This window comes from Hyla sarda, chromosome 5, assembly GCF_029499605.1.
Source record: "Hyla sarda isolate aHylSar1 chromosome 5, aHylSar1.hap1, whole genome shotgun sequence".
In the NCBI taxonomy this organism is placed as follows: Eukaryota; Metazoa; Chordata; class Amphibia; order Anura; family Hylidae; genus Hyla; species Hyla sarda.
In genome coordinates this window covers 23341527-23413615 of record NC_079193.1, presented here as the reverse complement: position 1 = coordinate 23413615, position 72089 = coordinate 23341527, and the positions used below count along the sequence as shown (strand labels likewise).

The 72089-nt window shown below is 43.6% G+C and overlaps 1 long non-coding RNA gene across 1 annotated transcript; it reads left to right on the top strand.

Moving 5' to 3' along the window:
• The first annotated feature begins 57230 nt into the window (after positions 1–57230).
• Positions 57231–62400, top strand: LOC130272952 (uncharacterized). The gene is made up of 3 exons (XR_008843800.1): positions 57231–57362; positions 59237–59410; positions 62293–62400. It is a non-coding gene; the product is annotated as an uncharacterized LOC130272952 (long non-coding RNA).
• Positions 62401–72089: the final 9689 nt, after the last annotated feature.

Sequence of the window (72089 nt, the reverse complement as noted above, 5' to 3'; positions counted from 1 at the left end):
CAAATTTACTGTAAGTTCGCTCATTTCTAGTTATTTTTACATTTTTATTATATTGTTTAATGTAGATATTTATAGTAAAATATGTGATTTAAATATATACTTATTGGGAGAGATTTGTCAAAACCTGTGCAGAGGAAAAGTTGCCCAGTTGCCCATAGCAACCAATCAGATCGCTTCTTTCATTTTTAACAAGGACTCTGCAAAATGAAAGAAGCGATCTGATTGGTTGCTATGGGCAACTGGGCTCCTTTTCCTCTTGACAGGTTTTGATAAATCTCCCCCATTGTTAATACATAAATATTGATGTAATGTGACATTTTGTTTTATTTTTTTGAACATGTAAAATATGTGAGATACGTGTTTTACACTTGCGCTAACCCAGTGATTCCCAACCAGGGTACATCCAGCTGTTGTGAAACTACAACTCCCAGCATGCCCGGACAGCCAAAGGCTGTCCGGGCATGCTGGGAGTTGTAGTTTTGCAACAGCTTTAGGCACCCTGATTGGTTGGGAAATGCATAGTTAATTGCAGTGGGATTTTTTTTTTATTGACAAAGCCATAGACATAATTAGATAATTATTCCCTTAGAACATTTGTGACTTTATCAACAAAAAATGTTCCCACGCAATTAACTATGCATTTCATTAACCTACTAACCAGTTCAGTGTAGGAAGAGGAAACACTAAAAAAGAAAAATCAGACTTAGATTAGCTCAGTGTTTCCCAACCAACCAGGGTGTCTCCAACTGTTGCAAAACGACAACTCCCAGCTTTCCCGGACAGCATGCCCGGACAGGGCATGCTGGAAGTTGTAGTTTTGCAACAGCTGGAGGCACCCCTGGTTGGGAATCACTGGGTTAGCGCAAGTGTAAAAGACGTATCTTACATCTTTTAAATGTTCAAAAAAATACACATTACATAAAAATTAATGTATGAACAATAAGAATATATTAAAATCACATATTTTACTATAAATAACTACATTAAAAAAATTCAATAAAAATCACCAACGTGACTCATTATAAATAAATCACCCGTCAATCAAACACATCAATCATTCATGCAGCATTCATTCATTTATTCATTCAACATTATATTATGTATTAATAAATCACATAAAATTAAACATTATCTTACCTGTCCTCCAATGTTCCAATCTTTGTGGCTCCCTTCTTTCCCTGCACCCGCTCCCCTGCTTCTTAATAAAAAAAAAATTTGTTCTAAAAAGAAAAAAAATCCTCCCAGTTCACATCCCCCCATCATGATAAACAACCCCCTGCCTTTATTTTTATTATTTTTTAATTTTCTACCTTGATATTGCTCTGTATTTTCTGCTTAGTCTCAGTCAGCTTCACAGACTGGGAAGGGGGCGTTCCTCAGCAGGCGTGACATCATCTGAAGCCATACAGGGGAGAACTTTCTCCCTTACTCTGCTACACACAGCCCAGAGCAGTTCAGTGAGAAATGAGCTATGATTGGATAAGGCTGCACACACACACACACACACACACACACACACCCCTCCTCAGCATTTCCTGATTTTGGAATTCTGTCAGGCCAGCAGGAGTCCAAAGTCTGTGCAAAAGATTGGGGGTAATGTGCTCTGGACAAGTAGGGAGACACCTAGTGGCAGCTTTTTTAACCCCTTAAGGACTCAGGGTTTTTCCGTTTTTGCACTTTCGTTTTTCCTCCTTACCTTTTAAAAATCATAACCCTTTCAATTTTCCACCAAAAAATACATATTATGGCTTATTTTTTGCATCGCCAATTCTACTTTGCAGTGACATTAGTCATTTTACCCAAAAATGCACGGCGAAACGGAAAAAAAAATAATTGTGCGACAAAATCGAAGAAAAAATGCAATTTTGTAACTTTTGGGGGCTTCCGTTTCTACGCAGTGCATATTTCGGTAAAAATTACACCTTATAATTATTCTGTAGGTCCATACAGTTAAAATGATACCCTACTTATATAGGTTTGATTTTGTCGCACTTCTGGAAAAAATCATAACTACATGCAGGAAAATTTATACTTTTAAAAATGTCATCTTCTGACCCCTATAACTTTTAAATTTTTCCACGTACAGGGCGGTATGAGGGCTCATTTTTTGCGTCATGATCTGAAGTTTTTATCGGTATGATGTTTTGATCGGACTTTTTGATCACTTTTTATTCATTTTTTAATGGTATAAAAAGTGACCAAAAATGCGCTTTTTTTGACTTTGGAATTTTTTTGCGCGTACGCCATTGACCGTACGGTTTAATTAATGATATATTTTTATAGTTCGGACATTTATGCATGCAGCGATACCACATATGTTTATTTTTATTTTTTGTTACACTGTTTTATTTTTTTAATGGGAAAAGGGGGGTGATTCAAACTTTTATTAGGGAAGGGGTTAAATGACCTTTATTACCACTTTTTGTTTACATTTTTTTTGCAGTGTTATAGGTCCCATAGGGACCTATAACACTGCACACACTGATCTTTTACACAGATCACAGGCGTGTATTAACACGCCTGTGATCAGTGTTATCGGCGCTTGACTGCTCCTGTCTGGATCTCAGGCATGGAGCAGTCATTCGCCGATCGGACACCAAGGAGGCAGGTAAGGGCCCTCCCGGTGTCCTGCCAGCTGTTCGGGACGCCGCGATTTCACCGCGGCGGTCCCGAACAGCCCGACTGAGCAGCCGGGTCACTTTCGCTTTAGAAGCGGCGGTCAGCTTTGACCGCCGCTTCTAAAGGGTTAATACCGCACATAGCCGCGATCGGCGATGTGTGGTATTAGCCGCGGGTCCCGGCCATTGATGAGCGCCGGGACCGACGCGATATGATGCGGGATCGCGGAGCGATCCCGCTTCATATCCCGGGAGCCGGCGCAGGACGTAAATATACGTCCTGCGTCGTTAAGGGGTTAAACACAAATAAAACATAGAAAACTTCATTTTTTTTTAAACAAAGTATATTAGAAATATTTTTTATTTACCATAAAGAGTGCAATAGTAAAAATGTGTTTTAATGACAGTGCCCTTTAAGTGTCAATTCTCCACTTTTGCTGTTTTCCCCCTCTATATTTGTGAGATGTAACCTGTGTGTTCTCCACTGATGTGTTCATAAATACTTTTGCCTTGATAAAGCGAAAACTCCTAAAAGCTTCTCCTTCCAAAATTAAGTTGGTCCAATAAATAAGTTATTGCAAAACTCTGGAACATTTTGTAAGTAGATATTAGGTAATAAACATCAGTGTAAAAGTTGGCCTGGAGCAGAACTGTCAGCGGTCCGGTTTCTCAGGTTCTGTCATGTGTCATCGGCTTCTCATATACCGGGAGACGTTCACTTCACCGATATAAAAGTCGTCACATTTCCCAGGGTTACAGAAGAATCCTCATCCTCCATCTTGTAGACATCTCCTTCATCTGCCCTAAACATCTCCAACAGCTATGAAGACTTCTGCTGTCCTGCTCTTCCTCGCAGCCGTCCTTCTCCTATCACAAGCTGTTCCAGGTTTGTATCTTACTCCTCTTCTAACACAGTGTCAGGTTGGTGCTGCTAAAGCCATTCATTCTTCTGCAGTTTTGCACCTTTTTTAAACTAGAAATTATTTCTGTACTGTCTTAAGGCTTCCTTCAGAAATAATTATATGCCTTAAAAAAAAAAAAAAAAAAATTATGTTTATATAAAAAAAATAATTAAAAATAAGAAAAAGTAAAAGCACACTTTTTTGTTCTTCGTGATGCATTTTTTGTAGGGTTTTTCTTAAAGCGTAATTGTCATCAAGTAAAACTTTTGCTATGTTATTCCTTATGTAATGTTATGCCTATTTGCCATATATCTTCATTAAAAAAAAAAATCAATCTTTCCATCAGTTTTTTTACCTTTGAAAAAGTGGCCACTAGGGGTCTCTGTTCTGTAGCGTTCAGCAGGCCCTGCATAGCCCTCGGACTTGTGCCGGACTGGCACAAGTCCGAACTCCGGAAGTGCTGGTGGGGGGAGACATGAGCGCGGCTCTGCATATCTCTTGCCCCCTATATGTCAATCATGCAGGCGGGAGCGAGCCCCTGCAGCAGAAAAAGCTCACAGGCAGCGTGTAGACTTTACAAAGGCATAACTGAAGAAATAATGGGCGAAATTCAAAAAGAAAAAGTGTGGGGGGACTCAGGGTGAAGAGGGGAACAGACAAGTAAGAACATAATCCCTCTATACTTGGTGGCATGTACTCTTTAAAATAATGTAGTAGTATATACATTTAGTTTTTTTGGTTTTGTGTTTTTTTTTTTTTTTAGCTCATTATAAGTCATGTGATTCAAGGATTCTATTAACCCAAAGAGGAAATGGGATGTACATGTGTGTCACTTTGGACAGTGACTTTTCAAAGAAAAAATAAATAAATAAAAATAAATATTTGTAATGTCAGTGGGCAGAAGTGTCAGAACTTTTAAATTATAACTTTATTGATTCTGTATGGATAATGGCATAAATGCAGAACAATAGGAAAATGCTAAATTGCTGATCACATCCCAGAAAAATAGAAGAGAAAATGATCAAAAAGTCCCATCAAAATAGCAATAGCACAAATAAAAACTAGAGATCGAGGCACAAAAAAGGCCTCATACAGCATCATAAACCGAAAAAAAGAAAGTGATAAGGGGTCAAAATAGAGCCCTGCTTGTCCTCAGAGCACATAACCCTGCTTGTACTCAGTGTACAGAGCCCTGCTTGTCCTCAGTGTACAGAGCCCTGCTTGTCCTCAGTGTACAGATCCCTGCTTGTTGTCAGTGTACAGAACCCTGCTTGTCCTCAGTGTACAGAGCCCTGCTTGTCCTCAGTGTACAGAGCCCCGCTTGTCCTCAGTGTACAGAGCCCTGCTTGTCCTCAGTGTACAGAGTCCTGCTTGTCCTCAGTGTACAGAGCCCTGCTTGTCCTCAGTGCACAGAACCCTGCTTGTCCTCAGTGTACAGAACCCTGCTTGTCCTCAGTGTTTAGAGCCCCGCTTGTCCTCAGTGTACAGAGCCCCGCTTGTCCTCAGTGTACAGAGCCCCGTTTGTCCTCAGTGTACAGAGCCCCGCTTGTCCTCAGTGTACAGAGTCCTGCTTGTCCTCAGTGTACAGAGCCCTGCTTGTCCTCAGTGCATAGAACCCTGCTTGTCCTCAGTGTACAGAACCCTGCTTGTCCTCAGTGTTTAGAGCCCCGCTTGTCCTCAGTGTACAGAGCCCTCCCTGCTTGTCATCAGTGTACAGAGCCCTGCCTGTCCTCAGTGTACAGAGCCCTGCTTCTCCTGTGTGTACAGATCCCTGCTTGTCCTCAGTGTACAGAGCCCTGCTTGTCCTCAGTGTACAGAGCCCTGCTTGTCCTCAGTGCACAGAGCCTTGCTTGTCCTCAGTGTACAGAGCCCTGCTTGTCCTCAGTGTACAGAGCCCTGCTTGTCCTCAGTGTTTAGAGCCCCGCTTGTCCTCAGTGTACAGAGCCCTGCTTGTCCTCAGTGTACAGAGCCCCGTTTGTCCTCAGTGTACAGAGCCCCGCTTGTCCTCAGTGTACAGAGCCCTGCTTGTCCTCAGTGTACAGAGTCCTGCTTCTCCTCTGTGTACAAAGCCCTGCTTCTCCTCAGTGTAAAGAGCCCTGATTGTCCTCAGTGTAAAGAGCCCTGCTTGTCCTCAGTGTACAGAGCCCTGATTGTCCTCAGTGTACAGAGCCCTCCCTGCTTGTCATCAGTGTACAGAGCCCTGCCTGTCCTCAGTGTACAGAGCCCTGCTTCTCCTGTGTGTACAGATCCCTGCTTGTCCTCAGTGTACAGAGCCCTGCTTGTCCTCAGTGTACAGAGCCATGCTTGTCCTCAGTGTACAGAGCCATGCTTGTCCTCAGTGTACAGAGCCCTGCTTGTCCTCAGTGTACAGAGCCCTGCTTGTCCTCAGTGCACAGAGCCTTGCTTGTCCTCAGTGTACAGAGCCCTGCTTGTCCTCAGTGTACAGAGCCCTGCTTGTCCTCAGTGTACAGAGCCCTGCTTGTCCTCAGTGTACAGAGCCCTGCGTGTCCTCAGTGTACAGAGCCCTGCTTGTCCATCCACACTTCCTGTATTTTGTCCCCACACAAAGAGATAGACAATAGCTGTAGGGTGTATCAATGTACAAGGTTATGTCTATTAGAAGGGGAGGAGGAAAATACGAAAATGCAAAAATGAAAATGGACTGCGTCCTTAAGGGGTTGAAGAATGATGGAAAAACTACTACAAAAAATATACATGTCTATAGATTTTTTATAAATCTATGGGAGAAAAAACACCACTAACTAGTCAGGAATTTTTTTTTCAAAAACATAAAAACATTGTAGGTCTGGTATTTTATATATATTACCTAACACCTGGGCAGAGGGTATTTTAGAAGAAAAAACAATGTGTTGCTTATTGCTGTTTTTCCATATTTTTGTATTTCTTCAGAAAAAAATGCCTTGTGAGAATGAAGCCTTAAAGGGCACTCCATCCCCAGATATTTTATACCCTATCCAAATGATAGGGAAAAGATGTCTGATCGCGGGGGGTCTGTCCACTTGCACCCCCACGATTTCTGGGCTAGCACCCGGGTATTCAGGGCTGGTGCAATGATTTTTGCAGCTCTAGGCAAAACCTCAATTTGACGCCCCCACCCGTGGGGGTCTGGTCCTTGGTCTGAAAAATTAATTTTGTCCAATCTGAAAACATGGCTTTAGAATGTGTTCCCCCATTTGTTTGTGAACAATACTGCATACAATGACTTAATAACACCGCCAAACCAGAAAAGAACAATATTTCCATACCATGACTAAATAACAATGCCATACCAGAACAGAAATATACCGCCATATTGTGACTGAATAAAGCCACCATACTAGAACAGAACAATACCACCACAGCACCCCGTTTAAAGATGCCGCTCTAGGTTGCTGCATACCTTGCATTTAGGTGGCAAGGGCCCTGGATATATAGATAGATATATGGATAGATAGATACAGTCATGGCCGTAAAGGTTGGCACCCCTGTAATTTTTCTAGAAAATGAAGTATTTCTCCCAGAAAAGGATTGCAGTAACACATGTTTTGCTATACACATGTTTATTCCCTTTGTGTGTATTGGAACTAAACCAAAAAAAGGGAGGAAAAAAAGCAAATTGGACATAATGTCACCAAACTCCAAAAATGGGCTAGACAAATTATTGTCACCCTTACTTTAATATTTGGTTGCACACCCTTTGGAAAAAATAACTGAAATCATTTGCTTCCTATAACCATCAATAAGCTTCTTACACCTCTCAGCCGGAATGTTGGACCACTCTTCCTTTACAAACTGCTCCAGGTCTCTTATTGGAAGGCGCCTTTTCCCAACAGCAATTTTAAGATCTCTCCACAGGGGATTAATGGGATTTAGATCTGGACTCATTGCTGCCACTTCAGAACTCTCCAGCTCTTTGTTGCCATCCATTTCTGGGGGCTTTTTGACGTATGTTTGGGGTCATTGTCCTGCATGAAGACCCAAGATCTTGGACACAAACCCAGCTTTCTGACACTGAGCTGTACAGTGTGACCCAAAATCCATTGGTAATCCTCAGATTTCATGATGCCTTGTACACATTCAAGGCCCCCAGTGCCAGAGGCAGCAAAACAACCCAAAACATCATATTTCACTGTAGGTTCTGTGTTCTTTTCTTTTTAGTCCTCATTCTGTTTTCGGTAAACAGTAGAATGATAAGCTTTACCAAAAAGCTCTATCTTGGTCTCATCTGTCCACAAGACGTTTTCCCGGAAGGATTTTGGCTTACTCAAGTTCATTTTGGCAAAATGTAGTCTTGCTTTTTTATGTCTCTGTGTCAGCAGTGGGGTCCTCCTGGGTCTCCTGCCGTAGCGTTTCATTTTATTTAAATGTCCATTGATTTTCCACAATTTTGGTTCTCAAGTCCTCAGACAGTTCTCTTCTCCTCTTTCTGTTGTCCATGCTTAGTGTGGTGCACACAGACACACAATGCAAAGACTAACATAGTAACATAGTTCATGAGGTTGAAAAAAAACCAGAGTCCATCAAGTTCAACCAATATCCCTAATGAGTCCCTACTGAGTTGATCCAGAGGAAGGCAAAAAACCCTCACACTAGAGGTAAAAATTCCTTCCCGACTCCAAATATGGCATCAGAATAAATCCCAGGATCAACGTTCTGTCCCTATAAATTTAGTATATATAACCAGTAATGTTATTACTCTTCAAGAATGCATCCAGCCCTGTTTTGAATTCTTTTACAGAGTTCACCATGACCACCTCCTCAGGCAGAGAATTCCACAGTCTCATTGCTCTTACAGTAAAGAACCCCCGTCTGTGCTGGTGTAGAAACCTTCTTTCCTCTAAACGTAGAGGATGCCCCCTTGTTATAGATACAGTCCTGGGTATAAATAGATCATGGGAGAGATCTCTGTAAGGTCCCCTGATATATTTATACATAGTTATTATGTCTCCCCTAAACCTTCTTTTTTCTAAACTAAATAACCCTAATTCTGATAATCTCTCTGGTTGATCGTCTTTGAACCCTTTCCAGCTCCACTATATCTTTCTTGTACACTGGTGCCCAGTACTGTACACAGTATTCTATGTTTGGTCTGACCAGTACTGTACACAGTATTCTATGTGTGGTCTGACCAGTACTGTACACAGTATTCTATGTGTTGTCTGACTAGTGATTTGTACAGCGGTAGAATTATTTCCTTGACATGGGCATCTATGCCCCTATTGATGCACCCCATGATTTTATTTGCCTTGGCAGCAGCTGCCTGACACTGGTCACTACAGCTAAGTTTACTGTTAACTAAAACTCCTAAATCCTTTTCCACGTCAGTCGTCCCAAGTGTTCTCCCATTTAATACATAACCCCAGCCAGATTTTTCCCCCCCATGTGCATTACCTTACATTTATCAGTGTTGAACCTCATTTGCCACTTTCCAGCCCAAACCTCCAACCTATCCAGATCCATTTGTAACAGTGCACTGTCCTCTATAGTGTTTACCACTTTACAAAGTTTAGTATCATCTGCAAAGATTGTTACTTTACTATTCAACCCCTCTAAAAGGTCATTAATAAATATATTAAACAGAACAGGACCCAAGACGGACCCCTGTGGTACCCCACTAGTAACAGTCACCCAATCAGAATAAGTACCGTTAATAACCACCCTCTGTTTCCTATCACTGAGCCAGTTACTCACCCACTTACACACATTCTCCACCAGCCCCATCATTTTATGCACCAACCTTTTATTAGGCACCGTATCAAATGCTTTGGAAAAATCCAGATATATGACATCTAGTGATTGCCCCTGGTCCAGTCTGTTGCTCACCTCCTCATAGAAGCTGATCAGGTTAGTTTGACAGGACTCATAAAGCCATTCTGATATGGGGTCATACGTTTATTTTTATTAAGATACTCCAAAATAGCATCTCTTAGAAAACCCTCAAACAATTTACATACAACGGAGGTTAAACTAACAGGCCTATAATTCCCTGGGTCACATTTTGTTCCCTTTTTAAATATTGGCACCACATTTGCTATGCGCCAGTCCTGGGTAACAGTCCCTGTTACTTCAGAGTCCCGGAATATAAAAAATAGGGGTCTATCTATTACATTACTTAATTACTTTAGAACACGGGGGTCAATGCCATCTGGACCTGGTGATTTGTCTATTTTGATTTTTTGTAGGCGGCACTGTACTTCTTCCTGGGTTAGACAGGTCACCTGTAATTCTTCCTGGGTTAGACAGGTGACCTGTACTGGGGAGTTCACCTTATCACACTGTATTTCACCTGGCATTTCATTTTCCTCGGTGAACACAGTGGAGAAGAATTTGTTTAATATATTTGCTTTTTCCTGATCCCCATTTATAATTTCTTCATCATTTTTTAAGGGGCCCACACTTTCATTTTTGACCTTTTTACTATTTATATAATTAAAGAACATTTTGGGGTTAGTTTTACTCTCTTTGGCAATGAGTCTTTCTGTCTTTATTTTTACGGCTTTTATCTGTTTTTTACATATTTTACATTTTTCTCTATAGCTTTTTAATGCTTCTTCACTGCTGTCCTGTTTTAGTAATTGAAATGCTTTATTTTTGTCCTTTATTGCCTCTTTAATGTTTTTATTCATCCATATTGGTTTTCTTTTATTTCTGACCCTTTTATTCCCATAAGGTATATATTTATTACAGTGATAATTTAACATATTTTTAATAGTCTCCCATTTAGTGTCAATATTCTTGTTTTTGAGGATATTATCCCAATTTATATTGTCAAGGGCTTCTCTGAGCTGATCAAACTTTGCCTTCCTAAAGTTTTTGTGGCCCCTCGAGAGATTCCCTTATTGAAGAACAAGTTATAATGTATTATATTATGGTCACTATTTCCTAGGTGTCCTTCTACCTGCACATTAGTTACTCTGTCAGGTCTGTTGGTTAATATAAAGTCTAGTAGGGCGCCCCCTCTGGTAGGACCCTGCACCATTTGGGACAGATAATTGTCTTTAGCTATGGTCAGAAACTTGTTTCCTTTCTGAGATTCACAGGTCTCAGTCTCCCAGTTTATATCAGGATAGTTAAAGTCCCCATTATCATCACCTCATTTTGATTTGCTGCCTTGTTTATTTGCCTCAGTAATTGATCTTCTGCTTCTTCCAATATGTTTAGTGGCTTATAACAAACCCCTATCAGAATTTTTTTTTTTATCTCCATATATTTCTACCTATAATGATTCCACATTATCGTCTCCCTCCCATATATCCTCCCGCAGTGCGGTCTTCAGACTTGATTTCACATACAGACAAACTCCTCCCCCTTTCCGTTTTGTCCGGAACTTCTCTCCTTTTTATCTGCTTTCAGGTGTGATTTTTATTTTGCTGACACCTGCTACTTGCCCCAGGTGAGTTTAAAGGAGCATCACATGCTTGAAGCCATTTTATATTTTACAATTTTGAAAGGGTGCCAATAATTTTGTCCAGCCCATTTTTGGAGTTTGGTGACATTACGTCCAATTTGCTTTTTTTCCTCCCTTTTTTGGTTTAGTTCCAATACACACAAAGGGAATTAACATGTGTATAGCAAAATATGTGTTACTGCAATCCTTTTCTGTGAGAAATACTTAATTTTCTAGAAAAATTTCAGGGGTGTCAACATTTATGGCCATGACTGTGGGTGGATAGATAGATAGATAGATAGATATGAGATAGATAGATAGATAGATAGATATGATATAGATAGATAGGTAGATAGATATGAGATAGATAGATATGAGATAGATAGATAGATAGATATGAGATAGATAGATAAATAGATAGATAGATATGAGATAGGTAGATAGATATGAGATAGATAGATATGAGATAGATAGATATGAGATAGATAGATAATGAGATAAATAGATGCTTCCCAACCAGGGCTGCTTCTAGCTGTTGCAAAACTACAACTCCCAGCATGCCCTGACAGCCAAAGACATGCTGTTAGTTGTAGTTTTGCAACAGCTGGATGCCCCCTGGTTGGGAAACATTAAGTTAACATGTACCTTCCATTGCTGGACCAGGCGGGGGTGGAGTCGATGTCCGCGGATGCCAGAGAGAGCGCGCTTCCCATCCTTGGTTATCACAGGTGCTGCTCTCGCTTAGTGTACTGACTGTGTGCGAATCGCTCAGTGACAGAAACTTAAGTGTACTGACACCGGGAAGTGCGCGGCCCCCCGAAAGTGCGCTATAGGCGGCCACCTCATTCTCCTCATTCTGAAAATGTATATGTTCAGAACGCCAGCATGGGCTTCTGTAATCCTGACATCACGGCACGCCCCCTCTATTCATGTCTTTGGGAGACAGGATAGTCGTTCAGAGTTTGCTACGTGCAGCAGACAACAGCGGTGCCAAGCGGACCCCCCCCCCCCCCACGATCAGACATCTTATCCCTTTGGATAGGGCATAAGATGTCAAGGGGTGGAGTTCCCCTTGAAGCACAATAGGGCCCAGTGCATCTTGCTTGATAATCCATCTAGGGGAGAAGGGTATGTCTATTGCCTCCAGAGCCAGGAGAATTAACCCTCTCAAGCCCTGCAAATTTTAGAACATTGTTGTTACATTCATGCATTTCCTTCCTGTGTGCTATTAAGCTGGGGGCTCTGTGGACGATTTTCAAGGAATAATTGTGCTCCAGTAAAAAGAATACGAAACATAACCCCATGTGTGACCAATGATGAGGATTTCTCATGTCAATCGCTGGGATGTGGATTTCAGGTGGAATTCATGTAGAAATAATGTCAGAATCCACATGGAATCCAGGTGACAATGCTGAGTGCGCAGGAGATCATGCGATGTGACCACCAGGGCGGCGCCTTATTCCCCAGAAGACTTTGGTTCCCTCCATAATATAATGTTAGGAGGATCTTCTGTGTATTATAACCTATTATTACACTATTTATCTCCATAACAATCTCATCTCTGTTTCAGATGACAAATGTCTGTTACCTCGGGAACCTGGACCATGTGAGGCATTAATGAGAAGATATTACTATGATCAAGAAACACAGAAATGTACAGAGTTTGATTATGGCGGCTGCAAAGGGAACGAGAACAATTTTAGGACAAGGGAAGAATGTGAGAAAGCCTGTCTGAAATATTAAGGTTGGTGTCTAATGTTTTACTAGACAGATAGATAAATAAATAGACAGACAGACAGACAGACAGATATGAGATAGATAGACAGATATGAGAGAGATGCATAGATTCAATTAGATTACATAGATAGATTAAATAGATTAGATAGATAGATATGAGATAGATAGACAGATATGAGATAGATAGATAGATATGAGATAGATAGATATGAGATAGATATAGATATGAGATAGATAGATATGAGATAGATAGATATGAGATAGATAGATATGAGATAGATAGATATGAGATAGATAGATTCAATAAGATTACATAGATAGATTAAATAGATTAGATAGATAGATATGAGATAGATATGAGATAGATAGATAGATAGATAGATAGATAGATATGAGATAGATAGATAGATAGATATGAGATACATATGAGATAGATAGATAGATATGAGATGTAGATAGATAGATATGAAATAGATAGATATGAGATAAATATGAAATAAATATGAGATAGATAGATAGATATGAGATAGATGTATAGATAGATATGAGATAGATATGAGAGATAGATAGATAGATAGATAGATAGGAGATAGATATGAGATTGATATGAAATATAGATAGATATGAAATAGATAGATAGATAGATAGAGAGATAGATATGAGATAGATATGAGATAGATAGAGAGATAGATATGAGATAGATAGAGAGATAGATATGAGATAGATAAATAGATATGAGATAGATAGGAGATAGATAGGAGATAGATATGAGATAGATAGGAGATAGATATGAGATATATATGAGATATAGATAGATATGAAATAGATAGACAGATAGATAGATAGATAGATAGATATGAGATACATAGGTATGAGATAGATAGATAGATAGATAGATAGATAGATATCTAGACAAAACAAAAAGGCAACAGTACACCCATAAGGTGCAAAAAAGAGTTATTCTTTATTCACATAAAAGTGAAGGCGACGTTTCTGCCAGCTCACCCAGCCATTATCAAGCAGTGAATGATACAAACATGTGAGTATATATGTCCACGCAGGGCCCATCAATTAGTGACATCATCATAGAGTAATTAAGTATAAAACATAAAGAATATATAATAAATATAATACATAAAGTGACATGTGCCAGAAATACATATCAGTATGGCATCCATAATCCGGAGGCATGTTGCGATCAGGGCACTCACTGGGTCGGCAGGTATATGGTTTCTATAGACATGGTGGCAAGGATGCCGATCTGCACGGTGCTAGGTGTGAGAACCGGAAGTGACATCAGATGTGGACAAAGGTCAGCTGGTTTCTAGGTTACGGACTCTGCATCGCTCCGTGGCCATATTAATAAAGGGTAACAGGTACACAGCAATCCCCCGGCCATCGCTAAAGCACAGAGAGATACGAGAGTGCTGCAGAAACCGCAGAACATCCCGTTATCCCATCCTCAGCCGCTTCAGACCTCTGCTGAACAGCGGGTGTCTGCAGCACCAAGGGTGCCGGTATTAGCTTCTGGGGAAGTGATCTGCAAATTATATGTAAATAAAGCATACACTGTGCAAGCTAGACCCACAATGTAATAGATGGACAACATACGTGAGTTGACAGTGGAAATATATAAGTGCCGGCTTGGTCCTCAGTGAGTGCTCCATAAGTCCTTTACCCTATAAAAATACACAAGCAAAAATATTAGTATCAAAAATTCCTTCCACAATAGACTCTGGTCAGACAGGTATCATCCATTACAGATTTCATGAGTAATTTTAAAATCCACATTCAAACCATGTGGCCTTAAAGAGTTAAGTCCATAAATCCACCATAGCTCTCTCTTTTTTTAGGGTTGCAATATGATTGCCCCCCCCCCCCCTCCCTCTTTGATTTAGGTACATGGTCCAGTAACATGAATTTGAAATCTCTCTCACTATGTCCCGCCTCAACAAAGTGTTTTGGTGCTGGTTAATCAGTGCCTCTTTTGCGTATAGTATACCTGTGTTGGTTTATTCTTGTTCTCGCATCCCAAGTTGTCTCAGCCACATATAATAAGTGACAGGGGCCGGATAAAACATACACAACATGGTCAGATATACAGGTCAGATAAGATTTAATCGGGTACAGTTTTTTCGTAATGGGGTGCACAAACTCATTACCTTTGCTCAGCAAGGAAAAGAACCCTTGTTCACGACTGAAAAATACATTTGTTGGGATTTACATTTACATTAAGTTAATGACACATGAGTTTTCACAAGTTTGTCACGCACATTACAACCTCTTCTATAGGACTTCAAGGGGGGCACCCAAAGTGGTGGGATAGGTAGAAAATAGTTTCCTCAATGTACATGATGTAAATATTGGCATATGTGGGCGCCACATTGGTCCCCATAGCTGTCCCCACTAGCTGAATATAGTGAGTGTCATTAAACACAAAATGGTTATTTCTTAACACCAAATGCAGAAGTTCTGTAAGAAAGGACGTCTTGTCAGGAGAAAAGTCCGTAGTGATCATGGAAGATACAGCCTGTACACCCCCATCATGTGGTATGGAGGTGTACAGGCTGACAACGTCAAAAAGATGCCAAAATAGCACCCTGCGGTACAACAACATCACCAAGTTTGGCCAGAATGTCTCTGGTATCTCATATATGACTTAGCTTCAGAGACATAGGTCTCAGTATTTTATCTAAGAATATGGAGATATGACTTGTTGAAGATTCGTGTCCTGAGACTACAGGTCTTCCAGGAGGGTCAATCAATGTATTATGTATTTTTGGCAGTACATATAGCATATGTGTAATTGGATGACTGAAAACAAATATTTATGAAATGGTTCATCAATAAGACCTCTACCCAATACCTTAAGGAGTACCTTTTTGATCTGTAAGTGTATATCCCATTTGGGGTCACTGGACAATTTATAGTAAGTAACGGTGTCGTTTAACTGACGAATGACCTCCTGGATGTATTCGGATCGATCCATGACCACAACTGCCCCAACTTTATTGGCGGGTTTTACCTGCCCACCAGCCAGATGATTAGGGCAAAATGCATCTTCAGTAAGGACCAAAATGTTGACCTGGCATTTGATACCATGATGAATAACTTTATACACAGAGGTTATGCTAGGAAATTGATGGAAGAGTGAAAACGCAAAGTATCTGGTATGAAGATACAGACACTGCTTAAGCAGGAATGTGTAACAAACTCTACCCCATGGGTAGCGATTGTCTCGACATATTCTGAGGCCTCCCACATGATAACTAGTATATTGAGAAAACATTGATGTCCTAAGGAAGAGGTTGTCATTTGCGTGACAAACTTGCTAAAATGTATGTGTCATTAACTAAATCTCAGCAAATATATTTTTCAGGCGTGAACAAGGGTTCTTTTTAGAGATGTGCACATTTTAAAAAAAATTCGATTTAGCTATGAGCCGAATTTTCCAAAAAAAATGTGGTTAAGTCTGAATTTATTTGCAGCAAATCGCTATTAAAAACGGCTATTTCTGGCCTACAGAGAGCCTCAATAGGGGTGTAGAACACTTTCCCTTGCTGTAATGTGCATAGACCATATAGTAGCTTAACGACACAGTGTGGAAGTGGCGGCATCATGAGGAGAACATATAGTAGCTGAATGACACAGCATGGACGTGGCGGCAGCATAAGGAGACCATATAGTGGCTGAATGACACAGCCTAGAGGTGGCGGAAGCATGAGAAGAAAACATAGTGGCTGAATGACACAGCCTGGAGTTTGTGGCAGCGTGAGGAGAACATACAGTGGCTGAATGACACAGTGTGGAGGTGACAGCAGCATGAGGAGAACAAATAGTGGCTGAATGACACAGCATGGAGGAAGCATGAGGAGACCATATAGCCTCAATAGGGGTGTAGTACACTTTGCCTTGTCGTAACATGTGTAGGGAGTGTGCTGTGTTAGTGAAATAATACTGTTATTCAGTATGACAAGCAGATTACAGGCATGGCTATTAGAATCACTGCCGCAGAGCGTCTGGATGAGGCAGAAGGGAGACCATATGGCGTCAAAATAGAAGAGAAAAAGGGATTTTTATGTAATTTTTATTTAATTTAATTAGAATTTATTTACTTTTTTGAGTACCCATTCTGGTGAGCATCGAGCTGGTGGTCCTCCGCCAGGCAAGATACCACCTGTTCCAGCCCCTGCCTCTCAGCGCCCCCCTGACTGTGAAAGATTGAATGTTTCATTGTTATTGCTCCAAGCTTTTTCATCGGATTCTTGTGATATTTCCCCAGGTAATATATGTGTGGTAGGCCTCAGGGGTAGGGGCAGAGTAGTCAGGGTGTTTCTTCAGTATATCAAGGGTTAAGGTTAACCCTGTTGTTCGTGACACCAGGCTGAGGGCTAGTATGCTGAGGTAATTCTCCGGCCTATCGCCGCCCTTCCCAGTAATGATAGGTGCATGCATAAAATGACTGAATGTCCACAAAGTAGTTGAACTTGAACTTGGATAAACTTTACTTAAAGACTTGCAGTACATCCAATGAACAGTAACAGTCTCATTAATACAGTCTCCATACATTTCAGTGACTGACAGTTGTTGCGGACCTTGACTTTTGATATAAGTCTCCGAATTTAGGGTAATTTGCAAAGATCCGTCCAGATTTAGGAGTTAGATATGGTCCGGTGATCTGGCAGAGTGCTTAGGGATTGATCACACTCACAGTTTTGTAAAGATCAGCTGTCGCCGCAAGGCTCGGGCCTAACTCACTGATGACAGCAGCGCAGATTCTTCCCTGTCAACAGCCCACGAGGAAAGAGAGAGTAATGGCCGCCACTACCTTATATGGGCAGGGGCAGGGCCGTTTTGGATTGGTCCACGTCGGCTGTCACTCACCGTTACATAGCCTGATGGATAAACACCTGACTTCCTCCAAAGGTCCTTGAACTACAAACCATAGAGTCTTTGGAACGCATCACGTGACCCGCAGGTCCTGCAACGCTAACTAGGTAAGTACACTAACTATATAAATATATACACATTAAATTGGAATAATTTTTATTACAAAAGGGGTGACAAGGGACAAGCTAAGGATGAGGACCCCACCTACACCTAGGGACTCTGATTTTGGGGATCTCACCACAAGGCAATGGATGCAATCCGGTGCCGGGACACTACAAACCCCCTTACTTAAAATAAGTCGACCCCGACGCCTGCCCCCTAAGGCATTGGAACTAGGATAGACTTAAGCAGGATCTCTAACTATGGGGCTCAAAGGTCAAAGATATCTGGTTTAGAATAATTTGTATTTATTAATATAGAATATAAAATGAATTAAATAGGGAATGCACAGGGCCCTTGTACTCCCCTAATTAATTTAATATACAGTAAAATATATATATTAATCCCAATATAAAAATAGCAGCTAAAATTCAATACAAACTAAAAATAACTGTAAAAATTATTCTGCGATTTGAGCCTGTGTGATCAATATAGCGATCGGCTAATCCTGTAGAGAAGCACAGTACAAATGTTCATTCCTGTTCACAGATACAATGTAGCAGCTGCAGATAACAATAAGTCAATTAATAATGTATCTGTCCAGCCAGTGGCAACTAGATTCCACCAATATACTGATACAATGTAGCGCTTTGTGGATAGTCGCTTGAGATCGATCTTTAAGTGTCTCTGTATATACCGCAAATTATCACATCAACCAGTTGGCAATATAATCCAAAAAATGCTCACCGCTCCCGGGATACCATGGATCTCCCTTCGGTATAGTCCTGTGGACCGGCTGTATGGTGTATTTCGCCCGGTGACTGGCCTCAGTCAGGGATCGTGCTGCTGGAGTCTCGGCCGACTCCTAAGGACGCAGCACTTGGTGGTGGGCACCGTTTGGGGGGACTGCAGCGCTGTCAAGCGGAGTCCCTTGATCAAACCAACTGGGAAAAAAGGCGGTCAGCAAACATCGAATCCTTGTTGTAGATAGCCCGGTTGGCTTTAAACTTGTAATTAAAGTAGCGGCTGGATGCGGTATACAGAGTGGGTGACCCGGCGGCGTTCCTCGTGCACAGGTCGCGCGCTCGGCACACTGTAACAAATGTCTTGGATCTGTCGGATGATCGCTAGTGCTGTTAGGCAGATGTTCTATATTAGCAGGCTCAATATCGCATATTTAGAATCGCTGGACGCGTTTCAAAACCATCCTCGTTTTTTTCTTCAGCAGCGGAACGTGTGAACTATAACATAATGGTGGTTTATATACCTTAATATACGCCCCTTCATAATGACCTAAACTGTGACCTCACATCCTGGGCAAAAAAATTAAATGAATGGCATTCTAGAGAAATGAATGGCATTTAAAAGAAATAAAAAGATGAATAAACTCTATTTATATTTGTCTATGAACATATCAACACTTAAATAAAAATTTAGCAAAAGTATATAACATTACAAACTGTATGCAGTTGTAATAATAACTAGAGACATATGGGGATAAATCTAAATCTTGATCACATTCTAGAAATCTTAGAAAATAATAATAAATAAATGAATAAAAAATGAATAAAATTAAAAAATATATATGAATGAGGGAAAAATAAATGAAAATAAATAAAAATAAAAATAACAATACAAATAAAGATAAAAATAAAAATAAAAATAAATATAAAAAAATAAAATAAAAAAAAAAATAAAAAAAAATAATAATAAAAAAAAAAACTGATTTTGAACAATCAGATTCAGGGCTAATAACTTTTATCATAATTCCTTCCCAACTCTTCTATAGATAAAAGTTATTAGCCCTGAATCTGATTGTTCAAAATGGTACATATTTCTGAGTCCCATTATATTGTCATATATGTCCACTATTATTATGAGATGCCCAGTTAGTCTCTGTATTTATTTATTTATTTTTATTTATTTCTATTCATTTTACTTTATTGTTATTCGTCTTTATTTTTATTTTTATTATTATTATTTTTATTATTTCTATTCTATTTTTATTTTTATTTTTTATTATTTTTTATTTTTATTTTATTATTATTTTTTATATTTTTTATAAATTTTTTTTATTATTTTTTTTTTATTATTTATTATTTATTATTTTTATTTTTATTTTTATATTTATTTATTTTTTTATTTTTTTTTTTATCTTTATTTGTATTGTTATTTTTATTTTTATTTATTTTCATTTATTTTTCCCTCATTCATATATATTTTTTAATTTTATTCATTTTTTATTCATTTATTTATTATTATTTTCTAATATTTCTAGAATGTGATCAAGATTTAGATTTATCCCCATACGTCTCTAGTTATTATTACAACTGCATACAGTTTGTAATGTTATATACTTTTGCTAAATTTTTATTTAAGTGTTGATATGTTCATAGACAAATATAAATAGAGTTTATTCATCTTTTTATTTCTTTTAAATGCCATTCATTTCTCTAGAATGCCATTCATTTAATTTTTTTGCCCAGGATGTGAGGTCACAGTTTAGGTCATTATGAAGGGGCGTATATTAAGGTATATAAACCACCATTATGTTATAGTTCACACGTTCCGCTGCTGAAGAAAAAACCGAGGATGGTTTTGAAACGCGTCCAGCGATTCTAAATATGCGATATTGAGCCTGCTAATATAGAACATCTGCCTAACAGCACTAGCGATCATCCGACAGATCCAAGACATTTGTTACAGTGTGCCGAGCGCGCAACCTGTGCACGAGGAACGCCGCCGGGTCACCCACTCTGTATACCGCATCCAGCCGCTACTTTAATTACAAGTTTAAAGCCAACCGGGCTATCTACAACAAGGATTCGATGTTTGCTGACCGCCTTTTTTCCCAGTTGGTTTGATCAAGGGACTCCGCTTGACAGCGCTGCAGTCCCCCCAAACGGTGCCCACCACCAAGTGCTGCATCCTTAGGAGTCGGCCGAGACTCCAACAGCACGATCCCTGACTGAGGCCAGTCACCGGGCGAAATACACCATACAGCCGGTCCACAGGACTATACCGAAGGGAGATCCATGGTATCCCGGGAGCGGTGAGCATTTTTTGGATTATATTGCCAACTGGTTGATGTGATAATTTGCGGTATATACAGAGACACTTAAAGATCGATCTCAAGCGACTATCCACAAAGCGCTACATTGTATCAGTATATTGGTGGAATCTAGTTGCCACTGGCTGGACAGATACATTATTAATTGACTTATTGTTATCTGCAGCTGCTACATTGTATCTGTGAACAGGAATGAACATTTGTACTGTGCTTCTCTACAGGATTAGCCGATCGCTATATTGATCACACAGGCTCAAATCGCAGAATAATTTTTACAGTTATTTTTAGTTTGTATTGAATTTTAGCTGCTATTTTTATATTGGGATTAATATATATATTTTACTGTATATTAAATTAATTAGGGGAGTACAAGGGCCCTGTGCATTCCCTATTTAATTCATTTTATATTCTATATTAATAAATACAAATTATTCTAAACCAGATATCTTTGACCTTTGAGCCCCATTTACTTTTAATACATTGTCCCTATTTTTTACACCGTGGGTATAGGTGTTTGTTGGGTCGCTCGGGTCTTTAGTGACGGTCAGATAGACAGGAGCCTCTCCATTGTGTTTATATTATTAGGATCTCTAACTAGACAGAATCTATATCCTAACAAACTTTTATACACATTAGGTACTTTTAAACCTACTAGACATTTTCTAGGCATTTTAAACATTTTGTAGACTAGTAATCCTACTAGACATCTAAGAAGGCTTCTAATACATTTATGAAGTTATCTAATCAATTATGAAGCTATCTAAATAATTATGAAGTTATCTAGACCTTTAGTTTCTAGCTTCTAAGATGTTTTATTAAGCTTACTATACATTTTAAAGCTTACTAGACAATTAGGCAGCTATCTAACAGTTAGTTTCTAGCTCCTGAGACATTTTATTAGCTCTCTGCACATCTTTATGAGACTAACTAAACATTAGCACAGCTCTTTATACCTTTAGTTTCCAGCTGACTAAACAATTTTATTATCTCACACATTTTATTTGCCAACAATGAGTTTCCTGTTAGTACACATAAGGTATATTGGCTAGCCGGAAGCTAGGTCACAGTAAGATTGGCTGCTAGGGTCTATTGGCTACACGCTACTTACCCCTAGAGCACTTCACATAACCTACCTAGGTTGCTTTAAGAATTACGTGTTTCATTTATTAGCTTGCAAGAGCACCTACTGGCCAGGTAGAGCATCTCACACACGCAAAGAAGGAGAAGAAGAAGTGTACCTAACAGTGGCAGGAATTGAGTTTCAATAGGCTTTAATCCTTAAAATGTTTTCTTAAATGAGATATTTACTTTGGTGTATGTACTAGAGAAACTTGAAGTAGTACATTTAAGTCAGTTAGTTAAGGTACTGTGTGCAAATACTATTTTAAGGGCAATCTTCCCTATATATTTTTTCCCTGTGGAGACAGGTGCTAGCGATTGGCGACAGCAATAATACTACTCTCGGAGGAGCCAGGGTGTCACCTATTTAGCAACTACTAAACACCTTTAGAACTTTTTATACATTTGTATGTACAAGAATGATTTACGTTTTTAGTGTTGAGTGTACACGTACAACACACTGACATTTTTCATGTACAGCTCTGACTCCCTTTTTATGTACATAGACATTAGACTATCTTTCTATGTACAACCCTTACCTATTTTTTTTATGTACACAGACACGAGGATACCTTCCTGTGTACAAGAACCATATACATATTTACTACACAATTTACACAATTATCAACACTCCAACATGGTTCAGGCGCATTCACCTGATAAGTGCAATTAGCATAAGAGTTCTTATGAAGCTGCTGGTATATACATAAAACAGACGTGTAAGGATCAGCAGTCCACCTACACTAGGATTCCAATTAAAGGGAAATATACAAAGTGGCGTGTAAGGATCAGCAGTCCACCTACACTAAGAGTTCATGGAAGGGAAAGGTAAACACGGCCTTAACCACAACTCAGCCGGGTACTGTTCTTAATGAATCTCCTACTGGCTAGGAGTCTCTTGACTTAATAGTCAGGCATGAGCTTAGTGGTTACGTTGCTGAACTTTGAACTGGATTAATCTTAGCACAGTCCTGCTAGGCACAATTCTTGAACTTGGTTGCTGCAAAATAAAAGTGGTTAACACAAGAAACAATAGGACATTACTTTAGAGTCTCTTTAGAGGATGTTCTTCTTCACTCTTCTAGTGCCTCTCTGGGTTTCTCTGTATCTGCTAACATCAGGGGCAGGATTGGAATTAACATAGCTCTGCCACACCACATTGGTGAGGGTGGAGTGGTTGATGGTAGGATTAGAAGGGGACACAGGCTTTCTAGCCGGGATCAAAGTGGGGCAATAGGGCTTGAGTACCATCTCCAAACTAGGATGGACCCATGACCCTTTTGTTGGTACCTCAGGAACAGGAAAACTCTCCATGTCAGAAAAGGGCCTTGGTACATACATTGGTACCTGTGCAGGAGGCAAACTCTCATTGCTCCTAGAGGGCCTAGGTACTGACTTTGGTGGCTGCAACTTTGGCCTACTTTCTTCTTCCTGTGCAGAACTTGACTTCACGGTATGTAGAAGATGAAGAACTTGACTCTTTGCTGTACATAGAAGATGATGAACTTGGCTGTTGAGGCTCCTCCTCCTTGGGTATGCTGGTGGAGGCTTTAGGAGCGGACCATTTCGGCCTCAAGTTGAAGGGATCGGACTCCCAATCAGTTGACGGAAAATATTTGAAGGGAAGCTGTGTTGGGGCTGTTGGTCTGGTGACCGCTGCAGCCCATTCTCCATGAAGGCTCTGGACGGGGGTGTACTCTACAATTTCACCCACCTCCAAGGTGTAGAATTTCTTATGGAGATATGGCCTTTGCACTGCTCGCCGGTTTACGAGGATGGTCTGCCCAGTGTGTCAGTCAAGGAGTGTCCCATAACCTCTGACTTTGTCAAACTTGGCCACAGTTGCTCTTCTTCTTTCTAATGGCTCCTCCCCTTCTCGGGGGTGATCCCATTTACGAATGTACAATGCCTCCATTTCTTTGGTGTTTTCTTGCCACCGTACTTTCTCTTCATGGGGCAAATGCACGTGCTTGGTGGAATAGAGTTCTTTGTGTTGGGCCTTTAGCTTTTCCATCAATTCGGCCAGCTCGGCTTCTTGACAGCCCTTTCTTTTTCTGCAGTTGGGATTGGTGGGAATGGCTTCCCAGGTAATGGTTGAAGTACTCTGTGCATGTACTCGATCAGTTCCGGCTCATCTCCGAACACCCATTGCGGTAATTTTGGTGAGCACGGTCGTGCACTTTTCAAGCTTGATCGAGGTATGACCTCAGGGCTGGAGGAGGAAGAATAGGCCGCCTCTGGCGGGGTACTCACTGAAGACTCCTCCAATGGGATCTCGGCCCATGAGCCCCAAGTTCTGTGGTGAGGGGACAACCTCACCGGCGATACACCTCCAGGTGTCCCTGCGCTCTCCACTGGAGGTGTGTCTGACCAATCGTCGTCATCATCAGGCAGTGGGGAAAGATTGCAGGCCCCCTCTTTGTCTAATGACAGCTGCTGCAGACGGTCAGCAAGTTCTTGGAAAAGTCGGGCTGCGACTGCCACAACTTTCCGCTTTTACGGCGCCATTTTGCCAACTTCACCACGTGGAACGCTGCTCTCCGCCATGTCTGTACTCTCCGGCTTTCTGTGCAGACTGAAGAGGTCACTGTGCATGGCCTCTTTTATAGTGGGCTTCCCCAAAATGGTGGCCGGCAGGAAGGACGTTATCGGTGCAGCCCCGACTTCCGGTCCCTCCAGAGACGACTCCTGTATCTCCAAGTTCCCTTTCGGCTGTGACACAGCAACTTGGCAACCACGCCCGGGGGCGGGGCGTGGCGCAGTGCGGGCTTTCTTCGCGCGCTTTTCCGGCAGCAGTTCGGCTCCGCCTGTGCCAACCGGACCAGAGGATAGCAGCATGAACTCATTGCACAGTTTACACATCTTAGTTGTAGATGAATTTTTGCCTCCCCCTTACTTTTCTCGTAGCCCCCTTGTATGGTGCACCACAAACACCGCTCCCGTACACAGCAACACGGTTTACAGCACATGAAGAAAGTTCGTTTTCTGGGGGGGGGAGTACACATTCACTAGTGGCAACTGTAGTAGGCACACACCCGAATCATGTTCGTGCAACGCCAAAAAGGCTTTGTGGTAGGCCTCAGGGGTAGGGGTAGTGTAGTCAGGGTGTTGCTTCAGTATATCAAGGGTTAAGGTTAACCCTGTTATTTGTGACGCCAGGCTGAGGGCTAGTATGCTGAGGTAATTCTCCGGCCTATCGCCGCCCTTCCCAGTAACGATAGGTGCATGTATAAAATGACTGAAGGTCCACAAGGTAGTTGAACTTGAACTTGGATAAACTTTACTTAAAGACTTGCGGTACATCCAATGAACAGTAACAGTCTCATTAATACAGTCTCCAAACACTTCAGTGACTGACAGTTGTTGCAGACCTTGACTTTTGATATAAGTCTCAGAATTTAGCGTAATTTGCAAAGATCCGTCCGGATTTAGGGGTTAGATATGGTCCGGTGATCTTGCAGAGTGCTTAGGGATTGATTACACTCACAGTTTTGTAAAGATCAGCTGTCGCCGCAAGGCTCGGGCCTAACTCACTGATGACAGCAGCGAAGATCCTTCCCTGTCAACAGCCCATGAGGAAAGAGAGAGTAATGGCCGCCGCTCCCTTATATGGGCAGGGGCAGGGCCGTTTTGGATTGGTCCAAGTCAGCTGTCACTCACCGTTACATAGCCTGATGGGTAAACACCTGACTTCCTCCAAAGGTCCTTGAAATACAAACCATAGAGTCTTTGGAACGCATCACGTGACCCGCAGGTCCTGCAACGCTAACTAGATAAGTACACTAACTATATAAATATATACACATTAAATTTGAATAATTTTAATTACAAAAGGGGTGACAAGGGACTAGCTAAGGATGAGGACCCCACCTACACCTAGGGACTCTGACTTTTGGGACCTCACCACAAGGCAATGGATGCAATCCGGTGCCGGAACACCACATATGATGTCGACGACCATAGGGCCACAGTCTTGAAAAGATTACATAAATTTTTTTTAATTTAAATTTAAGATTTATATTAGATTCCTACATTTAATGTCCTAGCGTTTACTTTGAACTAATACTGTATGACCACAAAACCCAATCTAACAAGGAGTCACACGGCAGCACAATGACAGAGCCTAGATGTGGCAGCATCCCGACGAGACCATAGGGCCTCACAAAAGAAAAGATTAAAGATATTTTGTAAATTATAAATTCAAGAATTTAGATACATGAAAATTTTTAAAGCTTAATCTAAGGTGCCAACAGCATAAGGAGACCATTTTGTGGCACAATGACACAGCCTAGAGGTGGCAGCAGCATGAGGAGACCATAAGGCCTCACAATTCCAAAGATTAAAAGATACATGTTCAAATTTTTTTTTTTACATTTTTGGTAGCTAGTGCTACAATAATTTTTTTTAGGTAATGTCCCAGCCACATGATAAGACCATATAGTGGCTGAATGACACAGCGTGGAGGTGGTGGCAGCATGAGGAGACCATACAGTGCCTGAATGACACAGCATGGAGGTGTCGGCAACATATAGTAGCTGAATGACATAGCATGGAGGTGACAGCAGCTTGAGGAGACCATATAGTGCCTGAATCACACAACGTGGAGGTAGCGGCAGCATGAGGAGACCATATAGTGCCTGAATGACACAGCGGGTAGTTGGCGGCCCCGCATAGGAAACTCTCTATTTCCACCTAAAAACCCTGGGAAATGGCAGTGTTTGTAGGAGGAAATAGGGAGAGGTTCCTATGTGGGGCTGCCCTTTTTACTGCGAGTAACACTCTTCAAGAAGGGAATTAATAATGCGAGAGTAGACCCTTACAAGCAAAGTTTTTACCCCCACCTGTTACAATGGACCATACGTTGTTCCCTTTGCATCACATCAATACTTGGTGATGTAGGTGGCACATTGTGTTTTTTGCACCCCTTTCCTTTTGTTTGATTAAAAAAAATATTTCATCCTAAGAAAAGTTAAGTTTTTAGCTAATGCATATCCTCAATACTTACCTGTGGTCTGATGAGGAGGAATGTTTGTAACTGGGGAGCATAACCTTAAACATGTTTTTCACTATCCATATTTGTGAAGTGTTGGTGTGACACCATGGTCAATCTACTCTGATGCATCAGGCATTGGTGGGTAAAAATCCTGCCTGATCCATGTCTGATTCATCTTCACAAAGGTCAGTCTCTCCACATTTTTCATGGACAGACGAGTTCTCCTTGGGGTTACTATGGCCCCCGCCGCACTAATGGCATACAACTGGCAAGGTAGGACAGCTTTTCTAGGACAAATTGTCAGGACCGACCGGGGGAGGGGGGGGGGGGAGACAGGGAGAGTGAGCCCTAAACTGACCCTAAAAACACTGCCTACTTGATACTAGAACGCAATCTCCCACCATGGAACACAGAGATCTCTTGTACTAATTCTCAATTCCCTGGAGTCCCCAAGGACAGGTAACATGGATATCTTGGTACAGAAACACAAAACGGATACAAAAGAAAACATAGTGTGAACAGCTACTTAGCAGAAAGGACATACAAATCATAAAAACGACTAATCAAACACAAATTAAAATCTACTATGAGCATGCTACATAACCATGGCTAAATCCCAGAACATCACAAAGATAAATACAAAGTGCATGCTAAGGCAAAAATAATAGATTTTAAACTCAAACAAATAGTGTTTTACCAACAACTCCATAGCAGCATGTAAGCAGCAAGAAAGGATGTAAATCACCAGCCCAGAAGCTAAACTGAGCTGGAGATCTCTAGACACACCCGCATTCTCATTCGTTCAGAACAATAACCACTCCCTATCCAGGAAAAATACAAAACTGCTCTGAACATGCTAGTGTGTGAATACACACCTAAATAGAAAAATACTAAAACAAATAAACAGACATTACACAAACTCTGCAAGTTGCGGCCACAAATCAAGTTTGGCTGCCCAGAAGTCCAGCGGGTCTTCAAGGTGTGTTGGCATGTCATGTCAAGGTATGCCATCACCTGCTGGTTCAGGTCCTGCTCCAAGTCTACCTGCTGCTGATGAGTTGCTTCACTATGCAGGTGAAGAAAGCTACTCATCAGCGACTGTAGACTCCGGCTGCCAATGATGGAGCTGGTACTGCTCCTTCCACCTCACTCCAGCAGCCATGGCAGTGGAAGGTGAGGCATCGGCCAACTGACTACATAGGATGTCTCTGTAGTAGGTCAGTTTGTCCTCCCTCTCAGTGGGTGTGAAAAAGGTCCCCTTTTTGTGCCGGTAGCGAACGTCCAATAAGGTGGAGAGCCAGAAGTCATCCCGCTGTCGAATGGTAACAATTCGGTAGTCACTATGCAAGCAAGTGAGCATGCATGGGGCTATTTGTGCAAGAGATTCAGAGGGACTCCCTGCCTCCATCTCCACTGCATACTGCCACGGTGTGTCTGGATCCTCTGTCTCGCCTTCCTCATAACCCTCTAGCTCCTCTAGCTGCTCCTGCTCCTCCTCTCCTGTCAGATGACTAGAAAAACCACCCATCTTGTGAAACCAAAACTGTGCTCCACTGTGCTCCTCCCTCTCCTCCTCCTCCTCCTCCTCCAGTTCAGCCCCCACAGGGCTCATGTGGCCATGAGATATAGGCGCCACGTCTCCAGTGCCCTGACCAGCCATCGTTTCCAACACATGTTGTAGTAGATGAAGCAGTGGAAGTCGTTCACCCTGTTATCCTGGCGACTGACTAATAATGTGGCTTCCTCAAAGGGCCTGAGCATACGGCAGGTGAAGTTACACAGGGAAGTCCCACTATCCGCTTGGATCATCAAAAAATCGGTGATGGCTTTTCTCTGTTTGTATAGTCGGTCCAACATGTGGAGGGTGGAATTCCAACGTGTGGAAACTTTGCAAATAAGACTATGTTGGGGGATGTCGTTCTGACTTTGCAGCTCAAGGAAGGTGGGCTTTCCACTGTACAAGTGGCTGAAATGCATGCAAAGTTTCCTACCCATTGTTAGGATGTCTTACAGATGGGGGAAACACTTCAGGAACCACTTGGCAACCAGAAAGAACACATGTGCCATGCAGGGAGCATGGCTCAGGCTTCCTTGTCACAGCGCAGACAAGATGTTCTTTCCGTTTTCAGTCACCATGGTTCTCATTTCCAGTTTTTGTGGATTAAGCCATGATTTTATTTCTTTATGAATGACTTTTAGCAATTCCTCCCCTAACCACATTCACCCATTGGGCCGTAAAGGAAATGTATTGTCCGTCAGGGTAGTTACAGCTCCACACGTCGGCACTGCCGTGCACTTTGGTACACACCGACAGGCTCAAGGACTGTTCCAAAAAAATGTGCAGGGCTGGTACTGCCTTCTTTGCAAAGAAATGACGGCTTGGTACTCTCCACCTCGGCTCGACACAAGCCATCACTTCTCTGAACGGTGCAGAGTCCACCACTTGAAAAGGGAGGGACTGCATCACCAGCAACTTGGACAGGAGCACATTCAGCTTTGGCACTGTTGGATGAGTGGGTGCATACTGTTTTCTCTTGGATATGGCTTCACCAATGGATTGCTGGCGGAATGATTGACTCGAAGTAGCAGGAGCAGGAGCATCTGGAGCGACTTAAGATGGATATGACAAACAGCTCCCTTTGGCTAAGGTGGTGGAGCCTTGGCTGGCTGAAAAAGGGAGCGGCATGCCACTGGGTGATGCAGCAGGCTGGACCACCACTTCGGAGCCACGGTTCTCCCAGGCTGCTTTATGATGACGCTGCATAAGTTGACGCAGGGCCGTGGTGCCAACAATGGGACCCTGGCCACGCTTCATCTTCTGCCGTCACATCTTGCATGTGGCCGTGTTGACGTCCTCTGGATGCTTGATGAAAAACTGTGACACTGACGAGTAGCTGATTTTCCCCACCAACATTCCGCACTGATTGACTGCTAGTGCCACCAACTCCAGGAACCCATGTTCCATTACCTCCCGGGAAGGTAGGCTGCCACAAAGCAGGTGGTCTATCCCAGGCACGTTTGGCTCCAGACTTTCCACTTCTGCCACCATGCTGACTGCCAACCATGCTACCATCTTGCTGGCTCAGCTGCTGCCTCACGAGCAATCTACAACTCTCTTCTCCTGATGACGATGAAGCCCCTTCTGCACCTGGCTCCCAACTGTGATCGGCTTCATCATCATCGAGTTGTGTCTGCACATCACTGATGTCCTCCTCAGGTTCCTCAACAGTGTCTGCTTCAGGAACCTGAACGCTCGAAACACCATCTCCCACTCCACTCTCCTCATCAATACTTGCCTTCCTAGTGGAGGATGCGGCAGATGTCTCCACCACTTCTTGGCTGGGCAGTAGCTGCTGACTGTCCTCTATTAGATAGTCTTCACTAAATAGTGGACCTAAATCCACAGCTTAAGACAGAGGCAATGGGAGGACAGGGAGGCAATGGGAGTCAATGGGAGGACAGGGACTGCTCCCAGGCCATGCCAACTGAGGGTTGTGTCTGAGAAACCCTCCAACTGTTCGATGATGGCAGATGGGTTGCTGGTCGAGTCACGACCACTAGCTGATATCGGGAGCTCAGGCCTCTCGCTGTGATTCCTACTGCCACTCGCCCCTAGTCTGCTACAATCTCTGCCTGATGAATTTAGGCCTCTGCCACTCCTCTGTGCACATCCTGGCACTTCTCTGCCTGACATACTTAGTGCGAATATGAGGGAAGTACAATATGCTCCAGTACGCTTAAAAAAGTATTTGTGTAAAACACCAGCAGTACACACCAGTGCTGCAGCACACAGTTGCTGTGTACTACACCCAAAATTGTACTTTCTCTCTCAATCTCACTCCCTTCCCCATCAGTGCTTTTAGGCAGGATTTGGGTTGAGCTAAATTGCTGCTGTTCTGTGCAACATACTGCTCTCTGTCCCTCTGTGCAACAGAATGCTGATGTGACTAGGAGGTGAATCGCTGCTGGAAAAAGCTTTTCTGGCCAACACACGGCGCTGTCTGTCCCTATCTATATCTCTGCAATGAAAGGCTGAAGTGACTGGCCGCAATATGGCTACTGATTATATAGGGCTGTGATATCACAGAGGTGACTGGCTGCTGATAAGCTGTATGTTGAATGTGATTAAAGGTCATCCCGCCTACCCTTGTTCCTGCCTTCCCAGGATACCTCTCCCCATGTCCTAACATGTGGATCCACTATTTCAGATGCCTTGGAGCCTGGACCGCACTAAATGGAGTTTAATTATGCGATTTGCGCAATCAAATCGTGGCGATATTCGCATTGGTTGCAAATCAAATTTTTCCTGAAATTCGTAATGAATTCGGATTCGTCAGATTCGATTCACTCATCTCTAGTTCTTTTCCTTGCCCCCTTTGTATAAATTGTACATATATGAACAAAGGTAATTAATTTGTACACCCCATTATGAAAAAACAGTACCCGATTAAATCTTACCTGAACATGTTGTGTATGCTTTATCCGGCCCCTGCCACTTATTATATGTGGGTGAGACAACTTGGGATGCGAAAACAAGAATAAACCAACATAGGTATGCCATACGCAAATCGTATTGCAACCCTAAAAAAGAGAGAGCTATGGTGGATTTATGAACTTAACTCTTTAAGGCCACATGGTTTGAATGTGGATTTTAAAATTACTCATGAAATCTGTAATGGATGATGTCTGTCTGACCAGAGTCTGTTGTGGAAGGAATTTTTGATACTAATATTTTTGTTTGTGTATTTTTATAGGGTAAAGGATTTATGGAGCACTCACTGAGGACCAAGCCGGCACTTATATATTTCAACTGTCAACTTGTGTATGTTGTCCATCTATTACATTGTGGGTCTAGCTTGCACAGTGTATGCTTTATTTACATATAATTTGCAGGTCACTTCCCCAGAAGCTAATACCGGCACCCTTGGTGCTGCAGACACTCGCTATTCAGCGGAGGTCTGAAGCGGCTGAGGATGGGATAACGGGATGTTCTGCGGTTTCTGCAGCACTCTCGTATCTCTCTGTGCTTTAGCGATGGCCAGGGGATTGCTGTGTACCTGTTACCCTTTATTAATATGGCCACGAAGCGATGCAGAGTTCCAGTGCGTCCTCAACCTAACAACAAGCTGACCTTTGTCCACATCTGATGACACTTCCGGTTCTCACACCTAGCACCGTGCGGATCGGCGTTCTTGCCACCATGTCTATAGGAACTGTATTCCTGCTGACCCGGTGAGTGCCCCTGTCCCCGCCCACTTAATCAACAGTCACTATGTACACAGGGACACTTTATTACACTTGGGAGATTTTAATGTATGCATATTTAATATAAGTACGATCGCAACGTGCATCCGGATTGTGGATGCCATACTGATATGTATTTCTAGCACATGTCACTTTATGTATTATATATTCTTCATGTTTTATACTTTATTACTCTATGATGATGTCACTAATTGATGGGCCCTGCGTGGACATATATACTCACATGTTTGTATCATTCACTGCTTGATAATGGCTGGGTGAGCTGGCCAAAACTTTGCCTTCCCTTTTGTGTGAATAAAGACCAACTCTTTTTTGCACCTTATGGGTGTACTGTTGCCTTTTCGTTTTGTCTAGATAGATAGATAGATAGAGAAAGGAAAGAAGCAGCACTCCAAGTGTTAGGATGTACGGGTGCCTCCTGCTGTAAACCTTGGTAAGAGGTCCAGTGAAGTATATGTCCAGAAAGAAACAGTGGCACTCCCGTTGATTTAGTGTAAAGTGATGTTTTATATTTCACTCCACCGTGTGCTACGTTTCAACAGCCTCTCGCTGTCTTTGTCAAGCAAGACAGCGAGAGGCTGTTGAAACGTAGCACACGGTGGAGTGAAATAAAAGACATCACTTTACACTAAATCAACGAGAGTGCCACTGTTTCTTTCTGGACATAGAAAGCTAGATAGATTAAAAGATATATAGTCCCAAGGAGAGCTGCACATCCAGAAAGCATATGTTTAAGGATGCAGGCTGTAATCAATTCCAGGTCATGTATCCAATGGGTATACAGTAAACCAATAAACAGCAGCACTCCCAATTGTGGTGAAAAAAGTGTTGTGGTCTTTATTCTCGTAACATGTAGAGGTAACGTTTCTGATGGCTCAGCTGGGTGAGCCAGCCGGAACGTCATCTGTGCGCATGTGAATAAATACCACAACACGTTTTTCACCACAATTGGGAGTGCTGCTGTTTATTGGTTTACTAAATAGATAGATAGTAATGGCAATGGCAATGCGAGATGGCTGAAACTTCGTCAAAGCATTCTGGTGTTTAATAAATCCAAATTTTAACCGCTATCTAGATTTTGTAGATAGATAGATATGAGATAGATTTATATGAGAAAGATAAATAGATATGAGATAGATAGATAGATAGATATGAGATAGATATGAGATAGACAGATAAATAGATATGAGATAGATAGATAGATAGATATCAGATAGATAGATATGAGATAGATTTATATGAGATAGCTAGATAAATAGATAGATATCAGATAGATATGAGATTGATAGATATATATGAGATAGATAGATAGATAGATAGATAGATAGATGAGATAGATATGAGATAGATAGATAATTAACCCTTAATAAGACCATTGTGTTCTCTCTTCCAGGTTCTGTGATTTCCCCATGACAGATCTTCCTGTCACACTTACAGACATCACTTGGAAAATCCTCAGTGACTGATGTTACATGTTATGTGGATATAATAAAGAGATATACATGACTATTGTCTCTATTGTGTCATTACTTCTCTATATATCAGAGCTGACGCTTCATGTCTCAAAACAGCAAACCATACAAAATGACTCTTAGGGTCAATCAAAGAACAATATCACAGCCCTTTTAGGACCCTAGTATCAGATAAAGCTAAAACTTATAAATTTATTGATATACATTAAAATGAATTATATTATGAAGAAAGTCGTGACCACTAAATTGTGACAAAATATGAAAAAATGAAGAAAAAAAAAAATGAAACAAAAAAAAAAATCACAACACCTGAAAAGAAATTACTGTATTGGTCCAGAGTCAATCCTGACTACTGGACTACTGTTGTAAATGGTGAGTCCAAAAATACCATTATGTCAGGCCCCCAGGATCGACAGGCTGACATACAGAATATATATATTTTATCTCCCGTAATAGGGTTCAAGCTATCTATTTGTAGCTACAGAGATTAATCCAGCTCTCCAATTCTAACAATGTAGATGAAGGATAGCTATGGACTCACCCTTGAAGCTATTCAGGTGTGTACCTTAAACCACACCACCTATTGTGCAGTAATAAGTGAATAAATTAAAAAGGACATTACTATTTTTTCCCGTTCCGACACGTTTCCCCCCATTGTCGGGGTTTCTCAAGGAACTTTAGGGTTAAGTCCTATTGATACGGACTGATGTCACAAGAAGAGGCCTGAATATAGATAACACCGATAAGCCTGCACAGAAAAACAACAGAAGCATACGCAATCTGCATCCTGGGGACATATAGTTAATGAAAATGCGATAGATTCCTGAAGGAGAAAGGGAGCAATAATCAAATACCTTGTCTTCTTATGCATCAAGGATACGTCAGGCGCGTGCCCCGGTAGGTATGTTCATCCACACGCCCGCAGTCTGGATATGGCCGCGGGCCTGTTTTTATACCTCGCGGCAGACGCTCCCAAACACTTCCGGTATTGCCGTGAACACTTTTGGTTCGCCGCACACATCGATAACAGTGTTAGGGATACATTTTCCAGAAAAACCTGTTGCAATCGTAGGTGTTATCATATGACATTCCCTCTGTGTGCAACTTATATCATTATTTGATATACAGAAGCAGTAATTACACACATGAGGGACGCCATGTATAGTTGTGTTATGACCACGTGACATGTAATGCCTCCGTCATAGGAGTGTTCTGAGTGACCCATAACAGGTCACCTGATGTAAACAAAGCCACGTGATCTTGTCACGGCTCTAGTGATGTTTACTACCATCACGGGAGCGATGTCCTGGGATATCATAGCTCACCGGATAGAAACAATCAACACGTGGGTGACAGTCCGGGACTAGATATATCCCGACACTGCAACCCACGTAATACAAAATAGTGCCAAATTTCAGATACTAAAAACAGTATATAGACACAAAACAGGTAAGTGGTGTTAACTCCTCATTAACCTCAATTGGATGGTGGGCTGCTGAGATGGGAACAAAGGAACGTCCATAGTGGGATGAATTCCCTCTCCCGGCACATATTCTCTCATTGGCCTTGGTGGAGGTGGAGTAGAAGTAGCAGGAGGATCAGAAGGAGTAGGAGGAGATGGGCCAAGCATATCTTCTTTCAGGCACACTTTTATCCTATTCCGGTGAACCACCTGTAGCTCGAACCTGTCTTTTTGTATCTCGTACACGTCCGTTTCAGGATAAGGAACCGCAGTAATGGTGTATGGTTCCGTTTCCCACAGGGAGTCCAATTTATGGGTTCTAGGAAATTTTCTGAGCCACACTTTATCTCCAAGCTGCAAGGGCTGAGCCGAAGCATGCCGATTATAATCTTTCTGCTGGCGTTCATGAACTTCACCCATTTTCTTCTCAACAATGTCCTTGGCTTCCTCAATTCTTCGTCGATGCTCTGACACCCAACCTTGGGAAGCCTGAGGAGAATTGTTGAAAGGTGCCTGTAGCCCGAAGGTTCGATCCTTTGGCAATTGGCCGTGTCGGCCCATCATCAAGAAAAAGGGCGTGTACCCTGTAGAGCAGTGAACAGTTGTTACGCCTAGCGCTCCGGGTCCCCGCTCCTCCCCGGAGCGCTCACGGCGTCTTTCTCCCTGCAGCGCTCCGGTCGGTCCCGCTGACCGGGAGCGCCGCACTGTCATGGCCGTTGGGGATGCGATTCGCACAGCGGGACGCGCCCGCTCGCGAATCGCATCCCAGGTCACTTACCCGTCCCGGTCCCCTGCTGTCATGTGCTGGCGCGCGCGGCTCCGCTCTCTAGGGCGCGCGCGCGCCAGCTCTCTGAGACTTAAAGGGCCAGTGCACCAATGATTGGTGCCTGGCCCAATTAGCTTAATTGGTTCCCACCTGTTCCCTGGCTATATCTAGTCTCCTCCCTTGCACTCCCTTGCCGGATCTTGTTGCCTTGTGCCAGTGAAAGCGTTTAGTGTGTCCAAAGCCTGTGTCCTGAACTTCTGCTACCCATCCTGACTACGAACCTTGCCGCCTGCCCCCGACCTTCTGCTACGTCTGACCTTGCCTCTGCCTAGTCCTTCTGTCCCACGCCTTCTCAGCAGTCAGCGAGGTTGAGCCGTTGCTAGTGGATACGACCTGGTTGCTACTGCCGCAGCAAGACCATCCCGCTTTGCGGCGGGCTCTGGTGAAAACCAGTAGCCTCTTAGAACCGGTCCACTAGCACGGTCCCCGCCTATCCCTCGCTGACACAGAGGATCCACTACCTGCCAGCCGGAATCGTGACAGTAGATCCGGCCATGGATCCCGCTGAGGTGCCGCTGCCAAGTCTCGCTGATCTTCCCACGGTGGTCGCTCAGCAATCGCAGCAGATTGCCCAACAAGGACAGGAGCTGTCGCAGTTGACCGCCATGTTACAGCAACTTCTGCCTCTGCTACAGCAGCAACCATCTCCTCCGCCAGCTCCTGCACCTCCTCCGCAGCGAGTGGCCGCTCCTAGCCTCCGCTTGTCCCTGCCGGACAAATTTGATGGGGACTCCAGACTCTGCCGTGGATTTTTGTCTCAATGTTCCCTACATATGGAGATGATGTCGGACTTGTTTCCTTCAGAACGGTCTAAGGTGGCGTTCGTAGTAAGCCTTCTCTCAGGAAAGGCCTTGTCTTGGGCCACACCGCTCTGGGACCGCAATGATCCTGCCACAGCCACAGTCCAGGCCTTCTTCACTGAACTCCGGAGTGTCTTCGAGGAACCAGCCCGAGCTTCTTCTGCCGAGACTGCCCTGTTGAACCTGGTCCAGGGTAATTCTTCCGTTGGCGAGTATGCCGTACAATTCCGTACTCTTGCTTCAGAACTATCCTGGAATAACGAGGCTCTCTGCGCGACCTTTAAAAAAGGCCTATCCAGTCGCATCAAGGATGTGCTGGCCGCACGAGAGATTCCTGCCAATCTGCAAGAACTCATCCATCTAGCTACCCGCATTGACATGCGTTTTTCTGAGCGACACCAAGAGCTCCGCCAGGAAAAAGACTTAGATCTCTGGGCACCTCTCCCACAGCATCCTTTGCAGTCTATGCCTGGGCCTCCCGCCGAGGAGGCCATGCAAGTGGATCGGTCTCGCCTGACCCAGGAAGAGAGGAATCGCCGTAGAGAAGAAAATCTCTGTCTGTACTGTGCCAGTACCGAGCATTTCTTGGTGGATTGCCCTATCCGTCCTCCACGCCTGGGAAACGCACGCACACACCCAGCTCACGTGGGTGTGGCATCTCTTGGTTCTAAGTCTTCTTCTCCACGTCTCACGGTGCCCGTGCGGATTTCTTCTTCAGCCAACTCCTCCCTCTCAGCCGTGGCCTGCTTGGACTCTGGTGCCTCCGGGAATTTTATTGTGGAGTCCTTTGTTAATAAATTCAGCATCCCGGTGTCCCGTCTCGCTAAACCGCTCTACATTTCCGCGGTCAACGGAGCCAGATTGGACTGCACCGTGCGTTACCGCACAGAACCCCTCCTGATGTCTATCGGACCCCATCACGAAAGGATTGAATTCTTCATTCTCCCCAGTTGTACCTCTGAGGTCCTCCTCGGTCTGCCATGGCTCCGGCTTCATTCCCCCACCCTTGATTGGACCACCGGGGAGATTAAGAACTGGGACTCTGCCTGCCATAGGAAGTGCCTCTCCCCCCCTCCCAGTCCCGTCAGGCAAACCTCTGTGCCTCCTCATGGCCCCCGTCCTGGTGTCACACTGCCCCGTGCCAGGTTTCGCCCTCTGCCCTCCCTCCCCATTCCCACTCCTGCTGTACTGCCTGCCGTTGAGGAAACCCTCCATTTTTTCCCGGTGTCCTCATCCCAGGGGAGGCAGTTGCCGGTCAAAGAAAAGGGGAGACCTAAGGGGGGGGGTACTGTTACGCCTAGCGCTCCGGGTCCCCGCTCCTCCCCGGAGCGCTCACGGCGTCTTTCTCCCTGCAGCGCTCCGGTCGGTCCCGCTGACCGGGAGCGCCGCACTGTCATGGCCGTTGGGGATGCGATTCGCACAGCGGGACGCGCCCGCTCGCGAATCGCATCCCAGGTCACTTACCCGTCCCGGTCCCCTGCTGTCATGTGCTGGCGCGCGCGGCTCCGCTCTCTAGGGCGCGCGCGCGCCAGCTCTCTGAGACTTAAAGGGCCAGTGCACCAATGATTGGTGCCTGGCCCAATTAGCTTAATTGGTTCCCACCTGTTCCCTGGCTATATCTAGTCTCCTCCCTTGCACTCCCTTGCCGGATCTTGTTGCCTTGTGCCAGTGAAAGCGTTTAGTGTGTCCAAAGCCTGTGTCCTGAACTTCTGCTACCCATCCTGACTACGAACCTTGCCGCCTGCCCCCGACCTTCTGCTACGTCTGACCTTGCCTCTGCCTAGTCCTTCTGTCCCACGCCTTCTCAGCAGTCAGCGAGGTTGAGCCGTTGCTAGTGGATACGACCTGGTTGCTACTGCCGCAGCAAGACCATCCCGCTTTGCGGCGGGCTCTGGTGAAAACCAGTAGCCTCTTAGAACCGGTCCACTAGCACGGTCCCCGCCTATCCCTCGCTGACACAGAGGATCCACTACCTGCCAGCCGGAATCGTGACAACAGTGTTGTTGTAAATTTACAGGAGTTCAGGCAACAGCTGAGGCCACTCTTCGTGCTTCGAGACAGAGGATGCTCTGAGCATCTGGATGAACACTTGATTGATCCTCTCGCAGAGCCCATTCCCTTGGGGATGGTAGGCCGTTGTCCGGAGCTTCTTGCAATCATGCAACCGGCAAAGTTCCTGGAACAACTGGGCTTCAAAGGCGGTTCCCCGATCCGTGAGGACCGAGTCGGGACACCCCAGAGGTTGGATCCAATGTCGATAGAAGAGTTGAACAGCAGTCTTTGCAGTAAGATCCTTGACGGGGACCACGACCACCCACTTGGAATAATGATCCACAATTGTTTGAGCATGACAATAGCCAGATCGAGTGGGGGCCAGCTTCACATGGTCCAAGGCAACAATTTGATTCGGTCTTTCTGTACAGATGGGATGCAAAGGGGCTCTTGGGTCCCTCCGGGGGTGCTTTATCACGTTGCACATGGAGCACTCAGCACACCCTTTCTCTATGTCTCCCCGCATCCCAATCCAGTAAAATCTCCTTCTGATGGTGATCTCTGTCTTATGGACCCCGGAGTGTCCAGACTGATCATGATAGGCATTCAGAACCATGGCTGCATCCCTCCTGGGAACCACAATCTGGTGTATGCGGTCTCCTGAGACTGGGTCCAGGGAATTTCGGTAGACCAACCCCTTGTGCAGGAACAGGCAATTTTTCTGCTGCCACAGCCGCTTCAATTCAAAGTCTCCGTGGGCCTTGCGCACCCGAGTAGGCACTTTCCTGTGGAGGCAATAGTCGAGGAGGTCCCCGATAACTCTGCTTTCATCCTGAAGTGTCTTCCAGGTGGACAGATTTTAAGAGACTTTGGGAGACTCAGGTCCGTCACCTGCCTGGGCAGTTAGAGCATTCTGGCTCACGAACCTTCGGTAGAAGGGAGGCATTTCTACATCTTCCCACACATCTTCAGTAGGAGGTGCTTCTCCCGGGGCCATGCGAGAAAGTACATCCGCATTAACATTGGTTTTTCCGCTGCGGTACTTATTGTTGAAATCATAGTTGGCCAACCGAGAGGCCCAAAGCTGTTCAAGAGCTCCCAACTTAGCAGTGTTCAAATGGGCCAAGGGGTTGTTATCAGTGTAGACAGTGAAGGGAGTAGCAGCCAGATAGTCTTTAAACTTCTCAGTAATAGCCCAAACCAGGGCCAGCTGCTCCAGCTTGAAGGAGCTATAGTTAGCATCATTCTTCTCAGCACCCTCTCTTTGCGATCTTGCACTTGAGATAAGAACGCCCCCAGACCTTCAAAGCTAGCGTCTGTGTATAAACGGAATGGCAGGCTGTAGTCAGGATACGCCAATATGGGGGGTTCCGTGAGGAGATACTTCAGGGCTCGAAAGGCATCTTCTTGTTCTTCGGCCTACTGGATGGGAAGCCTCCCATTATAATTATCCCAGGCAGTCCCTCTCAGTAATTCGGTCAAGGGTCCAGCAATTTGAGCAAAATGGGGGATGAAACGCTGGTAATATCCAGCAAACCCCAGGAAACTTCGGACGTCTCGTACCGTCCTGGGTGTAGGCCACTCTTTCACAGCACTCACTTTGTCTGGATCAGGCTGGACTCCTTGAACACTGACTACATGTCCTAGGTAGTGCACTTGTGGCTTTAGCAAGTGACATTTGGAACGTTTAACCTTGAGTCCATGTCTGATAAGGACTTGGAAAACTTCTTTCAGGTGATCCAGGTGTTCCGAGAGTAGACTATGACGTCATCTAAATACAACAAAACACTCTGGAAGTTAAGGTGCCCCAAGCATCGCTCCATTAGGCGTTGGAAAGTAGCTGGTGCATTGCACAGTCCAAAGGGCATACTTTTAAACTTGAAGAGACCCATGGGGGTCACAAATGCGGTGTTCTCTCTGTCCTCTTCTGCCATTGGCACCTGCCAGTAGCCGCTCGTCAGATCCAGTGTGGAAAATTAGGCGGCAGACCCCAACGCAGTCAAGGATTCTTCGATGCATGGGAGAGGATAGGCATCCTTATGAGTTATGTTGTTAAATTTCCGGTAATCCACGCAAAAGCGGATAGTTCCATCTTTTTTCTTCACCAGGACCAAAGGTGCAGCCCACGGACTCTGGCTTTCCTGGATAACATCGGCCTCTTTCATCTCCACGAGCATTTTCATAATGGTCTGATACATCCCAGGAGCCACAGGATGATGTCTCTTTTTAATGGGTGGATTATCTCCGGTGAGAATCCTATGTTCGATCATGGTGGTCCTGCCAAAGTCTGTGGGGAACTTGCTGAAAGCTTCTTGATGTTTCTTAGCCACCTGGATGACTCCTTCCACCTGTTCCTTGGGGGTATCTTCATCTCCTATCTGTAGTTGGCTCCACCAAGGTTCCGCAGGATTCTGGTCAGGTCCTCGTTGGACCACCTGTGACTTCGAGACTACATCTCGGACATCTAGATGGCGTAGAGTAGCCACTGGGGTATACTTGGGTAGTTGGACCGCAACTTGAGAGAGATTAATAAGTTTCACTGGGACCTTCCCATTCCGTACGGTTACCAGTCTTCTAGCAGCTCGCACCAAGGGACAATCTTCCAGTAGAAGGGGTTCCAGGAGCGCTTGGTAATCTTGATTTTTCACCCGGGTCGGGCACGGCACCAAGTAGCTGTCTCTGTCTGTGGCTGTAGACTAACGGCTCGGACATCTTGAATTCTTACTCGACAGATTTCTCCTTGATTTAGGAACTTCTGTTCTGCTTGGAGGATTTTGAGGTGGTGTTGTGCAGCTCGCCAGCCTGGGGGTGACAGGTGAGGGAGAGATGCATCCAGTGCACAGACAATATCATCAAAACAGTGCCTCATAATATTCATGCCTAAAATGAAATCAGCTGCCCCCTCATCCCTAACATTTGTGACAATTACCCCCTGTCTTCCTAACACATGTTTTCCCACCTGCACCGTGGGCTCCCAGTAACCAGGCCTGGGTACTGCTTTCCCGTTCCCTGCAATTACTCTGAACTCCGCTTCCTGGGGGTCTCACAACATTTCTGGGCCCCAGTACTTATAGAAAACCCCCTGTGGAATAGTGGATACCTGAGACCCTGTATCTATCAGAGCTTGTAACCGGATACCTTCAATCATCACCTGCACATAAGGACAAGAAGCTACATACATAAACAGTCCCTTCTTGTCGCTGTTTGATTCTGGACCTTCAACCTCTACTCCTGGGGTGTGGTCCTCTTCCAGTGTCCATTCTTGTTACAATAGCTACAGACGGGTCTCTGACTTCCAGGTGGTCTCACAGGAGGGATACTAGATGGAGCAACAGGGCGAGGGTCAGCCTTCTTAGGTGGTGGCGTTGCAGATCTAGAAGGATTTGGCCGTACCGCCATTTCTTTAAAGGCCTTGGCTAACTGTTCAATGTCCTGTTTAATGTCTTGTAAGTCAGCTGTCCAAGGACTAGAGGAAGGTGTTGGTGGGGCAGATTGAGAAGGGACAGGCGGCTGGGGCACGGGCCCCGGAGATTCAGCAGCGGGGACACTAATCTCTTCTGTCTGAGGTCCCGACTCTATTACTTTAACCCGAGTCTCTTAAAAGCTGGGAAAGCCATGTCGGGATTTTGCATGGCCAGCATCCTAAGTTGGGCCTTGTCCCATTTGTTGTCCCTTCTATAAAACGGTCCATCAGTACTTGATTGCCCTGATTGGGCGTGATGCCGTCCAACTTCTGTACCGCCTGTAATGCTCTCTGCAAAGCCCCTGCATATGCTCGGAGGGTCTCACCTGGCTTCTGACGTCATTCATAGAGTCGGAGGCATACCTCCGAGGGAGAATGAGATTCAAACACTTGAGAAAGTCCTTCAAAAATCTGTCCCACTGTGGCATTATCAGCCGCTGGCCAGCTGCGAGGTTCTTCCAAGGCGGGTCCCTGGAGTTGTCCCAGAAGCAGCTGTACCTGTTGATGATGGGGGAAGTGCATAAAAGGCAAAGAGGCTGTAGAATTTTTCTTTAACCGGGGGTTTTTCCGTTTTAGCATTTTCGTTTTTTGCTCCTTGCCTTTAAAAAATCATAACTCTTTCAATTTTGCACCTAAAAATCCATATTATGGCTTATTTTTTGCGCCACCAATTCTACTTTGTAATGACTTCAGTCATTGTGCCCAAAAATCCACGGTGAAACGGAAAAAAAAATCATTGTGAGACAAAATTGAAAAAAAACGCAGTTTTGTAACTTTTGGGGGCTTCCGTTTCTACGTAGTACATTTTTCGGTAAAAATGACACCTGATATTTATTCTGTAGGTCCATACGGTTAAAATGATACCCTACTTATATAGGTTTGATTTTGTCGTACTTCTGGAAAAAATCATAACTTCATGCAGGAAAATGAATACGTTTAAAATTGTCATTTCCATGTACCATTTTTGCATTGATAGGACTTATTGATCGCTTTATATTCATTTTTTCATGATATAAAAAGTGACCAAAAATGCACTATTTTGGAATTTGGAATTTTTTTGTGCACACGCCATTGATGATAATGATATATTAATTAATGATATATTTTTATAATTCGGACATTTCCGCACGCGGCGATATCATATATGTTTATTTTTATTTACACTGTGTTTTTTTTTTATGGGAAAAGGGGGGTGATTCAAACTTTTTATTCACTTTTTTTTTCACTTTTTTTTTTGCAGTGTTATAGCTCTCATAGGAAACTATAACACTGCACACACTGATCTTTATCATTGATCACTGGTTTCTCATAAGAAACCAGTGATCGATGATTCTGCCGCTTGACTGCTCATGCCTGGATCTCAGGCACTGAGCAGTCATTCGGCGATCGGACAGCGAGGAGGCAGGTAGGGGCCCTCCCGCTGTCCTGTAAGCTGTTCGGGATGCCGCGATTTCGCCGCGGCTGTCCCGAACAGCCCACTGAGCTAACCGGCATGGTTTCAGTTTCAGTTTAGACGCGGCGTTCAACTTTGAACGCCGCGTCTAAAGGGTTAATAGCGATCAATGCCGCGCGCTATTAGCCACGGGTCCCGGCTGTTGTTAGAGGCCGGGCCCGACCCGGTTACAGATCGAGAGTGGACACATGACGTTCCAGTACGTCATGTGTCCTTAAGGGGTTAAAGTCTCTTAATGTAAAAGGGTCACCATTGTAGGTGGGAAGCACAGGATTCCCCAAGAAGACAGGTGCAGCAACTGGGGCTCCCAACACATAGGGAGAGACTGAAGGCGGACTGGTTGGGTCCTGTTCCGCCTGTGCTGGAGGTCTTGCTGGCATCACAGGCAGAGCACGTCCTTGTGAGGTCGTGAGCGTTGGTGAAGGCGGCAACATTCTTCTGGCTTGGGGTGGAGACCCCATTGGTGGGGACACTGGAGCATTGCCCCCTTGCTGTTCAGGTGGGGACTGTGGGGCTGCAGGTTCTGACATCTCTGTATTTGGTATGCTGGCCCTTTGAATAGATCTTGGGTTCTTTAATCTGGAACTTGAGAGCGTAGATTTCAAATTTGAGAGCGGTGACCTGAAACTCAACAGCCTTTAATTGAAATTTGAGTGCGTTGATCGGCAGCTGAAGCGACTCTATGCAGGACTTCAATTCAGCAATCTGATGTCTCAGAGTCTCGTACTGTTTTGGTTCCGCACAGCTTCCAGCCAGTGGTCCCACTCTGCGCCTTTTCCCGCGCTGAGCTGTCTCTCTTTGTTGGTTTCTGTTGTTTTTTTGTTGGTTTCTGACAAAATGGCCGCCTCGGCACCGGGAGTTTCAGTGGGCGGGGTCTCTGGATCACGTGCGCCGGGATGTCCCGTGCTAACTTGTAGCTCTGCTGTACTGTTCGCCTCCCCCCTTACTTTACATGCACACTTCCTCCACACAGCACCGTGTGCGCAACCCCTTACTCCGGAGTATAAGTCACAGTACATAAATAAAGTTACATTTCTGGGGGTGAGTACACTTTCACTAGTGGCAATAGTAGGCACACACCCGAATCCTGTTCGTGCAATGCCAAAAAGGCTTTGTGGTAGCCCTTGGGGGGTGTATGGTAGTGGTGGTATGGTACCGGTATATAAGGGGTTAATGTTAACCCTATAGTTCGTGACGCCAGGCTGAGGGCTGGTATGCTGAGGTAATGCTCCGGCCTATCGCTGCCCTTCCCAGTAACGATAGGTGCATGAATTGACTGAAGGTCCACAAGGAAATTGAACTTGAACTTGAACAACTTTACTTAAGTGCTTGCGATACATCCAAGGCACAGTAACAGTCTCATGCAAACAGTCCTTATATCGCTCAGTGACTGACAGTTGTTGAGCTATTTAGAAAATTAGTTGTTGAGCTATTTAGAAAGTCTCTGAATTTAGGGTAGATATTTGCAGATCCATCCGGATTTAGGGGTTATATTAGGTCCGGTGATGCTGCAGAGTGTCTGGGGATTGATTCACTCTATTCTGAATTACTCAGCAGTTGCCGCAAGGCTCGGGCCTAACTCACTGCGATAGTTGCTGCGCAGATCCTTCTCGTTTGACAGCCCAGGAACAAGAGAGAGAAAACATGGCCGCCGCTCCCTTATATGGGCAGGGGGAGGGGTGAATCCGATTGGTCCGAACATCTGTCATTCACCATTACACAGAGTAATGGGAATGCATACGTCACAGGGCCTCCAAAGGTCCTTAAGCAGAATACCATGGAGTTTACCTAGTCACGTGACCCGCAGGTCCTGCAACACTATGGAACAGGTAATTAACTATTTATTTACAGTTATATTACTATATTTACATCAACCTTACATAAATTACTGAACTATTAGTTGGAATAGAGGCGACAAGGGGTAGGCTACACAACAGAGATCCCTACGTCCTATGGACTCTGGCTATGGGGACCCACAAATACGTAGGTACCGTATAAGATGCGGTACCGGGACACCACATCAGTCAAAACTCGCATCCAGCCATGACGCGGGCCAAGGCCTGATCACATGATTGCTATTCTGGCGACGGATTGGTTGCCATTACATATAAACATAGCCTCTTCCCTATCTTAAGAACACGCCCCGGAAGAAGCCTACTTTGGTGAAACGTCGGGCCATGGCGGTCTGGTTCCCTACTCTCACCCACACCACTAGATAACTTACTTATGCACTTTATTTATTTTTTGTTGTTGGACACTTGGTTCTAGCCTTTTCTATGCCTATTTACTAGGGACACTATTTTATCTTTTGATGCACCTTACCATAGAGCTGTTAAGTAGGATTTAATCCTGTCCTAGCTCATTATTATTTCACTTACCTTGGGCCACTCCTCTGTGTTCCCCCATTTTAAAATTGTTTATGGCTATGTATTCATGAACTTGGTGATTCCTGACCAGACCCCCCTTCCTACCTCTGTGATCTCGGAGTTGTATCTCTAAATTGTCATTTTATGCTCTTTTAAATGTCTGTTTTTCTGTGCATGTTGTACTGATAACTAGAGATGAGCGAATTTACAGTAAATTCGATTCGTCACGAACTTCTCGGCTCGGCAGTTGATGACTTTTCCTGCATAAATTAGTTCAGCTTTCAGGTGCTCCGGTGGGCTGGAAAAGGTGAATACAGTCCTAGGAGACTCTTTCCTAGGAATGTATCCACCTTTTCCAGCCCACCGGAGCACCTGAAGGCTGAACTATTTTACGCAGGATAAGTCATCAACTGCCGAGCCGAGAAGTTCATGACGAATCGAATTTACTGTAAGTTCGCTCATCTCTACTGATAACATTTGTGATATTTTTGCTACTGGGATCTGCATACGCCTTTTTCTTTGAATTGTTAATTTGGTTATAGCGTAGGATCTATTTACACTGAGGGGGTTGCTTTGGTGTTATATTGTATTTGTGAATCAATATAAAATTTATTTGGAATGTCCATTTTTCTTTCAAGCAGAGTTTCAAAGTTAGAAAAATGCTAAATTTTATGAAATTTTGTGATTTTTCACCAAGAAAGGATGCAAGTAACAACAAAAATTTACCACTATGTTAAAGTAGAATATGTCACGAAAAAACTATCTCGGAATCAGAATAATCGGTAAAAGCATCTCAGAGTTATTAAAGGGGTTATCCAGGAAAAAACTTTTTTATATATATCAACTGGCTCCAGAAAATTAAACAGATTTGAAAATTACTTCTATTAAAAATGTTTAATCCTTTCAATACTCATGAGCTTCTGAAGTTGAGTTGTTCTTTTCTGTCTAAGTGCTCTCTGATGACAGGTGTCTCGGGAACCGCCCAGAGTAGAAGCAAATCCCCATAGCAAATCCCCGAGACAAGCAGAGATGTAATACCTTTTTATTGGACTAACAGAATTTTGTAGAGACAAGCTTTCGGGATTCCTCCCTTTATCAAGTTCAAAGCAAATCACTGATTTGTCTCTACAAAATTCTGTTAGTTCAATAAAAAAGGTTTTACAAGATACTGCAAAAAAAAAAAATTTTTTTAATTTTTTTTTATTTGCATCTGCATCACTGGACTAATACGGCTACTCAAATTTACTATATATATATATAAATATTTAATTTTTGTTTTTAAATAAAACAGATTTCACTAAATGCGGGTAATTCGGCCATGTGTGAATTAGGACCAAATGTTTACAAAACAATGACCTCGGACTGGGAGGATTAGGTTGGCAGAGGCCGCACATTGTCCTCAGGTGATGATTGGTGAACAATGGAAGAACAGAGCAAATATTTACACCTCAATGGGTTAGAGGAGACGCTGGAGCCAAGTGCGTTCTTTACAGAATATATACTTAGTCTATCGACCAAAAACGTATCACAGATTATATCACATAGACGTAATAATAATAAAATATAACTTTTATTCCATGGCCATAAAAGAAGGGGGTACCAAAACCAAGATTAAACACTCAAAACAACTATGTGGATGAGCCCCTCATTGGGTCTTCTGAAACGTCTGATCAAGCACATAAGTTCGTATCCATCCACATCGATCGACATATCCATAATGTCACAAGATATATAAAGAGAAAAAATATCAGATATTGTTAAGTAGTATAAAATGCACTGATATGTGTCTATTATACCCTATCCCCAGTGGCTCAGGAGAGGATGAGAGATGGGACAACTGGTGGTCCGGGGGGAGGAGCCTATCACTCCCTACAGCTCATACTGTTCCAGGCCCTAAGCCTAGGCGGAATTGTCGTCCTACAAAAGGACGGTCCCGCTCTGGAACCTAGCTGTCAATCACTATGTTAACCCTGTCATACACTAGCTTCCTTGCTAAGATAGATACAGTCTAACTAGCCAGGCCAATCCCTATGGCTATATGCTCTACCAGGGGTTTCCCTGACTCCCTGTATTAGGGATAAATACTGCTGGGTATAACCAGGTTTTTCAGATACAGATACTGCTGGGTATATCCCATTTTTTTTTTTTACAAGGATAGCTGTAAAGGGTACATGTTGTAGGGTAACTAACCACAAATTAGATATCCATAGTCCAAAGTGGTATGTACAGATGATACATATAATACCAAGTCCGACTATGGAGCATAGACAATAATAGGATCTAGAAAGAGAGAATGATACATTAAATGGAGATGGTGGTGCAATCCAGAGACAGTGTGTACACATCGCCATCCATATGCAAGATGATGTACAGGGTGGGCCATTTATATGGATACACCTTAATAAAATGGGAATGGTTGGTGATATTAAACAATTACATTGACGTGATCTAAGGTGATACAAGGTGATCAACCCCAAGTGGAGTGGAGGACCTGTACCTATGGATCACAATATGGTTTCACAACTGTGGTTAATGTAAACAATGACATTAGCTAACCCTCAAAACTGATGTAAAACTGAGACATTAGCCAGTATATCCTTATATGAAGGACACACTTGAGCCCGCACACCACGCCAAGGTTTCTCAGATGGTGCAGGACCTAACACTAACCTACCTGGCCAGATAAATAAAACCAGGAACCAAAATACTGCAGCCTGTTTGTGGTACATTAGTATATGTGAGGGGGGGAAACTTTTCAAGAGGGGTGGTGACCATGGCGGCCATTTTGAAGTCGACCATTTTGAAGCCAACTTTTGTTTTTTCAATAGGAAGAGGGTCATGTGACACATCAAACTTATTGGGAATTACACAAGAAAAACAATGATGTCCTTGGTTTTAGCGTAATTTTATTCTTTCATGAGTTATTTACAAGTTTCTGACCACTTATAAAAGGTGTTCAATGTGCTGCCCATTGTGTTGGATTGTCAATGCAACCCTCTTCTCTATATACTGCTATATACTACTATATACACTGCAGGAGAAATGCTAGCGCAGGCTTCCAGTATCCGTATACACTGCTATATACTACTATGTACACCGCAGGAGAAATGCTAGCACAGGCTTCCAGTATACATATACACCGCTATATACTACTATATACACCGCAGGAGAAATGCTAGCACAGGCTTCCAGTATCCGTATACACTGCTATATACTACTATATACACCGCAGGAGAAATGCTAGCACAGGCTTCCAGTATCCGTATACACTGCTGTATACTACTATATACACTGCAGGAGAAATGCTAGCACAGGCTTTCAGTATCTGTATACACTGCTATATACTACTATATACACCTCAGGAGAAATGCTAGCACAGGCTTCCAGTATCCATATACACTGCTATATACTACTATATACACCGCAGGAGAAATGCTAGCACAGGCTTCCAGTATCCGTATACACTGCTATATACTACTATATACACCGCAGGAGAAATGCTAGTACAGGCTTCCAGAATCCGTAGTTTCAGGTACTGCAGAATGTTCAAAACAAAAATTGGAACAGACCCTCAGTTTACACAGAAGATTTTGTTCAGTGATGAGGCAAACTTTTATGTGAATGGTGAAGTTAAATGGGCACTGTCATGAAGTACAAAAATTGATATGTTGTAGTACTTAAGTACTACAACATATCTCTAATATACTTTAATAAAAAAAAGTGATTTTAAACAAGTTTAAAATCACTTTTAAATTCGGCCACTAGGGTCGCCCTCCTAGTGGCCGAATGCATTCGGCAGTGACGTCACTACTGAATTTTGACTCATTGAAGATTGGCAATGAGTCGAAATTCAGGCACTGCGGTGATTGTTCCCGCCTGTCAATGAAACAGGCGAGAGCGAGCACGATGATAGCTGGGGCTGCGCGCATTGGCCAGCTCCACTGGCCTTGCGCACGGCCCCGCCCCCTTTACCCTGTCGCTGTGCCCACTAGTGTCACATGTGCCCCCCACGAGCGCGATCGCTACCATTACCGCTAGCGGGGGTCCCTGTGCCCACTAGCGGTGTCACAAGAATGCCGAGCGCGGCTCTGTTCCCCGTCCCTGTCAGCTGTCAGGGTACGGGAACAGATTTAAGAGCCTCGCGCGCAGCTAACGTAGTACTGTGCATGCGCAGTACTATGCAAATAGCGTAGGGCTAACGCCAGGCTTCTAGCGCTGCCTACGATAGCTACGCGCAAAGCTTTTAAATCTATTCCCGTACCCTGAGACACATTTGACACCGCTAGTGGGCACAGGGACCCCGCTAGTGGTGATGATAGCAATCGCGCTCGCGGGAGGCATTCTTGTGACACTATGACATTAGAGAATAGGGTGCCTCCAGCTGTTTCACAACTACAATTCTCAGCATGGCCTGACAGCTAATAGCAATTATGGCATGCTGGGAGTTGTAGTTGGGAAACAGCTGGAGGCACCCTATTAGATAAATAAAACACTCATGCATAGATGATGTGAGGGCGGAAGCAAGCGCCCAGCAAGGCATCAGTGACGTCACGCCTGTTGGGAAGCTTTATAGAGCAGATTTAAAAGCACTAAATCTGCTCTATTAAAGCGATTAAAAAATATTTTGAAGCCAGGTAGGGGGTTAGGGCTAGATTACTACTAGGTAGGGACATATTAGATTATATAGTACTTGGTGGGAGCTACACTTTAACAAACAAAACCACCGCTATTGGTCTGACACTAACCCACATTGGATAGATCCCTCCAAGACTGTTGGAACACAAAAATTGATGGTATGGTGTGGTATATAGGGTACAAAGATAGTGGGGCCATTCTTCATCAATGGAAACCTCAAGGCCACTGGATATGCGGAATTGCTACATGATGATGTGTTTCCCTCTTTATGCACTGAAGCTGCACGTTCCCTGAGTTTTCCCAGCAAGATGGTGACCACCACATTATGTGTGTCAGGTCCAAACATTCCTAGATGAACAGTTTCCTGGAAAGTGGATTGGTCGTCGTGGGCCAGTTGAATGGCCCCCAAGGTCTCCCGATCTGACCCCCTTAGACTTTTATCTTTGGGGTCATCTGAAGGCAATTGTCTATGCTGTGAAGATACGAGATGTGCAGCACCTGAAACTACGGATACTGGAAGCCTGTGCTAGTATTTCTCCTGCGGTGTATATAGTAGTATATAGCAGTGTATACGGATACTGGAAGCCTGTGCTAGCATTTCTCCTGCGGTGTATATAGTAGTATATAGCAGTGTATACGGATACTGGAAGACTGTGCTAGCATTTCTCCTGCGGTGTATATACTAGTATATAGCAGTGTATACGGATACTGGAAGCCTGTGCTAGCATTTCTCCTGCGGTGTATATAGTAGTATATAGCAGTGTATACGGATACTGGAAGCCTGTGCTAGCATTTCTCCTGCGGTGTATATAGTAGTATATCGCAGTGTATACGGATACTGGAAGCCTGTGCCAGCATTTCTCCTGCGGTGTATAGAGTAGTATATAGCAGTGTATACGGATACTGGAAGCCTGTGCTAGCATTTCTCCTGCGGTGTATATAGTAGTATATAGCAGTGTATAAGGATACTGGAAGCCTGTGCTAGCATTTCTCCTGCAGTGTATATAGTAGTATATAGCAGTGTATACGGATACTGGAAGCCTGTGCTAGCATTTCTCCTGTGGTGTATATAGTAGTATATAGCAGTGTATACGGATACTGGAAGATGGGAAGAGATTGTTTTCCCAAAAATGTAACATTTTTAAAAAGGGTAAAAGCAGAAAATAGCCCCCAAAATTTGTAACACAATTTCTCCCGAGTACGGTGATACCCCATATGTGACCCTAAACTGTTGCCTTGAAATACGACAGGGCTCCAAAGTGAGAGCGCCATGTGCATTTGAGGCCTGGATTAGGGACTTGCATAGGGGTATTCTACGTCAGTGATTCCCAAACAGGGTGCCTCCAGCTGTTGCAAAACTCCCAGCATGCCTGTACAGTCAACGGCTGTCCGACAATACTGGGAGTTGTTGTTTTGCAACAGCTAGAGGCTCCGTTTTGGAAACAGTGGCGAACCAGACGTTTTTCATTTTTATTAGGGAGGGGGGCTGTGTAGGGGTATGTGTATATGTAGTGTTTTTTACTTTTTATTTTATTGTGTGGTAGTGTAGTGTAGTGTAGTATTGTTAGGGCGTTCACAGTAGTTTCTCGCTGGCAGTTTGAGCTGCGGCAGAAAATTTGCCGCAACTCAAACTTGCAGCCGGATACTTACTGTAAACCTCTGCCCATGTGAGTTTACCCTGTATGTTCACATTGGGGGGGACATCCAGCTGTTGCAAAACTACAACTCCCAGCATGCGCTGACAAACTGTACATGCTGAGAGTTTTAGTTTTGCAACAGCTGTAGGCAGACTGGTTATGTATCAATGAGTTTGTGACCTAACTCAGTGTTTCACAACCAGTGTGCCTCCAGCTGTTGCAAAACTACAACTCCCAGCATGTACGGTGCATGGTGTACGGTGACTGCTGAGAGTTGTAGTTTGCAACAGCTGGAGGCACACCGGTCGTGAAACAGAGTTGGGTAAAAAAAAACTGAGATTCACAACCATTGTGCCTTCAGCTGTTGCAAAACTACAACTCTCAGCAGTCACCGACAGCCAACGGGCATGCTGGGAGTTGTATTTATGCAACCAGCAGATGCCCCACTACAACTCCCAGCATGCACTTTAGCTGTTTGTGCAAGCTGGGAGTTGTAGTTATACAACAGCTGAAAGTACACTTTTCCATAGAAAAAATGTGCCTCCAGCTATTGCCAAACTCTAAGTCCCAGCATGTCCATAAGGGAATGCTTGGAGTTGTGGTTGTCTGCCTCCTGCTGTTGCATAACTACAGCTCCCAGCATGCCCTTTTTGCATGCTGGGAGCTGTTGCTAAGCAACAGCATGAGGCTGTCACTCACCTCCTACTGCTGCCGGCACACAGGTCAGTCCCTCGCCGCCGCTCCTGGCGCCCCGATCCCAACAGGGATGCCGGGGATCGGGGTCCCCAGCTCCCGGAGTCCATGTCCCGCACCCGCTCACATCCTCCGGAAGAGGGGTGGAGCGGGTTGCCGGAGTGACACCCGCAGCAGGCACCCTAATTGGTCGGCTGGTAAACCGGCCGACGAATCAGGGCGATCGTGAGGTTACACCAGTGCCACCTCACCCCTGCTGGCTATGGCTGGCTATCAGCCAGTAATTCCGGGTCACCGGGTCACTGGAGACCCGATTGACCCGGAATCGCCACAGATCGCCGACATCGGGGGGGCATAATGACCCCCCTGGGCGATATGTCGCGATGCCTGCTGAACGATTTCAGCAGGCATCCGGCTCCGGTCCCCAACCGGCTAGCGGTGGGGACCGGAATTCCCACGGGCGTATGGATACGCCCTTGGTCCTTAAGGACTCGGAATGCAGGGCGTATCCATACGCCCTATGTCCTGAAGAGGTTAAGGTTAGAATTGCAGAACATGTATATAACATCAAAAGAGGATGCATAAAACACCCCCTATCTAACCATTTTTTTAAGATTCATAATAAAGACCCATCAGGGTTGACATTTGCAGGGATCATGGTCATTAAGAAAGACTGGCGGGTGGTTCTTTTTTAGTCCGCATGTCTAAGGCTGAAAGCCAAAAAATCTTTAAATTCGATAGTATGGAACCTAGCGGCCTCAATTCCAATCTAGAACTTTTTGGGTTCCTTTAGGTAGTTCCTATTTATGCTATTCTATTTTTATTACCCATTTATTATTTTATTTTTATTTTTATTATTTTTATTTTTACATTTATTTATATTTATTTTTATTTAAATTTATTTTCATTTCTATTTTTATTTCAATTTTTAATTTAATTTTAATTTTTAATTTATTTATTTTTTATTTTTTTATTATTATTTATTTTTACTTTTATTATTTATTATTTTTTATTTTTATGTTCATTATTATTTTTATTTTATATTTATTATTTTTATTATTATTATTTATTAATATTTATTTTATTTTTATATTTATTTTTATTTATTTTTATCTTTATTTCTATTTCCATCTATTTATTTATTTTTTCATTTTCATTATTATTTTTCATCATCAGTTTTATGTTTATTATTTACTCTATTTTGTCTCTATTTACCCTATAATCCTATGAGATCCACCATATCATGTATTGTTCTACTTTTGCAGAGTTTGTATATTATCCAAATCCATTCCACATTTTATAACAAACAGGATTTTAATCACAGCTGTGACACTTCCAGACCATATAAAACAAACAGGCCATCCATTAATTTACTATATTTCTGCCACTGAGGAAGGGGTTGGAGAGGTTAATGCTCCGGTTGCACCCCGAAACGCGTTTGGTGTCCATACGATTTTTTATTAATCTCTCTTGGACCAAATACCGGTCCAGTGCCTTTTAAATCCTCTTTAAGCCCGGAGAGAGAATCTTTGTTGGCCCATTTACAGGGTTCATCTCTGTTTCTACATTGTACTGCTCGTGATATCGGACTATCGGATCTATCGGCTATACCGGACTATCAGATCTACCGGATCATTAGGCTAGGTTCAGACTATGGAATTTCCGACAGAAATTCCGTTTTAAAATTTCTGTCCGAAATTCCACTTGCTAAAAAGTACATGCGAGTCACTGGGATTACCGTGCACCTGTTCATACTTCTGATTTTTTCACTCTGAATTTGCGTGTCTAATTTCCGCTAAAAAATTTCCGCATGAAGAAAGGAGGTGCTCTTTCTTCAGACGGATTTCCGAAGCAGAATCCCATTGACTTCAATGGGACTCTCATTTCCCGGAGAATTTTTGTTCAAACACGGAATGTAGGCAGATTGAAAGCGGATTACATGTGGAAAGTCCGTACAGATTTGAGTCTGAAATTTAAATATGATCAGCCGCACTATTGGCTATACTAGCAGCTGCCGGATCAGCGATACCTGGCTCTGTAGAGAATAATCAAGTTAGCAGCTGCCGGACTAGCGACATCCATTTTTGTGGAGAACAATCAAGCTACAGAGATCTTACCACGGAGCCGGCTTGCTTTCATCAGACCAGCTGACTGCTTGACACGTGACCATCCACCCGCTACGTCACACGCCGGGAGCTCGCGGCGGCGGCTGCACTTGCCTTTGCTGCTGCCATTTTTAGCTAGAGCAGGACATCCCAGACACCGGGACCAGCGTGGAGCGGGTGAGTGGCACTTCGGTGCCTGTGCCGTTTATCCTTGGTACAGCAGGTCATGTCAGCCGGACCCCTAATCTCTATGCGGGGTATGTGATATAATTTTCCGGTATAGAACTTTCCCAAACGATCAGTATTGAACCCTCTTTGCAGGATTGACTTTGAAACATAAGATTGGTTTCTCTTTCTTTCCTTAATTTACAGGACAATTTATAGGACAATTTCCAGATATCCCATCTCAAGCTGGTACATCATACTGTCAATACATTGTCTGTTTACCATTGTTCCACCTTCTTTAGCAGGGCTATTATTGTTGCTTTATTGTTGATACCTATTGTTGTTGTATCCCACTGTCGTTACATTTTTATCTTTACAGGAATACATCATTCAACACCTTTATTGCTGTTCATTCGTTGCTATAATTTTTTGCACGGTGCATCATATATTTATATGGTTTACTGAATGTGAACATCATATCTTCTCTCCAGGGCCTATTATAATTGTATTAATTGTACTCGCATCCACAGCCGTAGGGCCCTATAGCGGTGACTTTTTAGGATTTTATTGCTTTATATTAAATATATTATATACCTATTTGGTCTGGAAGTACCTTTCTTTCCATCTAAGCCATCCATCCACCATACACTTTCTTTTGAGGTGTATAGCTGAGGACTGAGTACTCTATTTTTCTATACATTCCATATAAAGTCTATATATGTGCAAAGCATCAACTGACATTAATAAAGTACACGTACATAAGATTGGGCATAATCACCTAAATATTCTTGTGGGCGGGGCATGCTGACCCATTGTAGAGAAAACAACAAGAATAATGACCATTGTTTCCAGAACCATGACCGATATTGTGCTTTCTCTAGACTCCAGACGTGCCCCACCTGTATCTATAGATGGAAGCTGGATGCTCTTCTGCTTTTCTATTAAACATAAACCTATAAAGTTTCCTGTTTTAATGTTCATCTTTACATAATGGTATAAATAAGAGGACTCCATCTGTGTCATGTCTTCTGTATATGGTGGGAGTCATGTTTTCTTGAATGGAGTGATCTGAGGTTGCGATGAGGATGGAGCATTTGGTCGGAGGGATGCGGTGGAAACAGGTTACTAATTATAGGGCTACTCCACTGCCCCAGCATTCGGAACATTTTATTCCGAACATTGAGTACGGGCTGCGGTGGTTGTGACGTCACGCCATGCCCCATCAAATGTTTCAAACGCTGGGGCAGTGGAGTACCCCTTTAAGGCTAGGTTTCCACTTGGAATTTTTTTTTCCACGAGGAGAAAACACCAGTAAAACTGCCACGGCTTTTTCTTACACTTTGGCAGGAATCCCAACTAGAGTAGGTAATGCTCACAGGTAGGTTATGCCCTCCATTAGATAGTGCCTCCAGGTAGGTAGTGTCTACATGTATGTAGTGCCCCTACTAAGTAATTCAGCCAGATAGGTATGTTAAAAAATTAAAATAAAAAAATCCCACTCACTTTTCAGCTGATCCTGTGCTGAGGTTAGGTTCTCTGGATCCTCCAGAGTGGTGCAGGGCTTCCCTGACAGGTCACATGATGAAATGACATCATAACGTGGTCTGCATCGCAAATCTATCATCCTGTCCCCAGTTTAAACAGAGGTCTTTTGCTTCTGAGCTGCGGCTGCTGCAGGGGGTACAGCTGGGTCCCAATCCCCTCTGGGAGCCTGAGCCCCTTACTGGGATACTGTAGCCTCCTAACAGAGGTCCTTTGGGTTAGGGACTACTTCTCTTCATCCTGCCCCAAGTTGCAGAACCCTGACTACTTCTGCTAGAGGGAACCAGGTCACCCCACAAGTGACAGCTGAGCCCCCCCCCCCCTTATCTGCTGCTCTAAGAGTCAGATCTGAGTTGACAGGTTAATCTGTTCCTTTTGTTCCAAGTCCTGGAATTTGTCCAATACTTGGCACCAAGATTACACCAGGTGAGAATCCGGGTCTCGTGCTCCATTGTGTGACCATCAGGGTTGTTGTTCTGGGAGTGTAGTGGGAACGACGTTCACTTCACGGATATAAAAGTCTTCACATTCCCCAGGGTTACAGAAGAATCCTCATCCTCCATCTTGTAGACGTCTCCTTCATCTGCCCTAAACATCTCCACCAGCTATGAAGACTTCTGCTGTCCTGCTCGTCCTCGCAGCCGTCCTTCTCCTATCACAAGCTGTTCCAGGTTTGTACCTAAGGGTCTAATCACAAGGCAGAATTTCCGCTTGTAGAATTCTGCCTCAAATTAAAGCCCATAGACTTCTATGGGATTCTGCACTCCCATCCACACTTCTGAATTTCCGCAAGCGGAAATTCAGAAGTGTGGATGGGAGTGCAGAGTCCCATAGAAGTCAATGGGCTTTTTCCGCAAGCGGAAATTCTGCCGTGTGAATAGACCCTAACTCATCTTCTTAAACAAGTGTCAGGTTGGTGCTGCTAAAGCCGGTTACTCTTCATTCTGTTGCAGTTTTGCCCCTTTATTAGGGTGCATTCACACCACGTTTTGTACATACGGGTGCCGGATCCGGCTGAGGGAGGGGCAAACCGGGTGCTCCCGTACCCCAGCCGGATCAGCCCGTGACTCCATTTACTTTAATGATCCTACCGGAGTCATAAGGTGACTCCGGTCAGCTCAGTTTTGACCCGTATGCAGTTCCCTGACTACGGTTAGTGACAGCCCAATCATCCTAAGGAATAGGAGCAAGGTTGCAGCGGTGCGATCTCCTCCTATCACCTGCCATTAGTCAGCACTGAGTACTGACCAATGGCAGTTGAAGACGGGGGGGTTACAATGGAACCCCCCCCCCGCTCTGCCCGCCCCTGGATGTCGGTCAGAACGAGGGGAGAAGATGGCGGCCGGTACCTGTGGAGAAGATGCGGATCCGATCATCGGTGGCATCAGCGGAGATCAGCGGCGCAAATATGGAAGCGACAGCGCGGAGCATCAAGGAAGGTGGGAGTAAAGCGATCTTTACTGCTGCCTTCCTAGTGGTTGCCAAACTGCAACTCCCAGCATGCCCAGACAGCCAAAGGCTGTCTGGGCATGCTGGGAGTTGTAGTTTTGCAACATCTGGAGGGTCACAGTTTGGAGACCACTATTACAGTGGTGCCCAAACGGTAGCCCTCCAGATGTTGCAAAACTTCAACTCTCAGTATGCCTAGACTGCCCAGGCATGCTGGGAGTTGTAGTCCTGCAACATCTGTCCCTTCAGATTTTGCAAATTTCATGAAAATTTGGAAAATTGCTGCTCTACTTTGAAGCCCTCTAATGTTTTCAAAAAGTAAAAAATAGGTCCATTTTATGATGCCAACATAAAGTAGACATATTGTGTTTGTGAATCAATATAAAATGTATTTGGAATATCTATTTTCCTTACAAGCAGAGAGCTTCAAAGTTAGAAAAATGCAAAATTTTCATGAAAGGATGCAAGGAACGTCGGAAATTTACCACTAAAATAAAGTAGAATATGTCACGAAAAAATTATCTCAGAATCTGAATAATCAGTAAAAGCATCTTAGAGTTATTAATGCATAAAGTGACAGTGGTCAGAATTGCAAAAAAAAAAGGCTGCGCCCTTAAGGTGAAAATGAGCTGCGTCCTTAAGGGGTTAAGGCAGATTTGAATAACACAGTTCACAAGTTCACATGATGAGGATTTTCCATATCAATCACTGAGATGTGGATTTCGGGTGGAATTCATGTAGAAATAATGGGGGAGATTTTTAAAAACATGTGCTGAGGAAAAGTTGCCCATAGAAACCAATCAGATCACTTCTTTCATTTTTAACAAGACCTCTGCAAAATGAAAGATGGGATCTGATTGGTTGGGCAACATTTCATTTGCATTGGTTTTGATGAATCCCCCAATGTCAGAATCCACCAGGAATCCAGGTGACAATGCTGAGTGCGCAGGAGGTCATGTGAAGTGACCACCAGGGCGGCGCCTTATTCCCCAGATGGCTTTGGTTCCCTCCATAATATAATGTTAGGAGGATCTTCTGTGTATTATAACCTATTATTACACTATTTATCTCCATAACAATCTCATCTCTGTTTCAGATGCCAGATGTGTGTTACCTGCGAAAACTGGACCATGTCATGCATTAATTGAAAGATATTACTATGATAGAAAGACAGCCAAATGTACCACTTTTATGTATGGCGGATGCAAGGGAAATTGGAACAATTTTAAGACAATGTCAGACTGTATGAAAGCCTGCAAGAAATAATAAGGTTGGTTTCTAAAATATTTTAATATATAGATAGATAGATAGCTATGAGATAGATACATATGAGATAGATAGATAAATAGAAATGAAATACATAGATATGAGATAGATATGAGATAGATAGATAGATGTATAGATAGATAAAAGATAGATAGATATGAGATAAATATGATTGATAGATAGATATGAGATAGATAGATAGATAGATAGATATGAGATAGATAGATAGATAGATATGAGATAGATAGATAGATATGAGATAGATAGATAGATATGAGAGTGATAGATATGAGAGAGATAGATATGAGAGAGATAGATATGAGATAAATATGATTGATAGATAGATATGAGATAGATAGATATGAGATAGATAGATATGAGATAGATAGATATGAGATAGATAGATATGAGATAGATAGATAGATATGAGATAGATAGATATGAGATAGATAGATAGATATGAGATAGATATGAGATAGATAGATATGAGATAGATAGATATGAGATAGATAGATATGAGATAGATAGATATGAGATAGATAGATATGAGATAGATAGATATGAGATAGATAGATAGATAGATATGAGATAGATAGATAGATAGATAGATAGATATGAGATAGATAGATAGATATGAGATAGATAGATATGAGATAGATAGATATGAGATAGATAGATATGAGATAGATAGATATGAGATAGATAGATATGAGATAGATAGATAGATATGAGATAGATATGAGATAGATAGATATGAGATAGATAGATATGAGATAGATAGATATGAGATAGATAGATATGAGAGAGATAGATATGAGAGAGATAGATATGAGATAGATAGATACTCCAAAGAAGTCGCAGCACACCCAGGTAGCATATAGTGCAAAATAAGTGAGCTTTATTGGCCCATGTTATGCGACATTTCCATGGTATCTCACCATCTTTGTCAAGCTTGATAAAGATGATGAGATACCATTGAAACGTCGCATAACCTGGGCCAATAAAGCTCACTTATTTTGCACTATATGCTACCTGGGTGTGCTGCAACTTCTTTGGAGTATCTATCGATGGACACGGTCTGCGAATGGGACCACAGTCAGCGCTTGCACCCCTATCTACTCCAGCTGCACCTTTGAGGTTGTGCTGCCTGCCCTATGCCTGTAGATAGGTAGATAGATAGATATACAGCAACAGAAGAATACAGCAGCACACTGCCAGCACAAGGATATAGATGAAACATGAATATGCAGTTAAAACATGGAGAGCTATACAGCTATGGTGTAATAGATGCAAATGTGAAACTATGAGAAAGTGAGGCACTTAGCTCGCAGATTTGTCTCCGCCGACGGTCAAATAACTTGGACCGTCCTGCCGCGATAAGGTGGCCTCATTGGGACGGACCCTACACTGTGAATATGCCTCTGTGTGAACAGTTCAGTAAGCATGGCAGGGTCTGGAACATCCAAGACACCTTATATACACACCTGATAGAGGTGGGTGGGGTGCAAGGCCAACATGGAGGTAGCCCCTCCCCCGTATGTGCAATACAGACAAATAACAAGTCAGCCAGCACCTCCAGTGGCTACCTCCATGTTGGCCTTGCACCCCACCCACCTCTATCAGGTGTGTATATAAGGTGTCTTGGATGTTCCAGACCCTGCCATGCTTACTGAACTGTTCACACAGAGGCATATTCACAGTGTAGGGTCTGTCCCAATGAGGCCACCTTATCGCGGTGGGACGGTCCAAGCTATTTGACCGCCGGCAGAGACAAATTTGCCTGCTAAGTGCCTCACTATTTCATAGATTCACATTTGCATCTATTACACCATAGCTGTATAGCTCTCCATGTTTTAACTGCATATTCATGTTGCACCTATATCCTTGTGCTGGCAGTGTGCTGCTGCATTCTTCTGTTGCTGTATATCTAGCCTAGTAGCGTGCACCTGTAGGCCAGGTCCATATAATAGTTTGGTATCAACTAAAGTGCTGGCTGACCTATTCTTTGTCTGTATTGCACATACGGGGGAGTGGCTACCTCCATGTTGGCCTTGCACCCCACCCACCTCTATCAGGTGTGTATATAAGGTGTCTTGGATGTTCCAGACCCTGCCATGCTTACTGAACTGTTCACACAGAGGCATATTCACAGTGTAGGGTCCATCCCAATGAGGCCACCTTATCGCGGTGGGACGGTCCAAGCTATTTGACCGCCGGCGGAGACAAATTTGCGAGCTAAGTGCCTCACTATTTCATAGTTTCACATTTGCATCTATTACACCATAGCTATATAGCTCTCCATGTTTTAACTGCATATTCATGTTGCACCTATATCCTTGTGCTGGCAGTGTGCTGCTGCATTCTTCTGTTGCTGTATATCTAGCCTAGTAGCGTGCACCTGTAGGCCAGGTCCATATAATAGTTTGGTATCAACTAAAGTGCTGGCTGACTTATTCTTTGTCTAGATAGATAGATAGATAGATAAGAGATAGATATATAAGAGATAGATAGATAGATAGATAGATAGATAGATAGATATGAGATAAATTAGATAGATAGATAGATAGATAGCTAGATATGAGATAAATATGATTGATAGATATATAAGAGATAGATATATAAGAGATAGATTGATAGATAGATATGAGATAAATTAGATAGATAGATAGATAGATAGCTAGATATGAGATAGATATGAGATAGATAGATAGATATGAGATAGATAGATAGATAGGAGATAGATAAGAGATAGATATGAGATAGATAGATAAGAGATAGCTAGATATGAGAGAGATATAGATAGATAGATATGAGATAGATAGAAAGATAGATATGAGATAGATAGATAATTAACCCTTAATAAAACTATTGTGTTCTCTCTTCCAGGTTCTGTGATTTCCCCGTGACAGATCTTCCTGTCACACTTACAGACATCACTTGGAAAATCCTCTGTGACTGATGTTACATGTTATGTGGATATAATAAAGAGATATACATGACTATTGTCTCTATTGTGTCATTACTTCTCTATATATCAGAGCTGACGCTTCATATGTTTCGCACCAGTTATGACCATATTGTGGTTCTGTAATATTTATGTCTATTCCGTCCATCAGGCAGGAGATGTAACACCCGGGGGGCTCCAACCAGACGCTGGGGGAAATTTTGTAGTCACTATTTGGAGAGTGTAATTTTTATGTCCCTTTAGTAGAGTTGGTGTAACCTTTTCGATATACTACGTTATTTTGTTCCCTTATATTTTGGTGATGAACACCCCACTTTACCTTATGGCCATGAACAGGGATCATTTTAAAGCTATCCGGAAATGTTTGCATTATGCACATTATACAAGATGCCCCCCAGAGATGATCCCACATATGACTACTACCACTAAATTTGCCCCAACGTTCCCCGAAAATACATTGCCCATGACTAATCCCTTATTAGTTTGAAAGGGAGGCTCCATGTCCACCAATACACTCAGTAACAGGGCAAGGTATGGTCTGAAATTATACAAACTCTGTGAGAGTACCGCAGGGTATACTTACAGGTTAAGGGTGTACGAAGGGAAGAATTCCCGAATTAAACCCTCAGAATGCCCCCCTATCCTAGTGGGGAAAATGTGTGGGAACTTAAGTACCTACTGCTGGATAAAGGTTACCACCTCTACGTGGATAACTTTTATACCAGCCTCTCCCTCTTCAAGTCCCCTTCCGCCAGTCACTGCAGCTTGTGGCACTGTGCGGAAAAATCAGAGAGGCCTTCTAAAAAATCCTATGAAAACGCCAATCCCTAGGGGTGAAAGAAGGGCCCCAACTAGTGACAACATGTTCCTGGTCAGATATAAGGATAGGAGGTAAGGCTAACGGCAGCACCCCTGTCCCTGTGCGAGGTACCACGACAACCGGGATCTATGATTTACCCCATTGATATTTTTCCCTAAATTTACTGTGCATGGTACATGAGCCTGGGTATGGCGTTGTACAACACTTCTTTGTTTTTTTCCCACGCGTTGGTTGTGTTGTACATGAGCTTTGACCACGGCTATGTAAAGCGCTTTTCCGATGCACTGGCAACACAGAAACATATCAGTCCCATGTTGTAATAATCACCCAAAAAGTCCAAAGGTCGTTGATCCAGGGATTTATTCTGATGCCATATTGGAGTAAAGAAGGAATTTTTCCTCTCATGGGGCAAATGTCATCCGCCTCATATGGATGTGTTGACTTCCTCTGGATCAACACAGTAGGGATATAGGGGAGGATTTCCCAACTGCTGTGTTTTGGTTCACCGCACATAAGTAAAGCTCTGCCCATTTTCAGTCTGCTGGATTTAGTAAGGGGTGCATGCTTCTTACTAAATCTAACGGCTCCATCTGGCTGCCCTTGCACCGGTCCCAGAAATATACATCACCTATGGAGGTGGTCTATATATTTCTGCGTCTTTAAGTGTTGCAGGTCGGCCCTAAAGTCACGTGTAAGAAGGGCATGCGCCTGGCCTGCCCCCTCCATGCTAGGCCCTCATAATCCCTGCATCTGTCAGCCACCCCTGTGAAAGTCACCAATTTAGACCAAAATGTGCATGGAGCTCTCTCATCCTTGAGCCCTGTTGTATTTTCAGGCAAGAATTTAAGGGGTACTTCCCTCGAAAACATTTTTTTTTTTAATCAACTGGTGCCAGAAAACTAAACAGATTTGTATATTACTTCTATTTAAAAATCTTAATCCTTCAAGTACTTATCAGCTTCTATTTGCGCCACAGGAAGTTCTTTTCTTTTTGAATTTCCTTTCTATCTGACCACAGTGCTCTCTACTGACATCTCTGTTCATTTTAGGAACTGTCCAGAGTAGGAGCAAATCCCCATGGCAAACCTATCCTGCTCCAGACAATTCCTAAAATGGACAGAGGTGTCAGCAGAGAGTACTGTGGTCAGACAGAAAAGAAAATTCAAAAAGAAAATAACTTCCTGTGGAGCAAATAGAAGCTAATAAGTACTAGAAGGATTAAGATTTTTAAATAGAAGTAATTTACAAATCTGTTTAACTTTCTGGCACCAGTTGATTTAAAAAACAAAAAGTTTTCCAGGGGAGTACCCCTTTAAGGGCCACATAAGGGTTTTTTCTGTAGCCAGGAAAAATTATGTTACAAACTTTTGGGGTCTTTTCTCCTATTATCCCTTCTGAAAATGGAACTTAACGGTTAATCTAGCATTTAGGTGTGATGGAAATTACATTTTTTACACTAACATGCTGGTATATCCCCATATTTTTTCATTTACACAAGGGTAATAAGGGAAATACCCCATATATGGATGTGAAGTGCTCTGCGGGCGTACAACATGGCTCAGGAGTAAGAGAGTAACATGTAGATTTGAGGCCAAATAGTTGATAGTTGCATATTTTCTGACATAAAAGTTGGAAAAAAAAACACACACATGTGAAACCATATTGGAAACTACCACCCTCAAGGAATGTAACAGTGCAGTGAGCATTTGGACACCAAAGTGAATAATTACATTTTTCATATTTACAGCTACTTGTGTCTACGAGAACATGTTACTGTAAAAAATTTAGATTTTGACTTTTCTCCTCCACTTTGCTGCTTTTCCTATGAAACACCTAAAGGGTTAACAAACCTTCTGAATGTCCTTTTGGATACTTTGAGGGGTGCAGTTTTCATAATGGGGTCAACTATGGGGGATTTCTAACATGAAGACTCCTCAAATCCACTTCAAATTGAACTGGTTCCTGAAAAATTCAGGTATTACATTTTTTTTTTTTTTTTTTAATAAAAAAAATTTGCTGCTAAACTTTGAAACCCTCTATTGTCTTCAAAAAGTAAAAACATGTCAACTTTATGATGCAAACATAACTAAGACATATTGTATATGTAAATAAATATTCCATATTTATCCATATATCCATTTTAAAATGAGAAAAATGCAAATGTTTTCATAACAATTTGGAATTTTTAATAAGGAACTTATGCAGGTATTGACAAAACTTCACCACTAGAATATGTCATGAACAAACAATCTGAGAATCAAAGTAAAAAAAAGTTAACAAATCCTAGAGTTATTAACCCCTTAAGGACTCAGCCCATTTTGGCCTTAACCCCTTAAGGACCGAGGACGTACTAGAACGTCCTGGCACCCTGGGCTTTAAGGACCCAGGACGTACTAGTACATCCTGGTGTTTCTCCGGTCCCTGCCGCGCCCCGGGCAGAGATCAGAAGCGGATGCCTGCTGAAATGCTTCAGCAGGCATCCAGGGCAAACGCTGAGGGGGGCCATGTAGGCCCTCCATGTCGGCGATTGCCGCAAATCGCAAAGGAAATCGCCCTTGCGATCTGCGGCGATACCGGGCTGATCGGGTCTCTGGGACCCAACCGCCCGGTAATTTTGCATGATCACAGACAGCCAGGACCATGCTGAAGTATAGGAGCGAGGTGGCAAGCCTGCCACCTCCTCCTATCCCCTGCGATCCGTCGGTTAGTTAACCGACCAATCGCAGGGGGGGGGGGGGGGGGGGGCGGTTACTTCCTCCCGCCCTGCCCGGCCCCTTGAAGTCCGGAGAGGACGGGAGGAAGCCCGGAGGACGCGGCGGGGGACGGGGGAGTGCTGGGGACCGGCCCCGGTACTTACCTCGTCCCTGAAGACCCGGATCCCGGCGGCAGAGACCGCGGCAGCGGCGACAGGTGAGTGGATCTTCAGCCGCGGTCGGGCCCCTTACAGCAATGCACGTCGCCGTAAAGCGACATGCATTGCTGTAATGGGACCCTGTAAACTATAACTCCCAGCATGCCCAGACAACTCTTGGCGTCTGGGCATGCTGGGAGTTGTAGTTTTGCAACATCTGGAGGTCCACAGTTTTGGGACCACTGTGCCCTTCCAGATGTTGCAAAACTACACATCCTCAGTATGTCCTTACTGTCCAGGCATGCTGGGAGTTGTAGTTCTGTAACATCTGGCCCTTCAGATGTTGCAGAACTACAACTCCCAGCATGCCTGGACAGTTTTGGCATACTGGGAGTTGTAGTTTTGCAACATCTGGAGGGCTGCAGCTTGGACACCACTACACAGTGGTCCCCAAACTGTTCTCCTCCAGCTGTTACGTAACCACTACTCCCAATATGCCCTTCGGCTGCCTGGGCATGCTGGGAGTTGTGGTTTTGCAACAACTGTAGGCACACTGGTTGGGAAACATTGTCTGTTTCCTAACTCAGTGTTTCCCAACCCGTGTGTTTCCAGCTGTTGCAAAACTATAACTGCCAGCATGCACTGATAGACTGTGCATGCTGGGAGTTGTAGTTTTGCACAAGCTGGAGGTCCCCCCCCCCCCTGTGAATGAACAGGGTACATTCACATGGGCAGGGGCTTACAGTGAGTATCAGGCTGCAAATTTGCGATGCAGCTAATTTTGCGCGGCAGCTCAAACTCGCAGCGGGAAACTCGCTGTAATCCCCCGCCCGTGTGACTGTACCCTAAAAACACGACACTAACACAAAATAAAATAAAAAGTAAAAAATACTACATATACACATACCCCTACACAGCCCCCCTCCCCAATAAAAATGAAAAACGTTTGGTACGCCACTGTTTCCAAAATGGAGCCTCCAGCTGTTGCAAAACAATAAACTCCCAGTATTGCCGGACAGCCATTGACTGTCCAAGCATGCTGGGAGTTTTGCAACAGCTGGAGGCACCCTGTTTGGAAATCGCTGGCGTAGAATACCCCTATGTCTAAATCCCTAATTCAGGCCTCAAATGCACATGGCGCTCTCTTACTTCGGAGCCCTGTCGTATTTCAAGGCAACAGTTTAGGGCCACATATGGGGTATCGCCGTACTCTGGAGAAATTGCCTAACACATTTTGGGGGTCTTTTTCTCCTTTCACCCCTTATGAAAAGGGGAAGTTGGGGTATACACCAGCATGTTGGTGTAAAAAAAAAAAAATTTTTACACTAACATGCTGGTGTTGCCCTATACTTTTCATTTTGACAAGAGGTAAAAGGGAAGAAAAGCCCCCCAAAATTTGTAATGCAGTTTCTCCTGACTACGGAGATACCTCATATGTGGGCGTAAAGTGCTCTGGGGGCGCACAACAAGGCCCAGAAGGGAGAGTGCACCATGTACATTTGAGGTGATTTGCACAGGGGTGGCTGATTGTTACAGCGGTTTTGACAAACGCAAAAAAAAAAAAAAAACCACATGTGACCCCATTTCGGAAACTACACCCCTCACGGAATGTAATGAGGGGTGCAGTGAGAATTAACACCCCACTGGTTTTGTACAGCCCACTGTTCCAAAGATCTGACAGACAATAGTGGGGGGGGGGGGGGGTAAATGCTCGCTGTACCCCTTGTTAAGTTCCTCAAGGGGTCTAGTTTCCAAAATGGTATGCCATGGGGGGTTATTTTGCTCTCCTGGCACCATAGGGGCTTCCTAAATGCGACATGCCCCAGAGCAAAATTTGCTCTCAAAAAGCCAAATATGACTCCTTCTCTTCTGAGCATTGTAGTTCGCCCGTAGTGCACTTCAGGTCAACTTATGGGGTACCTCCATACTCAGAAGAGATGGGGTTACAAATTTTGGGGGGTATTTTCTGCTATTAACCCTTGCAAAAATGTGAAATTTGGGGGGAAACACACATTTTAGTGAAATTTGTTTATTTTTTCTACATATGCAAAAGTCGTGAAACACCTGTGGGGTATTAAGGCTCACTTAATTCCTTGTTACGTTCCTCAAGGGGTCTAGTTTTCAAAATGGTATGGCATGTGTTTTTTTTTTTTTTTGCTGTTCTGGCACCATAGAGGCTTCCTAAATGCAACATGCCCCCCAAAAACCATTTCTGAAAAACGTACTCTCCAAAATTCCCTTGTCGCTCCTTCGCTTCTGGGCCCTCTACTGTGCCCGCCGAACATTTTACATAGACATATGAGGTATGTGCTTACTCGAGAGAAATTGGGCTACAAGTATACATTTTCTCCTTTTACCCGTTGTAAAAATTCAAAAATTGGGTCTACAAGAAAATGCGAGTGTAAAAAATGAAGATTGTGAATTTTCTCCTTCACTTTGCTGCTATTCCTGTGAAACATCTAAAGGGTTAAAACGCTGATTGAATGTCATTTTGAATACTTTGGGGGGTGCAGTTTTTATAATGGGATCATTTGTGGGGTATTTCTAATATGAAGACCCTTCAAATCCACTTCAAACCTGAACTGGTCCCTGAAAAATAGTGAGTTTGAAAATTTTGTGAAAAATTGGAAAATTGCTGCTGAACTTTGAAGCCCTCTGGTGTCTTCCAAAAGTAAAAACACATCAATTTTATGATGCAAACATAAAGTAGACATATTGGAAATGTGAATAAAATAAAATAAATATTTGGAATATCCATTTTCCTTACAAGCAGAAAGCTTCAAAGTTAGAAAAATGCAAAATTTTCAAATTTTTCATCAAATTTTAGGATTTTTCACCAAGAAAGGATGCAAGGATTTAAAATTTTACCACTATGTTAAAGTAGAATATGTCAGGAAAAAACAATCTCGGAATCAGAATGATAACTAAAAGCATTCCAGAGTTATTAATGTTTAAAGTGACAGTGGTCAGATGTGCAAAAAATGGCCGGGTCCTAAGGTGTAAAATGGCTGGGTCCTTAAGGGGTTAAGGACTCAGACAATTTAATTTTTACGTTTTCATTTTTTCCTCCTCGCCTTCTAAAAATCATAACTCTTTTATATTTTCATCCACAGACTAGTATGAGGGCTTGTTTTTTGCGCGACTAGTTGTCCTTTGTAATGACATCACTCATTATATCATAAAATGTATGGCGCAACGAAAAAACACTATTTTTGTGGGGAAATTAAAAAGAAAAACGCAATTTTGCTAATTTTGGAAGGTTTCGTTTTCACGTTGTGCAATTTACGGTAAAAATGACATGTGTTCTTTATTCTGTGGGTCAATACGATTAAAATGATACCCATTATTACATACTTTTATATTATTGTTGTGCTTAAAAAAAATCACAACATTTTTTTTTTTTTTTCAAACTTTATTTATCAGGTTTTACAGGTATATAAGGCACAAGTAAGCATAACATGCGGTCGGTTGACCTCGCAGATTACAGTATAACCTATTAAATTTGGGTAGGGGAGAGGGGTAGAGGGAAGAAACAAACAGGGAATACCGACATGGGGAAGAAGGGAGGGAAAGGAGCACAACCCATAGATTAAGTATTGTGTCACAAATGTCACACGAAGCGTAGGTAAATGGTGGCTGATAACATAGAACCCAGGAGCATGTTTCGTTATCAACTAATTTAGCGAATCCTTAGTTAGAGAACACGACTGTTACGCCGAGCGCTCCGGGTCCCCGCTCCTCCCCGGAGCGCTCGCTTCACTCTCCCCGCGGCAGCGCTCCGGTCACGTCCTCTGACCCGGGGCGCTGCGATTCCGCTGCCAGCCGGGATGCGATTCGCGATGCGGGTAGCGCCCGCTCGCGATGCGCACCCCGGCTTCCCTACCTGACTCGCTCTCCGTCTGTTCTGTCCCGGCGCGCGCGGCCCCGCTCCCTAGGGCGCGCGCGCGCCGGGTCTCTGCGATTTAAAGGGCCACTGCGCCGCTGATTGGCGCAGTGGTTCCAATCAGTGTGTTCACCTGTGCACTTCCCTATATCACCTCACTTCCCCTGCACTCCCTTGCCGGATCTTGTTGCCTTAGTGCCAGTGAAAGCGTTCCTTGTGTGTTCCTTGCCTGTGTTTCCAGACCTTCTGCCGTTGCCCCTGACTACGATCCTTGCTGCCTGCCCCGACCTTCTGCTACGTCCGACCTTGCTTTTGCCTACTCCCTTGTACCGCGCCTATCTTCAGCAGCCAGAGAGGTGAGCCGTTGCTAGTGGATACGACCTGGTCACTACCGCCGCAGCAAGACCATCCCGCTTTGCGGCGGGCTCTGGTGAAAACCAGTAGTGGCTTAGAACCGGTCCACTAGCACGGTCCACGCCAATCCCTCTCTGGCACAGAGGATCCACTACCTGCCAGCCGGCATCGTGACAACGACCTAGTAAAGGAAAAATAGGGTTAAAGGAACAAAGTAAATAAAATAAAATCGTAAAGCAAGGCGGATATTGGGTATTTCTTCATTGAGCTTCTGACTGGTTACGGGCAATATATCGCAGCCAACTGTCCCACATATGAATAAAGGACTGTTCCTTGCCCTGTCTGCGTGCTATCATTCTCTCCATTTCACAGGCATATGTTATTTTGGCCCGTAGCTGGGCAAAGTCCGGAGCATGTTTGGACTTCCATGAAGATGCAATAAGAAGGCGAGCAGCTGCAAGAATGTGAAATGCGATAGTTTTGCATTGACTAGGGAGATCAATAATGTGATTGGAGAGAAGAGCAAAGTCTGGGCCCCATTGGATAGCAACGTCCAGAACATCATGGAGTAAGTGGTGAACTCTAGACCAGAAGAGCGTTAAGGCATTGCATGTCCACCAAACATGTAGGAAGGTCCCCACTTGAGCGCCACACCTCCAGCAGGTAGGGTCTGTTCCAGGGTATATTTTGGATAGTCTTTCGGGGGTGTAATACCAACGGTATAACAGTTTTCGGGCGGATTCAATATGGTTGGTGCACTTAGAGAGCTTAAATGGGAGAGAATATAGGGTTAGCCATTGGTCCCCTGAAATATCCCCACCCAAGTCACCCTCCCACATTTGTTGAAAGGGATGGGCGTCAGAGGCTCGCAGTAATTGTAAGTGTTTATATGCTTTAGACACTCCACCTGTAATCCCTGCGGTGTTGGAAAAGTAAAAAGTGTATATCTTATCACCTGCTTCCGAGGGCCAGGAATGGGAGGAGATAAAGTGCCGCAGCTGGAGGAACTTGTAAAAATCAGTATGGGGTATGCGGTATTTAGGAGCAAATGTTGAGAAGGGGAGTAAAGAGGTAGAAGAGCATATATCACTTAAGTTTTTGACCCCCCCATTCGTCCAATTAGTGAAATCAATGTGGGGAAGAAGATGTTGTATAACAGAGAAGGGAGTTGAGGAGAAGGTACAGGGGGAAAGGACCCCGGAAGAGAGTGCAAAGTTCCAGATGTGGAGACAAGCAGAAATGGTAGGGCTGGGAGATGATAGGGGAGTTCTAAGGATGGCCACTCTCCAAAGTAAATGCTGTAGAGAAGTGACTTTAGCAATAGCCGCTTCCATTGGAAGCCACCGGGCATCTGTGTCTCTCCTCCACCACTGCTTGAGGCTCACTAAGTGGGAAGCTCTGTAATAATTGAGTAGGTCAGGACACCCTAAGCCCCCAAATTTAGTCGGGAGGAACAATAATTTGGCTGCAACTCTCGCCCTACCATTCTGCCAGATAAAATGCATAAGTAAGGATTGGAGTCTTTTAATAGCAGAGACAGGGAAGGTAACAGGTAAGTTGCGGAAGAGATACAGGATGTTGGGTAGCAGAAACATTTTGGAAACTGCTATGCGTCCAAACCAGGAGAGCTGGATATGAGAGATGCGTTTGATTTCAGAAGAGAGGGTAGAGGTCAAAGCAGAGAGATTAGAGGAAACAAGTGAGGACAAGGAAGGCGTGAGAAGAACCCCTAGGTATGTAATGCCCTCAGTAGCCCACTGAAGAGGGTACCTAGATTTAAGCAGTGTAGTGTCAGAGTGAGACAGAAAAA